Source organism: Pleurodeles waltl, chromosome 1_1 (genome assembly GCF_031143425.1).
Source record: "Pleurodeles waltl isolate 20211129_DDA chromosome 1_1, aPleWal1.hap1.20221129, whole genome shotgun sequence".
NCBI classification, from domain to species: Eukaryota; Metazoa; Chordata; class Amphibia; order Caudata; family Salamandridae; genus Pleurodeles; species Pleurodeles waltl.
The window spans coordinates 576,043,328-576,115,416 of NC_090436.1; positions in this window are offsets into that span (position 1 = coordinate 576,043,328).

Genomic DNA, 72,089 nt, shown 5'->3' on the forward strand with positions numbered 1-72,089 from the left:
AGGGCAGACCTCCACCCCACAGATTCAGCAGAATATCCAATCAATTATGGTGTCTGCTCACTTTTTTTGTTGCCCAAATGTGAATCTGTCTGGGGTGGAGGGGGGGGTTCCCTTCCCTTGGTTGCATTTGGGTCAGAGGAACCAGTCATCTCCTATCTGGCTCACCAAAATGTTGATTGATGGTGAATTTGCCTTCAAAAAATGAAAGACAAGAGGTTAAAGGGTTAAAAAAGGTCACACTGGAAAGGGAAAAAGTCCAGAGTTCAGGCCACTCACGAGATAACACTGACACACTTACTTTCAGAAGTGTTTCTTGATTCAGGTCCACAGCATCAGGCAAGAGTTCAGAGGCTCTGGTTTGGCTCTTAGGGTCTGGAACTGCAACTCCCACAATGCACCTCGTCAAATTATGGCGTTGTTCCAAACATCTCCAATCTTCTGGATCTTCTTCCAGAGGTCCTTTTGGGTCCTTGAAGTGTCCACAACTTCTCCCAAGGTTCCAGAAGCTCTGTGTTGCTCCTTGGGAGTTGGGACAACAATTCCCAGAGTGCACCTTGTCAAAATCCTTAGCTGGTCACTGGACAGCTGGGCTTTGCTTGCAGGACTTGATGCAGGGGACTCTGGGCAGCTCCCTTGTACCTATAGCAAACAGGAAGTCCCTTCTTGAAGCAGTAGAAAACAGGGAAAGTCCTCCTTGTGGTGAAGCCCAAGTGTGCAGTTGGTGTGGTCCTTTAGAGTGCAATGTCTAGGTGCAGGTCAGGGGGCCAGAGGGGCAGTCCTTTTTCTTTTGATATTCTTCCTTGCAGGGATCTGGTAGGGATCTGAGGTGTGGGTGCAGCTTAGCCATATTTACCCTTGCTCCTGGGTGAAAAACAGGGAGGTCTTGGTTCTCCAATCAGATGCGGGGTCCTTCATCCTTTGATGACCACTTCCTGGGAAGTGTGGCAAAAATCAGTCACAGAGAACAACATTCTTCAAAAATCCATCATGGCTGTAACTGTCTTTTGGAGGTTTCATCTGGCTGAGCCCACCCACTGGTGTGGCTACAAAATCCTAAACACACCCCTCTCCTGCCTACTCCTAATCTGAACAAGATGGCACCCTATTGTCTGGGGTTGCAGGATGTGAGGGAGGTGCTGGGTTGCTCCGAATGTCCTTCCCTGCCTTTGAAGACCAGTTTGGCAGCCCTCCCCCTTTCTGCTTACCCATCTGCTGAGGTAGTTCTCCTCTCCCAGGCATCTCATTTGTGTTCAGCCCAGGCCACTTCACACCTAATCAAGGCATCCTAGCCAGGGTGCCAGAGGCTGGCCAATCAGAGAAGGGCACTACAGACCTGAAGTTCGCAACTTTAAAGGTAGAGTTTAAATTATTTTACCTGAACTAGTTATATTACATCCAACAATTGTAAGGTGTGCAATGTATTATAATAATTCCTTTGATACCAAATTCAAGGTATGTGACACTTAAGGGGACTTTGTAAATTAAAATAAAGTCTCCCCAGTTTAGCCTATGGTGGCTATTCACTACATTGAGGGAAAAATGCCGTGAGTCAAGTCGGCTTACGTCGACTGCGACCCTGCCTGACTGGCAGATTCATCCTTCTGCAAAGTTCCGGAGCCCCAGGCTTCCAGAATTGTACCCAGGGCTCCTGGAAATGAAATCCAATGATGTCGACTCAAAATTGGCTTGCTGTGGAGTGTTGTTCGACGTTGGAGAGAAAAAGTAAAAAAAAGTGTCAAATTCTGAACGTAAAGAGTTAACCGGGACTTCCCGCGTAGCATATCCGTGGAGGGCTCCAGGAACATTGGATCCAAATTCAACTTCAGCCCAGATGAAAATTTCCGTCCTGAAAAATTATGTAAGTCTGAAGGTAGAATTTTTCACCGAGGTCTCCTGCGACATGTATCTGAAAAGGGCTCCAGGGAAGTTGGATTAGATTGATGACTTTGTCATGGTGAGAAAAATCGACAAGAAAAAGACTAAGGGCCTGATTACAACTTTGGCGGAGGGGGTTAATCTGTCCCAAATGTGACGGATATCCCGCCCGCCGTATTATGAGTCCATTATATCCTATAGAACTCGTAATACGGTGGGTGGGATATCTGTCACATTTGGCACAGATTAACCCCCTCCGCCAAAGTTGTAATCAGGCCCTAAGGCCCTCATTACGACCCTGGCAGTGAGTGATAAAGTGGTGGTAATACTGCCAACAGGCTGGTGGTAACTACTGCCAAATTATGACCATGGTAGTGAGAACTCCCATAGACAGCCAATGTACCACACCAACCACCAGGGCGGAAACAACACTCACCATGGCAGTAGCCGACAACAGCCAGGCGGAAGACAAATTACCACCCACCATATTATGACACTGCAAACCACCACTTTTTCCGGGGTGGTCCCAACGCCATCAAAAGCCTGGTGGAAACACATCACTGAAGAGAACTGACTCACCATCAGAGACACAGGGAAGAACAACGCCATCATGGAACACAAACTGCAAGTCTACTTGACGATCTTCTACGTTATGCTCCACTTGGAACACCAATGCCGACAAAGACGATGACTGTAAGTACAGCCACCTAGCACATAAGGGAAGGAGGGAGGAAAACAAGAGTGACACACACACGCCCGACACACACCTGACACACACACACCACACACACAACCAGCTACACACAAAAAATTATTTGCACCTCATACATGGCAGAATAATGAAAGGTCAACAGGAATGCACCAAAGTGAATGTATTCATATCAACAGCAAACAAATATAGAATTGTCAATGAAACATATATGTACACATGTGCACAAAGGGAAACTGCCCAGTCCAATGTTCAAAGGACCCACATGGCCACAGGGCACAGTCTAAGGCCAAACTAGAATCCTGACTTCATCCGGACAGAACTCTGCAGGGGCATCAGTTTGTAAGTGGGCAGGCACCTCAGGGGGAGGGGGAGGGTGGTACCTCAGCCAGATTCGGGAACAAGCCCACTGGTTATGGCTGGGGCAACATGCCCATTGCTCTGTCCTAGGGAGTGCAAAGCCACAATCAGTCAGTCACAAATTCTTTATTCGGTCTTGAAAGACCATGAAAGAGAAAACATAAAATAGCACATTTCTTAATAATTCATTGATTAATATAAAATCCTCACGTACTCATTTATGTGTGCGCAACCACAATTAGCATCCATACTTAAGTACTCGATTACTTAATCAGGATCTATATAGTACAATTTGTATACCATGATTATTAAATTATGAATAAAATTAAATGCAAACAAGAAAAAAATTATTTAAAATTCAATGATCTGCTGGGAAAAAAAATTCACTATTAAAAGTAACAATCAAGCTAAAAAGTGTTTAAGAGCGAAGAACTTTTTCTAATCAAATCCCTTTTGTATATAAAAGTAGGTAATACTTAACATACAATATTCCTTTAAAATACACACCGCCATTACTAAGCCTGAGACAGATTTCTAACATATAGATGCGCCCAGCAAGTAAATTCTGAGCTACAAACATTGCAGTAAATTACAGTAAAGTGGCGACCCATATGTTCAGATTACTTTCTTATTCAGGGACTTTCTGGCGGTGATTACAGAGCTTAAAAAATGTGCTAAAACACAACATATTTCAATAGACGTTAGCTTCTGAAGAGATATAAATACTCTGGACGACATTGTGGGAAGATCTTAAGGAAATGTTTTCTCTGCCTGTCATACAATTTACAAAAGAAAAGTACATGTATTGTACTTTGTGTTGAGACAGATTCACATGGACAGGGCCCTAATGTCAAACTCCAGTCATTCATGGTAGGAAAGGTTACCAGGCGATGGAACGTGTCGAGTCTTAACCGAGTAAGAACAAAGCGATGTCTGGGTTTTATTACATACTTTAAGTAAGGCTGCATACCATCCATAATCGAAATAAGTTGATTGTTCATGACACTGTGGCTCATTTTTATACTCTGTTTGCGTCGGATTTGTGTCATTTTTTGATGCAAATTCAGCGCAAAACTAACTCCATATTTATACTTTGGCGCTAGACCTGTCCATTTTTTGTACGTGAAAACCTACCTTGCGCTAATGACATGCAAGGTAGGCGTTCCCATGCTAAAAATGACTCTAAGGCATGTGTGCCTTATTTATCCTCCGTCAAAATGGCGCACAGGAGGAGGCGGGCCTTAAAACAAGGCGCCCAGCCGGATTTAAGCTGTTTTATAACGCCTGGGTCACGACAGGTGTTACGGGGCCTGTGGGCTCATTTCCATGTGGGAGACCATGGAAGCAGTCCACAGGTGCCCTTCTCTGCACCCAGGGACACTCCCTGCCACCCTAGCCCACCCCTGGAGGACACCCTTGGATGGGGGGACCCATCCATGGTGAGTGCAGGTAAGTGCAGGTAAGTATAAATATATATATATTTTTTAAAGTGGCATGGGGGGGCTAACTTGGGCCCCTCTACATTCCACTGTGCCCAATGGACATGGCCCTTGGGCAGGAGGGCATGACTCCTGTCCTTTCTCAGACAGAAGTAATTTCCATGGGGGTTGTGCGTCAAAAAAAGGCGCAAGTCAGGTTAGAGCCAATGTTTTAACTCTAACCTGACTTGCACCATTCTTTGGTGCACAATTCCCAGTCTTCCCATCGCCTCGACTGGACGTTACCGTCATTTATTGTGACGCTAACCAGACCGCAGTGCCGGCTAACGTCATTCCATAAATAAGGCGCCCGGCTGGCGCGTTGGAATGGCGTTAGCCGGCGGTAAACTTTTTGACACAAATCTGCCCTGGCGCTGATTTGCGTCAAAAAGTATAAATATGGGCCTGTGTTTTTTTGTCTCTAATGACCACCTCAAGTCTGCTAAGTGCTTGAGAGCCAGAGAACTCAGATCTTTTGTACTTACTACCTCCAATAGTTCGGGATTTACTTAGTATTCTAAATGACCCATATTTCGAAAAAGTTCCTAATATACTTCAACCATAGAACTCTTAAAGAAATCTCGAAACCATGCAATCCTGCAAAACTGTCCGGTGTAGGCCTGCGTGTTCTGTGGCCCAAATTTCTGCCATAATAATATGGGCTGTATCATTATTAAATTGACAAAATAAGAGACCCCTAGTTCTGAGTGGCAAACAAATGAAGAAGTGCCATTTGGTACCGATAAAAGGTGTCTAAGGAAATAATTTTTCACAATTTGAAGTGAGTTGCAATTAGCCTACCCCCATGCACCCACCCTGTATGTGGCTGCTGGAATACATCTAGCTCTGTATAATTCTAACATGTTCTGTGGGGTGATCGTCCCTAACAGCTTCGAGAGGTTCTTCAGAGAAGTAGTCGTCTTAATGGCCTGTAATTTCCTAATTTTTACGCACCATGCCCAGGAGCACATTATTCCCAAGTAAGAAAATGTTGGAGTAGTATACATTTTTCCACCTTGCATAATAATGTTGCGGCTTTTAAGTGACTTTCTGCCACATTTCAAGATGTGATTTTTAGAGTGGTTGACGTTAAGGCCCAAGTTTGACATATATCTAACACTGGTTGTTAAAAGTAGTTGAAGGGCTAGTGGAGTCCGGGCCATGAGGACAGCGTCGTCTGTGTAAAGTAAAGCCGAAATCGGGCGGTGGCCAATTTGGGGAAGATCTTTCCACTTACTAATTAATTCTGATTTCACCATGTTTATATATATTGAGGAAAAAAAAGGTGCTAATACACAGCCTTGACATACTCCTCTATGTATACCAAAAGCTCCAGTACATTTCCCTCTTACCCCATATCTCACCCTGGCCCTACGTCCTGAGTACAGTTCCCATATGAACTGGATTATTGACTGGTCTACCCATAAATTGTTCAGAATTTGCCATAATTTATCATGGACTACGCAGTCAAACGCTGAAGACAGGTCTATGAAGGCCAGATATAAATTACCTTCCATAATCTTTGCATATTTCCCAATTATAATGCTTAAATTCAGTCCCTGTTCAACCGTATCAATCCCTGTGCAAAATCCATATTGTAATTCGGAAAGGATATTATTTGTTTCTGCCCATTCTTGTATTCTGTTTAAAATGATTCTACCAGCTATTTTAGCTAATGAGTCAAGAAGTGAGATAGGTCTGTGACATGCTGGATTAAGACGGTCACCCTTTTAAAATATGGGGACAATGATAAACTCTACCCAGGATGGTATAGGCCCTAAGATGCAACAATCCTCAGGACCTGGGTCAGCAAGGGGCCCCATAGGTGTATATTGGCCTTATATAAATCCACAGGAACACTGTCGGGGCCTCTACTACTTCCTCTAGACTGAATGTGGTGTTATAATCCAATGGGTATTCTTTTGGTTGGAGTTGCCGGTTAAAGGGTCGGATGATTCTGACTCAGAAACAGGACCATATATCTCAGAAAAATAACCAATCCAATCCCCCTCTATTATGGCGGTCTCCATTCTGGGATCTTGTCTGACCCCTGGCGTTGTTGAATTTATTATCTTCCAGAAAAGGATATTATTGGTTGTGAGGCTAGCTTTATGACGGGATTCCCAAGTTTTTTCCTTCAGTCTATCTTTCCTTTTCTTGATGGCAGCCTTATATTCCTGCCTCAGCATACAAACCTCATTCAAACATCTTGTTGGAGTACTTAAGGCCTTCTTTAATCTTTTATGTTCTTTAGTACATTCAGAATCAAACCAACCTTTTTTTTCCCCGCTGACCGACTTCCCCCTTTTATTGGTGAGAGCTCTTTTCATGCCTTGAGAAATCGAGGAGAAAGCACTAATGCATTTTAGTGGGTCTATATTATCACTAAGACAGTCTGCAAAGTCTGTCATGTGATCACTAATTAGTTGCTTCAGAAGACCTTGTGGTTCTATTTGAGACCAGTACAATGCATATCTTTTCTGTATGTTTCTTACAGAGATGTGTGTTAAAATCTCCACCCCATAAGATGAGTCTTTCTCTCCTACAATTTACACAGGCTTTCTCTAGGTCATCTCCCAACTGAGCTAAAATGGTGGAAACCCCACCCATAGGTGCATTGTTGTAAAAATTGATGACCACTAAATGTACATTAGAATTTAGCATGTTCAAGTTTGTTAAGGGGAGCTTATTTGATATGTATGTACATAGACCCCCTTTAGGCTGCCCGTGTCTTGAGGGTACAGCCGGTGTATGATATGTTCTATAACCATTTATGTGAATGGGATTCAAAAGCCAAGTTTCCTGCAGACATAAAAAGGGGAAATCTTTGATGAAGTTCACCCATTCCACATTGTTCAGCTTATTACTTAGGCCTGCTACATTCCAAAAGATTAAGGATTTTTCTGTTTTCAATAGGCTCTGATCCTGTGAGTTAATAATAGAAGAACTTGTACCACTGTAAACGGTAGGGGTTAATGCCCTGGATGGCTCATCCTGCCTTATCTGCCCCGCTTCTGTATTTATCACGGGTGCCACCATCTTATATGTTTCTATGTTCTCCCTACCCAGTCAATCTAGATCTTCAAGAGTTGACAGGACTTAAAACCTATTATGAGTAGGGATGGAGTGGGAGTTAGTTGTGCCAGGTAAATGGCCTGGTTGAACTCTAAAAAGATTTTCCCAACAATAGTTTGATAAAAATAACCCAGCAGAGGTAGTGAAATGGCGTGAAGAGTAACCTGCCCAACCCCAAGCTAGAGGATGACTCTTTCTACTAATCCTGGGGTTTTAAAGAAGAGAGCCACAAAATCTCCAACCAGTGATTTCCGGCTATTACCTATCCATTTCACTCTCCTCTCCATCTTTATATCATCAAAGAGGGGCCCCACCAAACCAGGATCCATACGAAATCCGATCCAATTCAGGGACTTATTCCTCAAAGCTGTCCATGATTCCTGGTGCTGGTTAACCAGGACAGGCACATTGGCCAAGATCACCTCCGGGGGGGAGATGCAAAAAGTCACTTGGTAAGAAAGGAGACTCCGATGATGTCTGTCTTATATGCTCCACCGAGGGATTTTGTAACAAGCTGAGGCGCCCTGTCATGGGACACCTCTCTGGTTGAGATCTCTACTGGTTGCCTGATAGTAGTCAATTGTATCAAAGGTTGTGAACTATTTGTGGCGCTTACAGTTGAATGAGGGACCGTGGGCACATATTCGGTGGAGTTTGGTTCCCCTAACTGGAAGGACTTTATGAGGACTAACCAGACTCAAGATTACTCTCAACCTTTCTCAAACGGTTCGAGAGGGAGTCCAGTGAAGTATTAACTGATAATTTCAGGGAGTTTATTGATTCATGAATATTAGAAAGGAGTTTTAAAGTGGTTTCAGCTGGTTTGTTTGAAATTTTCCTCATGCACATTTTTTTTTTTTGGTGTCTGCCTTCCTGTCGAGTTCGCTGGCTCGTTCTTCATTACAGGCCGGGGTATCTTATTAATAGGGGCGTTGTCCACCCTTCCTGCCGAAGGCTTTCTAGGGCACTTAGGTGAACACGGAGAGTCATCTGAAACTGATATTATATCCATAATATTTTGAACACATCCGTTTTTGTCTTTATTATTTTCTTGCTTCTCAGTTACCACTGCACTGGTTCCCATATAGAAGTTAATATGGCCAGCCTGTATTTCAGGAGTCACTAGAGGTATTGAGGTACAGACACCGCATGACAGCAGTTTTTCTTCTATGCATGAGATTTGCTTGTAGATCACTCCCATCAATCCTGAAATATATTTTAATATGGAAGTACGGTCTTTTAAGGTGGGAGAGAGGTTTGGAGTTGCATGCTTTCTCTTGCCCATGTTTATCGGGGCTGAGGATAATCCTTTTCAAAAGAAGGAGTATTGTATGTTTGTCTATATACTTTCACATATATACTAATCCATAAGGTGCATGCATTAAAGTTCCCAGGGTGAAGGTACTGGTCAAAAAATCCCGTCCCAGAATTTCTACCTGGTTACTCTGGTGATGAGCTTATCCTAAAAGAACAGGCAGGTATTTTCCGGTAAGGTGTACCTATAACATTACTAATGTTGTTAAGCCACTATGGCTATCAAAAGTAATCAACCTTACCAGTACGATTGGGTCATATAGAGAACAGTCCCTCGTTGCTTTTAACCGTGAGCCACCCTTCGTAATTCCTTTGTCACGATAATTAAACTTAGGGTGGTGGCCCTGCCCGGCCTCCCTCAGGCTCTGACGGGCGTGGACGGCCTGCCCTTGGCCCGGGCGCCGCCCGCCTGCGTTCCGCGCTGCAGTAGAATCACTTGTGCTTTATAGCGCTGTTCAGGTGGTTCCTCCCTCCGCCGACTGCAAGGGCTGTTGGTGTTTGTGGTCCCAGGGCGACCACTAACCATGCACGCGTTTCGCTCTGCGATAGAATCACCTGCACTTTATAGCGCTGTTCAGGTGGCTCCTCCCCCCACAAACAGCAAGGGCTGTTGTTGCTTGTGGTCTCTGGGTGACCACCAATGATGCGCACGTCCCGCGCTGCGGTAGAATCACTTGTGCTTTATAGCTCTGTTCAGGTGGCTCCTCTCCCCGCCGACTGCGAGGGCTGTTGGTGATTGCCGTACCTGAGCGACCATCAACGATGCACGCGTCCCTCGCTGTTGTAGACTCACTTGCGCTATATAGCGCTGTTCAGGTGGCTCCTCCCCCCGCTGACTGCAAGGGCTGTTGGTGCTTGTGGTCCCTGGGCGATCACCAACGATGCACGTGTCCCCAGTCTCTCAGGTGGGTGACTTGCCCACTGCTTCTGGATAGGGCAACATGCCCATTGCTCTGCCCTGGGAGTGCAAGGCCACAGTCTCTCAGGTGGGTGACTTGCCCACTGCGTCTGAATGGGGCAACATGTCCATCACTCTGTCCTGGGGAGTGCAAGGCCACAGTCTCTCAGGTGGGTGACTTGCCCACTGCTTCTGAATGGGGCAACATGCCCATTGCTCTGTCCTGGGAGTGCAAGGCCACAGTCTCTCAGGTGGGTGACTTGCCCACTGGTTCTGGATGGGGCAACATGCCCATTGCTCTATCCTGGGGAGTGCAAGGCCACAGTCTCTCAGGTGGGTGACTTGCCGCCTGCTTCTAAAGGGGGCCCTTGTACAGCACCCCCTGGATGGTGGCCTACATGGTGTCCCCTGGTGAGGATAGCTACAGTGTGGTGGTGGATGGAGGTGCCTCCTGGGCAGCCTCTGCAGTTGGTGATGGCTGCAGTGTGGTGGTGGATGGAGGTGCCTCTGGGCAGCCTCTGTAGTTGGTGATGGCTGCAGTGTGGTGGTGGATGGAGCTGCCTCCTGGCCAGCCTCTGCAGGTGGTGATGGCTGCACTTTCTCAGCTGGCGGTGGGGGCCCCATGACCGCTGGTGGTGGTGTCACCCTGACAGCCTCGGCTGGAGTAGAGGGTTTCATCACCTCCATTACATGGGGTGTGGATTCCTTACCCTTCCTGGAAGGGGTGGATGGCTTATTCCCCTTCTTGGATGGAGGTGCAGGCTGCTTCCCCTTCTTGGATGGTGGTGCAGGCTCCTTCCCCTTCTTGAATGGAGGTGTAGGCTCCGTCTTCCCTTCTTGCCTGGACTTGCAGGCTCCTTCCCTTTCTTGCCTGGAGGTGTGGTACCCTTACCACCACGAGTAGGTGGTACCACCACTGTCTCCGTGGACTGTTTGGCTGAGGTGAGGTGCTGGGCTGGGACTTTGGTACCCTGCTCATACAGGAAGGACGGGGGGAGGGAATAGGCAAAGTTGAGCAAGGAAAAGCTTTTTAGGGACATTGGGGCAGGAGGAGGGAGGAGTGATGGGAGAGGAGGTAGAGGGAGTGGTTGTAGGAGGTGTATATCTGCTGGATTTGGGTGCAGGTGCATGGGCTGTATGCTGATTTTAGGTGGTTGGCTGTGTGAGTGCTTGAATTTGTGTCCTTTAGCAGTGGGGGACAGACGGGGTGGGAGAGGACAGAGAGATCACATGCATGGCTATTGTGGAGGTATCTGCTAGGAGATGTGTGTTGCTGCTTGGTGTGGTGATGCTTGTGGTGGATATTGATGTAGTGCATTCAGGTTTGAGTGTGGACATGACTGGGTGGGAGGTGGAGGAGGAGGGGCAGACAGTGGAGGAAGTGGAAGTTGTCGTGTCTGCAACTGTATGGTGTTTGCGTGAGTGCTTGTGTGATGAAGTGTTGTGCTTGTGTTTGCCTGTGCCACTCTTGGATGTTGTCTTGTGTGCATGCTCATCTGTATGTGTGCCTTGGATGGGTTGGGGTTGAGGAGAATGGGACTGGGAAGTGGTAGTTGGAGGGGGAACGGTAGAAACAGGGACAATGGCTGCCATCAGAGAGTAGGCCAGAGCCACCAATCCACAGTGAATGCCCTCAAGGAGTGCACTGTATTGCTGTATCTGGGATGCCACCCCCTGCATGGCATTCACAATGGGTGATTGCCCTACAGGGATGGATCTCAGGAGGTCAATAGCCTCCTCCCTCGGGGTAGCAGGGCTCACTGGGGCAGAGCCTTTGGTGCCTGGGGCGAAGGAGTTGCCCACCATCCTGGGTGAGCGGGCACGGGCAACTTGCTGAGGGGCTACTGAGAGGCAGTGCTGGTACAGGGGTGGCAGCTGTACCTGCAGCTGAGGTGGTCACAGAGGTGTCTGCCACCACCAAGGAGCTTCAATCGGAGGAGGTATCTGAGTCTGTGTTGTCACCTCCAGTCTCCGCCATGGTGCTCCACTCACCCTCCGTCCCACTGGTTCCCTCGGCATCAGTGGACTCTGCCTCCTGGGTCCTGTGGGATGCAGCTCTTCTGTTGCCGGTGCCCCTGCTCCTCTGCCAGATGATGCTAATGCACACAACAACAGGAAGACAAAACAAGAAAGGGGGGAGAGAGACAAACGATACACCTGGTCAATGACTGCACAAACACCACAGTTGGCATACACATCACCGTCACAGATAGGGAACAGGCTTAAACACTATTTATTGCACTACCAGTGATATGGCTAGTTACTAAGGCAAGATGAGGGCCACACACTGCCAACTGTAGCACTCCTGGGACCCACAATGCCCATCCTGAAATGGACTGCTAACAAGCTAGGTTAACTGTATTTGCCATACACACATTACCCTTGAGATGACCCATGCTGCAATGTCTGGACTGGCCTTAGAGGAACCCACTAACACACATCCACCGACCAGCTACCACCCCACCTGCCAAAATATGAAATGATACCCACTGTACTCAACCGCTTGTGGCTGCTGTGATTCCCTCAAGCGCCCATCTAGCTCAGGGTAGGCCACCGCCAGTATGCAGGCCATCAGGGTGGGGTCAGGGTCTGACGGACACCCCTTCCTCATTGAGAGGCCATCCCCAGCTGGGCCTCTGCGGTGTTCTGTGCCCAGTGTCTCAGGTCCTCCCAATGTTTCCGACAGTGGGTGCTCCACCTGCCATAGAACCCCAGGGTCTGCACGTCCTTGAAGATGGCACACCATATTCCCTTCTTTTAATAGGCGCTGACCTGCAGATGCAAGACAGCCAGGAGTACACCATCACACAAACAGCCCACCATAACCATTTCCATCATCTTTGGCAGACACATCGCCCAGCGCACACCATATACACTACCACAAGACATTCCCCCTACCCCCACTTACACAATGCTTGCACACATATCTCCATGCATCGTGCCCAAAGTGTACTCACCTATTGGTCTGGAAGCCCATACAGCAGTCCGTACTGGGGTAGGACCCCATCCACTAGTCACTCCAACTCCTCCGAAGTCAATGCAGGGGCCCTTTCCCCGGTCACATGGGCCATGGTAAGTTCCAGACACAGGTCACAGCAGCACACGTAGTGTAGGTGTTCTCCTGTTGAAGGTCAGGAAACAAGTGAGGAATCAGATAGAAAATGGCAGTCACGTCCACAGCGGTGTACACGATCCTCAGCTGCATAGATCCCCATTGGCCGCTGTACTCCATAGAGCCCATATTATCAAATGAGGAATTGCACGGCAGTGCAAGACCGGCTTCCACCACAACACCCAATGTCAGCGAAATTACCTCACTTCCACCTGTCCCTACATACAGGACAGGCGGTCGCCATTTCAGGGGGGAATTGTAATATGGACAATAACTGCATCACAGATTAGATTGGCTCATACCTCACCATTAACACTGTCCCATTACATAAGTGCACCATGTAGACTGCAGTTGTGGTTCCATTGTTCCAATTGTGACAGGCTACTCACTCTTGTGTCCCTTAGATACCTACAGCTGCAAATGAATAGGAGGTGGAGACATACCCCTGTTTACAAACCCCTGGTTTACTTAGCTACACTGGAGGACAGGCACATTATCCTCACCTATAGACTGGACAGGGCCAAAATCACAGAGCTGTGTGCCCAATTGGAGCCAGACCTGATCTCATCTATCCGTCATCCAACTGGGATCCCCCCTCTTGTGCAAGTGCTACCATTTCTTGGCAACTGGTTCCTTCCAATTGACAGTGGGCTTGGCAGCAGGAATGTCACAGCCAATCTTCTCAATTGTGCTGGGAAGAGTGTTGTCTGCCCTGGTAAAACACATGCTCAGCTACATTTCTTTCCCCAAGATGGAAGAATTGGCCACTGTGAAGGCTGGATCCTATGCAGTTGGACACATCCCCAATATTGGGGTGATTGACGGTGCACATATTGTGTTTGTACTCCCCTGCCAGAATGAACAGGTGTTCAGGAATCGTAAGAGTCTACACTCACTGAATGTGCAGATGGTGTGCCTGGCAGACCAGTACATCTCCCACGTCAATGCTAAGGATCCTAGGTCTCTGCATGATGCCTTTGTTCTGAGGAATAGCAGCATTCCAAATGTGATGGCCCAACTACAGTGGCACAGGGTGTGGCTAATAGGTGAGCCTTCGTCCCCACCCTCTTTATGTTAGTGTATGCCGTCTGGTGTTAACCCCATAAGATTGTGTGAGGCTAAATGTGCTCCCTCAATACTTGCAGGTGACTCTGGCTACCCAAACCTATTGTGGCTGCTAACCCCTGTGAGGAATGCCAGGACAGGGACTGAGGAACGTTATAATGAGGCACATGGGTGAACCAGATGGATAATCGAAAGCCCCTTCGGCCTCCTGAAGACCAGGTTCAGTTGCCTCCATCTGACAGGTGGATCCCTGTGCTACTCACCCAAGAAGGTCTGCTAGACAGTAGTGGCATGCTGCATGTTGCACAATCTGGCCCTTTGACGCCATGTACCTTTTCTGAAGGAGGAGGAGACTGGAGATGCCCCTGTGGTAGCAGTAGACCCTGAGGAAAGTGAGGATGAAGAGGCTGGGGATGAGGATGAGGACAACAGAACATCAGTAATCCGTCAGTATTTCCAATGACACACAGGTGAGACAGTCTAACTGCACATTTCTATGACCATTGGTGTATTCTGCGTGGCTGTAGCATGATGGCATTAACTTTTTCCCACAGTGTACAGCTAATTTGCAATGGATGTGACAGTTCCCATAAATACACATTTTCAAAACATAAAATCTACTAGTCAAGTTGTGTTCAAGGGTGTTTATTGTAATGCTAAGTAATTGAGGGGAAAGTGCAATAGAATGGGGTGGTGGAGGAAAGTCCAGGGTATTGTTCCAGTCTGTTTGTAGCGCAGGTGCAGTGTCCAAGGGGACATTGGAATGGGAGCAACAGCAGTTCAAAGTGGACAAGGTGACTGAGTGTGACACAAGGCAGACAATCAGTAGAGTTTGATTTCCTGGACGGGGTCTTGGCAAATGTCTCTGGCTTCTGTCTGGGTCACAGGGAACGTTTGTTGGGTGGTTTACCTTCTGCAGGGGGAGGGATGCTGGTGGCCTGTGGGCCCTGTGGTGGGGCACTCTGCCCACTAGATGCAGCATAAGTGGAGGGCTGGTCAATGGACTGGCTAGAGGTACGGGCCCGCAGGTGTGCTGTTGCCTCCCTCATGATGTTAACCATGTCTTCCAGCACCCCTGCTATGGAGATCAGGGTGGTGTTAATGGACTGCAAGTCGTCTCTGATCCCCTGATACTGTCGCTCCTGCAGCCTCTTGTTCTCCTGCATGTTGTAAAGGATCTGGCCCATCGTGTCCTGGGAATGTTGGTGGGCTTCCAGGATCTCAGAGAGTGCCTCCTGGAGAGTCGGTTCCCTGGTCCTATCCTCCCTCTGGTGTGCAGCAGTCCTCCCAGTGTCCCTGTTGCCCTGTGCCTCTGTCCCCTGAATGGCATGCCACTGCCACTGACCCCAGGTCCCTAAAGTCTTGGGGACGAGGTGTGGCCTGGGGTCCCTGTACAGATGGGCACACTGCTGATTGATGAGGTTTGGGTTCGCGTTTCGACCTTCCGTGTCTTGATCACGTGATCCCGTGATCAAGACTGGGAAGGTCAAATCACGTTGGTGTTAGTTTGTTTGGGGTCCTTTCATGTAATAAAAGAAGTTTGATGGAATCCTGTGAGTGCCGCATCCTTGACTTAATTGTCAAACTGGTGTGAAAATTATTGATGAGATTAGGATCTTCCCTGGTGCAGGCACCGACATGAAGTGAGCGTGCCTTTTCTGGACCTGTTGGAGTTGATATATATATGTATATATATATATATATATATATATATATATATATACACGTGAAATCGGGATTGGGAAGTGAAGGAGGTATTGACTTAATCCCATTCACTGTTTTACAGCGTCTGAGAGGCACAGAGGTGAAATGTAGGCCATCGGTAATTGCAATGCATTCATGAGGCCGAAAAATAAAGAACAGCTGTAGTGTGTTTGTGAAATGGACATTCAAAGTCACTTTTGAAATAAGTACGAAGAAGTTTGTTGCTGAGTATCTTGAAAGTATGATTATGATATTATAAAGAAACACAGAAAGTTAAATTCTGGGCAACAGCATGAGACAATCATATTGACAGTGTACTTTGATTTAAAAAGGAGGATTATACCACTACGCAAGTGAAATTAATTAAGTGCACTTATTGCAGCAAAGAGACTCTGTGACTTTAAGGCCACAGGATAAAAGGATGGTTGATTTCATCACATGGTCATTTTTCAAACTGGAGAACCATGCACCTATGATTAAGGCTGAGTTGTCAGCCGAAACGCGTCTGGGAAGAACGTTCGTTTTCTGGTGATTTGAAAGTGAAATAAAGTGTGTCACAGCACTGGTAAACTGGCTTGGCGCATTTCTTCCTGTGGAGAATGTTTGTTGGAATTTATAGTGAGGGTTCTCCGCCGTCGAGCACCGAGGCCGCCCTATTTATAGATCAGACTCTGAGCGGAGAAACTCTGATGATGATGTATATATATGTATATGTGTATTTATATATATTTATTTATTTATTTATATATATATATATACATATATATATATATATATATATATATATATATATTACAAACAAATGACTAACTGCAAAGTCTTGTCAGTTTGTTGCAGTACGATATACAGAAGATGTTCACACTTTTTAAATAATGTAACAAGCTCTTGTAGATGGTCTTTACAGGTGCCTTCATTGCTGCAGATGCGACTTATTCAGAGTGCTTGGCTGTAGATGATGGTGAGTTTAATGTGGCATGGGTGACATAAAATCCAGTTTAGATACAATTGAGCATCTGTAGGCTTGTCGTACAGATCTGTTATACATTTTTGTTAATGAAAGGTGAGTAGCACATCTACAAAAGGGAGATCATGCATCTGTTTAGTATTGCTGATGGTGAATTTGACGAATTGATGTAGGATGGACACTGTTGCTAAAAACTGGAAATTGTTCCAATGTTCTGCTTTCTGTATTTTATATTATAAATAAGTCATCAATGTATCGTAGCCATACCAATGATTTGATGCTACAACTTGCAAATATATAATCCTCCAATTTGTCCATGAAGATATTTGCATAGGAAGGGGCCATACAACTGACCATGGAAGTTCCTAATATCTGGAAATAGTATTCATCATTGAAGGTACAATTGTTGGATTTAAGGATAACTCTTGAAAAGTTGGTAAGCACTTTTTTCATAGTTCTTTATTTAAGAGCTCCAGATAATGTCATAAGCCCATCCTCATGTGGTATAGTTTGTGTATAATGATGTAGCAGCACATCTAGCCCAAACTGTGTCATTATCAAATATGTAGGTTTGGTTTAATTTTTCAATAATCTGAAGGAAGTGACTGGTGTCCTTAACAAATGATGGAAGTTCCTGGACAATGAGATGGAGGTGCATAAATATATATTGTTCTTTGGTGAGTCCACCTGTTTGAGTCACTTATTTTTTCGATATTTCATTTTCTTGTGACTCAGTGCATCCTTTGGGATCTGGATTTTTGCCCTGGTGGACTGTTGTTTTCTTGTGATCCTTTCATCTTCTAGTATACATATATATATATATATATATATATATATATATATATATATATATATATATATATAATAATATATATCTGAGAGGTCATATGACTGAGTGAGTGGGTGGAGACTGACTGACTATGTGAGTAGTTGTATGACTGAGTATGAAAGAGTGAGACACACTATGTGAGTGGATGCATACATGACTGAATTAATGTATCATGTTCTGTTTGGGTGCGTGAGATGGTGTGTGACTAGCAGTACAGGTGAGTGAGTGAATGTGTGGTTGGTAGTATAGTTACTGCGTGAGTGACTGTGGGGTGACTGAGTAGGTATGTAACTGGTTATAAATGAGTGAGTGGCTTAAAGGGTAGTTTTTTATTGAATGTGAGGTTGCTGTTATTGCATTCTGTCCAACCAATTGCAATTTTAAAATAGATAGTGAAGTATCTCGATTGAATGGTTAATCCTTCATGGAAAATAAAAGCCATAGTGATTAAGTTTTCCCAGAAACAGATATTTGACCTGCTTTAAAATTTGTAATTTGTGTTTGCAATTAATTTCTGTCTGCTGTGCAGCACTGTAACGTTTGGATAACATATATGCCACTTCATTGTATATGCAATGTTGATAGAAGATCTGATTGAGGCATCTGGTAAAACAGGAAATTATTTGATCAATCAAACATTACGGCCTGCAGAGAAGTAACAGCTCCGGGGTCTGATGACTGTCTGTTGTGGAACACCAAAATGACTTATGTTTTATACATTTCTGTGAGAGCAATGAAGACATTAACATTATTTTCCTGATGAACTATGCAAACTAGTGACAAGGAGTCACAGATACGATTTCTAGATAAGGAATGCAGGTGGGCCTTGATGTAGAGTGGACACCATGTGGGCCAGCAAGTACGTGAACTGAATTTTTACAGCAGAAAACCTCGAATTGTTGGAAGCCACACAAAAACAGTAACATGAAGAAAACTGGCAACAATGACATGCACAAACTGGTCAGCCACCTGGGGAGCCAGGAAACCCAGTTCATTAACCACTCCTGCTCAGGGTCACCTCAGTCTTCACACATGTCTCTTTGAAGTCGGTGCAATGCTTGAATGGCAATTGTCAAAGTTCCATTGTCCATATAATTGCCAAGTATATAGGTGCAGCAGGATGTGCAGATATCAGCACACACCCCACCCTCTATTCTGGTCATCGAGTCCAAAACATACCAATGTTGCATCCACATGAGACAAATGACTCTTAGTTCTTCTTTAATGGAGCTACGGTCAAACGCAATACTGGTCATCATTTTGAGCATCTCCCACCATGTTCTCTGCAACCACTGGACATTTGCTTTTGTCTGCAAGACGAGACCCTCCCACTGATACTTGAGCATCATTGAAAGTTCTAAACTCCTCAGGAATGTCCTTGTACTGAGTCCAACCAAAACAATCAGAAGCTCTTCTCTTTCACGCTTGATGCAACAATGATGTTTCCTTCCTCAGCAGGTTTTAAAATAGTTCAGACAGATCTTCTCCGGTGATGACCAGGGTTGGGATGTATACGGGGACGAGGGATCAGAAGCCATACCATCCAGAAACAACCTGGGTATAAGTGATCTCACCACACTGCCAGTAGGTGTCCATCACCGCAAAAGTGCCCCATTGCAGATACAGAAGGTGCAGTATCATGCCACAATTCTCATTCATGCCCAGTGGAATGGTTTCTTTGCCTATGAAACAAAAGTAATACAATGTGAGTATCTGTATAATTAGGTGTTACCCCTTCAGTGTACCTGCCTACCTCGGTGTCCCAGGTTCCTGACATGGATTGTCTATGCTGTTGTTTACCCCTCCCCTGCAAGACCAATTTCACTTCATGTCATCATGGTGGACTGTCCTGCACTGAAATTTCATGTGTGAGTTCCATTTGTTGATATTGAAGACAGCCCCAGACACGCTAATGGTCACCCTGGGACCACAGACGGAAGCAGCAGAGGACATGTTTGTGAATTGGTTAGGTAGCTTAGCTACCTACTTCTCATGAAAATCCTGTGGCCGAATGGTGTCTCCCTACAACCTCCTTCCTGCGCATCCTATCAATTTGGATGTCGCTAGTCTCAATAAAAAGGTAGAGGTGGTCATTACAACCCTGGCGGTCGGTGTTAAAGCAGCGGTAAAAAAAATGGAATCACAACTGTGGCGGAAACCGCCAACATAGACAGCCACTTTAACACTCCAACCGCCATGGCGGTACAAACAAACACTGCGGTGGTAACCGCCAACAGACAGGCGGAGGACAATGTACCGCCCACAGTATAACAACAGGCCAATCCGCCACCTTTTCCGGGGCGGATTCACCGGAAACAAAAACACGGTGGAAACAGGACTTGGAAGGGAAAACACTCACCTCTACACACCCTCCGAGGAATCCGGACGCCATGGAACCAGAACTCCAGATACTCCCTGCCTTAGTCTTCCTGCTCCTGTATCAGGAGCATGAACGTCGGCGGTGAAGACCATGGTGAGTACTGCACCTACGACACAGGGGGGGGGAGTTAAAAGAGAGTGACACACACACTCAACAGTCAAAACCCCCACCCCCACCCACTACAACACACACACTAATACATCATAATACATTACAGTTACACCTCCAACCTCCCCCGGGAAAAATGCAAAGACAAAAGGAAATGATTTGAACATTTGTAATCTATTAAAATCCAGTACTCAAAAATATATATACACTATAGACAAATATATACACCAATAATACAAGTCCAGGTATTGCACCATTAAAGTCCGTGGACCACTGGGCCCAAAATGCATGGGAGAGGCTCACACTCAATAACGGATCAAAACAGAGAGAACACTGCAGGGGCATCAGATCGAAATAAAACAGGCACCTCAGGGGGAAGGGAAGGGGGGGCACCTCAGCCGCATGAGTGCACGATGCCAGATTCACGAGGGGGCTCCATGCCCACTGCTGTATCCTGGGGAGTGCAAAGCCACAGTCTCACAAGTCTCTCCAGTGGGTGGCTTGCCCACTGCTTTATCCGGGGGAATGCAAAGCCACAGTCTCTCAAGTCTCTTCAGTGGGTGGTTTGCCCACTGCTTTATCCTGGGGAGTGCAAAGCTACAGTCTCTCAAGTCTTTTTAGTGGGTGGTTTGCCCACTGATCTATCCTGGGGAGTGCAAAGCCATAGTCTCTCAAGTCTCTCCAGTGGGTGGTTTTCCCACTGCTTTATCCTGGGAAGTGCAAAGCCACAGTCTCTCAAGTCTTTTCAGTCGGTGGTTTGCCCACTGCTTTATCCTGGGGAGTGCAAAGCCACAGTCTCTCAAGTCTCTCCAGTGGGTGGTTTGCCCACTACTTTATCCTGGGGAGTGGAAAGCCACAGTCTCTCAAGTCTTTTCAGTGGGTGGTTTGCCCACTGCTGTATCCTGGGGAGTACAAAGCCACAGTCTCTCAAGTCTCTCCAGTGGGTGGTTTGCCCACTGCTTTATCCTGGGGAGTGCAAAGCCACAGTCTCACAAGTCTCTCCAGTGGGTGGTTTGCCCACTGCTTTATCCTGGGTGGCTTGGTGCCCAGAGTGCTTCATCCTGCCAAGGACTGAGGTAGTGGATGTATCTCCCCACTGGTTCTGGAAGGGGCTTGGTGCCCAGAGTGCTTCATCCTGCCAAGGACTGAGGTAGTGGATGGATCTCTCCACTGGTTCTGGAGGGGATGTGTGCCCAGAGTGCTTCATCCTACTAAGGACTGAGGTAGTGGATGCCTTTCTCCACTGGTTCTGGAGGGGACTTGGTGCCCAGAGTGCTTCATCCTGCTCATGGCGGCCTCAGTAGCGTCGGAGCGTTCGGCGCTCATTGGCCTGCGGTGCTTGTGGAGGTGGTGTCCTCTGAAGCGGTGCTTGTGGTGGCGGTGTCCTTGGCAGCGGTGCTTGTGGCGGCGGTGTCCTTGGCAGCGGTGCTTGTGGTGGCGGTGTCCTCTGAAGTGGTGCTTGTGTCGGCGGTGTCCTTGGCAGCGGTGCTTGTGGCGGCGGTATCCTTGGCAGCGGTGCTTGTGGCAGCGGTGTCCTCTGAAGCAGTGCTTGTGGCAGCGGTGTCCTTGGCAGCGGTGCTTGTGGCGGTGGTGTCCTTGGCAGCAGTGCTTGTGGCGGTCTTGTCTGCCGTGCAGGTTTGTAGCAACTTGCCTTTCTTTCTGTGCCCTTTCCCCACCTTGGATGGTGGCGCAGTTGTCTTCTCACTCCCAACTGTACTCCTGGGAGAGCCTTTGGGGACAGAGGTTTTGCCTTTCTCCCGCTGTGCAGTGGCCAGCGTTTTATGATTCTGAGGTGGGGGACTGTCCGTGGTCTGGCTCCTTGGCACACTGGCTGCCCTGCTGCTTGGCACACTCCAGAAGCCGGTTACTGCTGGCACCACTGTTCCCGCTGATGTGGTGGCTGAGGTGCTGCGTTAGGACCTGGAAAGGTGGGCCCTAGGAGACTGAAGAGGTGGGGGAGGTGAGGGGAAGAGGTCAAGGTTGGACAGGAAAAGTTTTTTTGGACACACTGGGACGGGTAGATGGAGGGGGTTTGGGAGTGGAGGAAGAGGTAGTGGTTGTAGGAGGTGTACGTTTGCTGACTTTGGGTGAAGGTGCATGGGCTGGAGGCTGTCGTGAGGTGGATGGCTGTTGGGTGGGTGTGTGGCTGCGTTTGTGTACCTTGGGAGGTGGGCTCACAGACACACTGGGAGAGGACACAAGGGATGTGTGAATGGTAGTGGGGGTGGTGAGTGCACGTGAGCGGGTGTGCTGGTGATGGACGCAGTGGCTGTAAATGTAGTGCATGCAGGTGTGAGTGGAGACGAGACAGAGAGGGAGGAGGGAGACGAGGAGGATGGGGACACAGTGGAGGCAGTGGCTGTTGGTATGTCTGCATGGGTATGATGCTTGTGTGAGTGCCTGTGGGATGTATGGTGCTTATGTTTGCCTGAGCTTCCCCTGTGTGTTGAGGTGTGTGCATGCTGGTCTGAGGGTGTGCTTGGGATAGGCTGAGGTACAGGTGTTTGGGTCTGGGTGGAGGAAGTTGGAAGGGGGAGTCTGAAAAGCTTGCTGTTGGGCTGCCTGACCAAAATGAATGCCCTCCAGGTATGCATTTGTCTGTTGCAACTGCCTCTCTACACCCTGGATGGCATTCAAAATGGTAGACAGCCCAACAGTGAGGGATCTGAGGAGGTCAATAGCCTCCTCACTGAGGGCAGCATGGCTGACAGAGGCAGGGGCTGAGGTGCCTGGGGTGAAGGAGATGCCCACCCTCCTGGGTGAGCGGCCACGGGGCACACGGTGAGGGGCTGCCGGGAGGGTGGTGTTGGTAGGGGTGGTGGCGGCTGTGCCTGTAGATGCGGGGGCACAGAGGGGCCCGCCACTGCAAGGGAGCTCCCATCAGAGTTGGTGTCGCTGGTCTCAGCTTCTGTCGCCACCGTGGAGCTCCCCTCACCCTCCGTCTCACTGGTGGCTTCAGACTCCGTTGTGTCACCCTCCAGGGCCATGTGGGATGCAGCTCCCTCCTGCTCCGGTGCTACTGCTCCTCCGCCTGATGATTCTAATGCACACAAGAACAGGGAGACCACAAAAAGGGGGGGAAGAAAGAAGAAAGACATGTTGAGTGCATGCAAAACCGCTACTGTTGGCAGACACTACAGACACAGAAGCCCCCTGCACTACGCCGTGCACTTTGAGTTCCCTAATTAATCACAGGGACACGGGTTACAAGGCATATGCCCGATTGCTGCACACATGGAAGTCACAGGAGCCTGACTAGGTGTAGTTGGCTTTGAACACAGGTGGGGTGGGGTGCCACATGGCCTGCCTGAAGGCAGGGGCACTTTCCCCAGACACATGAGCCATTGTCTCTTCCAGACTGAGGTCACAGCAGCACTTGCAGTGTAGGTCTTCTCCTGTCGAAGATCAGGTATCAAGTGAGTGAACAGATAGAAAATGGCAGTCACATCTGCGTCAGTGCGTACCGTCACCGCCGGCGTACATCGTCATTGGCTCCTGGTACCAATAGGGTCCAATGTTAACCAATGCAGGATTGCGCCACGGTTTTCGACCGCCTACCGCGACGTGTACAACACCAGCGCAGTAACCTCATATCCCCTTGTCCCACATTACAGGTCAGGCAGCCACCATTTCAGGGGGCCACATGGCATTTATTTTAAATGCGTCACACATATCTAGGCCTTGCATACACACTAATACAGGCACATAGCGGATTTAAAAAAATGTTGAATTAAGTTATGTTTTCATACCTCAGTGTTGGCTGACTCTCTGCTCGCTGTTCTCCTCCATAGAGCACGTCCGCTGGGGCAGGTGAGGAGATGGCGGCGTCCTCAGGTGTACAGTCCGCTGGTGGACCTGTTGACAATGGATGAGCGACATGTAATTGTCACATACAGACTGCACTATACCACAATCCATGAACTGTGTGCCCAGTTGGAGTCAGACCTGATGTCAGCTATCCACCATCCCACGGGAATCCCCCGTCTAGTGAAGGTGCTGTCAGTACTCCATTTCCTGGCAAGTGGGTCTTTTCAAACTACAGTGGCCATTGCATCAGGGATGTCCCAGCCTATGTTCTCCAACGTGTTGTCCAGAGTGTTGTCTGCCCTGCTGAAACACATGCGCAGCTACATCGTTTTCCTTCAGGTGGAGGATTTGTCTACAGTGAAAGGTGACTTCTATGCCCTGGGACATATCCCCAACATCATAGGTGCCATTGATGGGACACATGTGGCCTTGGTCCCCCCACCCCGCAGGAGTGAACAGGTATACAGAAACCAGAAGAGTTACCATTCGATGTATGCGCAGATGGTGTGTTTGTCCGACCAGTACATCTCCCATTTGAATGCCAAGTTTCCTGGCTCTGCGCATGACACTTACATTCTGAGGAATAGCTGCATCCCTTATGTGATGGGGCAACTCCAGAGGCACCGTGTGTGGCTATAAGGTGAGGACATGGACCCTATACAGTGTGACGAGGTGTCTTGTTCTGGGGATATCCCTAAGAGTTAGTGTGTGTCTAACAGTTGTCCCTCAACATTTGCAGGTGACTCTGGTTACCCCAACCTGTCATGGCTACTTACCCAAGTGAGGAATCCCAGGATAAGGGCAGTGGAACGCCACAATGAGGCCCATGGGCGAACTAGGAGGGTTACAACAACAACAACAACAACAACAACAAGCTTTATTCAGTCCACTGACCTTCAAAGCAATACTCAGCAATACCAATATTCTTATTCAGATACCACATCGATACATAAAATAATAAAAGAAAGATAAAAGCATAAAATACATAGGTTCATAAAACAGCATCTGGTTGCACTTGGTATTTAGTTGTTTTTGGGTAAAAAACAACGACGTATGTGCCAAGCTGCTACTAGGAATTTTCTAACTTCAAGTATTGGATCATTAGATCTGTGGGTTTTTAAGATCCTTATTGAGAGGTTACAGTTATTTAAACCCAGTTCTCGGCAAGTTTTGCGGATCCACTTTGTCCTTGGGGTGAAATAAGCAGGACAAAAAAACATGAAATGCTCAATAGATTCTGTCGCTCCACCACACGCAGGGCACATGTCCGTGCTGGTGGACTGCACCCATTTACTGGTCAAAGACAATAGCGTCAGAACTCCGAATCAAAATCTTCCATCTAAACTTTTACCCAATAGATTTGGTATAATGTCTAGATATGGCTCATACTGCGGAAACCACATAAAATTAAGAAAGCAATCCGTTAGACGGCCATAGGATTTACAAGTTATATAATTGGCCCTAATATGGGACCAGTAAACTGTCTTTAAGACATTTTTGAGGCGTCTTTCTAAATTATGGGGGGTTTCCCAGTAATCAGCCAGACCAAGTAGTCGAAACCATAAGAAACATGTCTGATCCAGGGGATTGTTACTGCGTTCTGTCTTTTTAATGAATCAACTAATGATACTTAAAAAGTGGTCAATTCAGGGGTAGTCCACAACCTTATCCAATAGATTAAAGGTCTCAAGGTAATTAAGTGGGCTACTCGTTTTAACCTGAAATCTAAAAAAAGTTGAATCAGGGGTGTGCTGAGCGGGCACACGATCAAGGCCCTGGCAAATGTGTTTTCTCCCACTGTTATTTTATTGCAAGTGCTGGATCCCCATATTTCTGCACCATATAAGGCTGCTTCCTGTGCCTTAGCTATATACATTTTAGTCACTGGGAGTACTGCTTTAGTTGTGGAGCTTTGGTAAAAGCGGAGTATAGATGCAGCTCTGTGTTGTAGGAGCCCAGCACTCTTCAGAATCTGATCCTCCCAGGATAGTTTACTGGATAGTCTGAGACCCAGATAGTCTATGGAGTTAACCTTATTTAACGGGACCCCGTTGATATTAATGGAGCAACTTTTGCTAGGGCCTGTGTGGAGCACCATTGGTTTAGTTTTGCTTACATTTACCTCCAGTCCATGTTCTCTACAGAAAAGATTGAATCTATCAACAAGAATTTGCAGCCCCATTGGAGTTTTTGAGATAAGAAGCAAATCGTCTGCAAAGAGAAGAATGGGGATTTTTTTGTGCATTCAGGGAGAGGGCGTCATTTTGACAGGAGGTCATGTACTTCACTACCTCATTTATAAATAAGGTGAATAATAAGGGGGCTTGCACACAACCTTGGCGAACACCCCTCTCAGTTGGAATTTTTTTGGTCAGTTCGCCTTGGTTCCCCCATCTCACTTGCGCATAAGTATTTTCATAAAGTCTCTTTATCAAATGTAATATTTCAGCTGTAACCCCCAGTTTGCCCAACATTTTCCACAACTTGGCTCTAGGAACCAAATCGAAGGCAGATCTCAAGTCAATAAATACTACATACAAGTGCAATTTGGCAAGAGCTACGTATTTCCAGTGCAATAATGCCAGCCTGAAAACCTGGTCCACCGTAATACTTTTTTGCTGAAAACCTGCCTGGAGTGGGGAAAGGATCTGGTGATCTTCAGCCCAACTAGTCAACATCTGCAGAAGTTGCTTTGCAAAGATCTTATGTAAGTTGTCTATGAGGCTAATAGGTCTGTAGTTAATTGGAAGATTTACATTACCCTTTTTGTGGATTGGTATGATTTCTGCCCCCTTCCACGTTTCGGGAATTGGTCCCCCTGCTGCTATACTGTTTGAGATTGTGTTTATATACCATGACCATAGGTTTGGTTCTGATCTATAGAGGTCTCCTGAGAGTTTATCCGGGCCTGGTGCTTTACCTGGTTTTAGAGAATTTACTGCTTCAAGGGTCTCCTCGAAGGAGAAGAAAATATGATTGTTTGTGTCGCAGTCATCCCCACTGAGTGGGGACAGACTTGGACTAGAATCTGGCCCCATTGGAAGGGGATATAACCCTATAACTGGCATAGCATAAAGGCTAGAGAAATGTTCCACCCAACTTTCAGGTTGTATATAATTAGCAGGGGAGGTCTTACCTCTTGTTTGTCTTCTGGCCAAGAGTTTCCAAAAGAGCTTGTGGTTATTTGCTCTTGAGGATTCTAGGATTCTAAAAGTTCCTGCCACATGTGATCCTCCCACTGTTTTTTTGCTTGGATTGTGATTTCTTTATATTTACGTCTTGCTTGTTGGATCTCCCCCTGGGAACCATTAGTAAGCGCCTCTTTTAACCCTGACTTGGCCCTGGAGCAGGTTTCATCAAACCAACCACTACATCCCATTTCCCTTCCAATTGGCCTGGATCTTCTTTTTTTATAAAAAAACCTCTGTAGTTGTTTAGTCAGATTAACATGAATATCAAGGATCGGAATATTATCTACAACCTGATCCTCGTATGCTACCAAGTTATATATGAAAGCTTGATAAATCCCTCTCATCAAATGGGGATTAGTCATCACTTTAGTCATCACTTTAGTCCAGGTGACCTTGGTGAAGCTACTGGTTCAACACGGTGAGGTGACCTCTGTAAGTATAATATTAGATGTTCTCCTAAACATCTCCCCCGACAATGTGAGTAGCAGGGAAAAGTGGTCACTGTCACATCTAGCTTCCACTTTCATATCCCTTAGGTATGGCCACAACCTGACATCCACCAGAAAATAGTCAATAGTGCTTGTAGACATGCCCCGTTTGAATGTCGGGGCGAGGTTTAAATCGGATGGCATCCTGCCATTACAGGCCCTTAGGCCAAATTGTAAGCAAAGTGTGGCAAGCTGTACGGCACATAAGAACGTGTGCAGGACCACATGCTGTTTGGCTGAAGTATCCCCCAAAGCGAGGTTTAAATCGGATGGCATCCTGCCATTACAGGCCCTTAGGCCAAATTGTAAGCAAAGTGTGGCAAGCTGTACGACCACATAAGAACGTGTGCAGGACCGCATGCTGTTTGGCTGAAGTATCCCCCAAAGCTCGTCTTCTTCGTCAGATAAACCACTGAACAGGGGGGAAGGTTCGAAAGTGCAGTTCATATCCCCGGCTATAATCAGTAGGGTTGAAGGATGTAAGGTTTCTAGATAGCTGATTAATGTAGCTAGTGTTTGGGATTCGGTGCTTCGCGAAACTGATCGGATATAAACATTGATAATGGCAATAGTAAGGTCCTGTTTAAATTTAATTTGTGTGCCCATTAGGCCAACAGAATCTATTTCTAATGGCTGAAAATTGCATTGTAGTTTCTTATTTAGACATAACAAGAGCCTGCCCTTTGCACGACCCATACCCTTCTCCGGTGGTGTGGCAGGGACAAAAAGGGAAGAAAATCCATCTATAGTTTTGACTCTCTCTGCCCATGTTTCCTGGAAGAGGCATATGTCTATAGCTTTAATAAAGAAAACCCAGTCAGTGTCATCCAATTTCTTATCAAGGCCTGCTACATTCCAAGACAATAAAGTTCGTGGGCTGTTTTTGGGTTCTTTTTTGTGGATCTGCCGACCTGAGACCCTTTGATCCACAGCATAACCACCTTTATCCGACATCAGTCCCCTGCCATCCTCCTCAGTGTCTATTGCCTCATGACTTATCATATTAGAAACTATCATATCAGTGGCCAGTCACGCAGGGATTGGCTGCAAGGAGGGATTGGGATTTATCATGGATATGGCGCCTCTGCAAGTACTGTTTGGTGTATCTGAATTTACTACAGTACAGGAACTGCGGGGATCTAGCATAAGCCTACCCCCTCCCCTTCTTCACCCCATATGAACGAGTCCGGAGATCAAAGTCCATGAGCTGGGTTACCAAAGACTTGTTTACTAGGTAAATGGTGATTTTATCCAAGTTGGTATCTGGGATACAACTTCTGTCTACTGCCAAAATATCTGAACGGATAATAGACAATGTTTTTTTGTCCTGCATACTCATCACCCAGGTCTAAGTGGATCTGTAATATGTGTCGGGAAATTGGAATAAGGAAATGTGCATTAGCTTTGAGGATTTTAAAAAGTCATTGTTCCAGAGTTTTAATATATACTGTTAGCAAGTATTTATTGCCAGCATGGCGTATATGTAACCCTTATGTTAGCAATGGATTTTAAGAATGACTAGATGAGATATTTTTAGATGAGGTAGTGGGGGTGACCTTTTAACTGTTAATATAGTCTTAAAGTGAAACTGTACTTTTACACTTTTATGATGATATTTATTGTGTATTGCTTTGATGATCAACTGATCGAATAAAGCTTGTGTTTGACTGAGATAGACAATTTTGTTGAATACGTAGCCAATGTGTCACCTTGTGTATCAGGGAATCCTGACTCTCAGTTGAACCTAATGGTAATTTTGGAACATCTACCAGGTGGATAATATTATCACCACTACCATATCCTGTACCTGAAGCATATTTACTGCTTCACCTTTGTCTTTACAGGGAGGGGAAATATAATTGAAAGGAGGTTTGGATGGCCTAATGTGCGATGGAATAGCTGAAGCCTCTGAGTCAGCTACAATCAGTGGGTCATGTCCCCTGACCCTTCCTCTTTCTATGTCACCTTCAGGGTGGACGGAATTACTTATCCTAGGCTTTTGGCTGTCACTACATCTAAATGTTCTAATAGGCATTTCTCTATAGCTCGATTTTTTAGATGTGTGTTTAGGATAACCCGCCTCTCTATCTGAAATAGGCAGGGTCTCACAGACAGAGGGTAAGAACGCCCCTCTCAACATGACCCCCGGGGATGGATTAGTTGCTATTGACGCTTCATTCCCCTTGTTCTTCCCACTACCCCCTTGGCATTTACAACTGCAATGGCATGATAATTTTCCCTTTACTAGGTTTGTTAGAGCCAGGAACAAATCCTTGACTTCACCAACCCTCTGTAGGACTGAGGCCAGATCGGTTCTACTGACCTGGGGCTCTGGAGTTTCTGGGTCATGATGGGGGCTATGTGGACTGTCAACTGGGATGGCAGATCCAGACGAGCAGGGCGTATCATTGTTCTCCAGCAATAATTCAAAGCGATTTGTACACAGTATATTAGGAACCACCTTAATCACAGGGCTCAGCACAGGAGGAATGTACTTCCTGCCTCGTATAGGGGCCCCTTCTGTAGCACCGTAGGACAAAGTGCATTACAGATAGAAGTCGGCATGGGCACCACTGGAGGAAACCTGTAAGTATCTTTGCTTTTGCTGCCATCAATCTCGGATGTAATATCTGAGGAATTACTTCTTCCCTTCATATTGAATATATGCGGAATTTTTCTGGCCCCTGTATGATCCTCTTATTGGGGCCTTAGTCTTGGCGGCTGGGTGCCTAATATGGACTCAACCTCTTCAAAGAGGAGGTCGATAGCATCTAGTGCGTTCTGGCCACTCAGGGGAACTTGATTGACAGGTTTGCCTGGGCGTTTCTTAGTTTTCTTGGTTCGCTTAGGTGGTGCAGGCAAATCTACGGCCTTCCTTTTTCCTATGATGTATGAGTAATGACAGGACTAAAATATTGATATGAACAACCCATACTTGTATGTTGTACTTCCCCACAGCCAAGATGGTTGGCTCTGCCCGGCCTCTTCTGGGCTATGATGGGCAAAGACGGGACTGTCTTGGCCCGGTCTTGGCCCGGGCGCATGCCCGCACGCGTCCCGCTGCGCGTGGTCCCCGGCCTGTTTTATGGCATTTGTAGCAGGCAAATGACAATCACCTGGGGGATATGATCCCACCCCAGGTCAGGCAAGTCAGGCAGGAGTGTCAGCGCGTCCAGCTGCGTGTGGTCCCCGGCCTGTTTTATGGCATTTGTAGCAGGCAAATGACGATCACCTGGGGGATATGATCCCACCCCAGGTCAGGCAAGTCAGACAGGAGTGTCAGCGCGTCCCGCTGCGCGTGGTCCCTGGCCTGTTTTATGGCATTTGTAGCAGGCAAATGACGATCACCTGGGGGATATGATCCCCCCGTGGTCAGGCAAGTCAGGCAGGAGTGTCAGCGCGTCCCACGGAGGGTTATAGAGAGGACCTTTGGTCTCCTGAAGGCCAGGTTCCGGTGACTCCATCTGACAGGTGGTTCCCTATTCTATTCACCAAAGAAGGTGTGCCAGATCATCGTGGCCTGCTGTATGCTTCACAACTTGGCTTTGCGACGACCGGTACCTTTTCTGCAGGAGGATGGTCCAGATGGAGGTGTTGTGGCAGCTGTGGTGCCTGTGGACAGTGAAGAAGAGGAGCCAGAGGAAGAGGATATCAACAACAGAAACATGGTGATTCATCAATACTTCCAGTGAGACACAGGTAAGAAGACATCACTGCCTGCTACATCTGATACCCTTGTTCTACCTCTCATCTGTCTGTCACTTTCACCCAGTGTATGGACACTGAGTTGTCACTTTCCCTTTCCATTTCACAGATGTGGATCCCACTGTGTGACATCTGCTTTGTTTCCTCATGGACTAGAGCTGTGTGACATAGGTATGTTGACAATACAATGGATATAGCAGTTTTCCACAGTTATTGCAAATACACATTTTCGAAATCAGACTGACTCCAGATTGTTTTGTGATTTAAGGGTGTTTATTTAAGTGCAAAATATTGGAGGGTGTTTTAAAATGGTCAGGGGTGATGGTGGAGGAATGTCCATGGCAGAGTCCAGTCTATTTGTTTGACAAGTGCATTGTCCAAAGGGGCATAGGAAGTGGAGCTGGGGCAGTTGATGGATGGACGGGGTGACAAAGTGGGACAAAAGGATGACAATCAGGGTGGTCTCATTTCTTGGCGGGGTCTTGGCATTGTTCTCTGTCTTTGGCCTGGATCTCAGGCACCGTTTGCGGGGTGGTTCTCCATCCACCGGGGGTGGGGTGCTGGTGTCGTGGTCCTGTGGCAGTGCCTCCTGTCCACTAGCGCCGGCAGAGGTGGTGGGCAGTTCATCATCCAGGCTAGTGTCAGGGGCCCCTTGTTGTGCCACAGTGTCCCTCCTGGTGTTGACGAGTTCCTTCAGCACCCCTACAATGGTGCCAGGGTGGTATTGATGTTTTTGAATTCCTCCCTGAACCCCAAATACTGTTCCTCCTGCAGCCGCTGGGTCTCCTGAAACTTGGCCAGTACCGCTGCCATCGTCTCCTGGGAATGTTGGTAGGCTCCCATGATGTTGTAGAGGGCCTCGTGGAGAGTGGGTTCCCTGGGCCTGTCCTCCCCCTGTCGCCCAGCAGCCGTCCCAGTTCCCCTGTGTTCCTGGGCCTCTGTCCCCTGTACGGTGTGCCCACTGCCACTGCCCCCAGGTCCCTGGTGTTGTTGGGGTGGTGGGTTAGCCTGGGTTCCCTGTAGTGGTGGACACACTGCTGATTGATGTGTCCTGGGGGCCAGAGGTATGGGCCCTCTGGGTGGGTGCTGTGCTGGTGCTTCCAGAGGGGGGAGGCTCTGTTGTGGCTTGTGCCAGTGTGAGGGGAACCGACTGTCCCGAGGTCCCAGATGGGCCGGGCTGGTCATCTAGATCCAGTTGGACAGAGCTGCTGTCATCACTGTGGGCCTCTTCCTTGGGTGGAGTGGGCATGTCTGGACCCTCCTGTCCAGTGACGTTGGGTAGGGGTCCTGCCGGGGTGTAAAGGCAAGATTGTTGCATCTGTGTGTGCCATGGTGTGCAATGGGTGGGTGACCCTGTACCCCAGTGTTTGCATTCTTGTGTAGGACCTTGTGTGCTAAATGTTTAGGGGTGTGTGTGGGTATGTGCAGTGGCCAAGTATTGGTGATGGATGTCCATGCTCAGTTGTTGCATGCAGGGCTTGGTGTTGGGATGTGTGGTTTGTGATAGTGGGACATATGTGAGGAGTTGGAGTGATGGGGGTGAGGGCGAGGGTGGGGGTATGTGATAGCATGCAGGTAGGGTGGGGGATATGGTAGTTAAAGATCTGACTTACCAGAGTCCATTCCTCCAGCTACTCCTGCGAGGCCCTCAGGATGCAGTATAGCCAAGACCTGCTCCTCCCATGTTGTTAGTTGTGGGGGAGGTTGTGGGGGTCCGCCGCCAGTCCTCTGAACTGCAATCTGGTGTCTTGAGACCACGGAACGTACCTTCCCCTGTAGATCGTTCCACCTCTTCCTGATGTCATCCTGTGTTCTTGGGTGCTGTCCCACTGCGTTGACCCTGTCCATGATTCTGCGCCATAGCTCCATCTTCATAGCTATTGTGGTGTGCTGCACCTGTGCTCCAAATAGCTGTGGCTCTACCCAGATGATTTCCTCCACCATGACCCTGAGCTCCTCCTCAGAAAACCTGGGGTGTCTTTGCGGTGCCATGGGGACATGTGGGTGATGTGTGGGGTGGTGTGTGTTGTGATGTGTGGGGTGATGTTTAGAGGTGTGTGGTGTTTTGTGCGTGGATGTTGTGTGAGTGATGGTGTTGAGTGTCTGTGGATGCTAGTTTGTAGATGGTGGTGTCTCTCCCTGGCCTTCAGTCGCAATTGTGGTAGTAAGGGTTTGTGGGTGATGTGGGTGTGTGTTTTATATTGGATTGGGTGTGTGGGAGTGGTGTGTGTATGTGTATCAGGTGTGTGTATTTCGAATTGTCCAATGTGGTAGTGTTTTGTAACTGTGTGTGTATTTTGAGTGCGGTGGTGTGTACCACAAATGGAATACCGCAGTTGAAAGCCCTCCGCGTGGATTCTTGGGTCGTGATAGTGTGGTCGTATTCCTGTTGGCCTGACGGTGTCGGTTTTGTTATCGCCAGTTTATTATTGACCTCTGGTGTGGCGGACTTGTGTTGGTGTCTAGATTTTGGTGGATTCCGAGCTGTGGGTTATAATAGCTGTGGTGGAATTCCTCAGCCGCGGCGGTGTGTTGGCAGTCTTCTGCACGGCAGTAAGCGGCATTTACCACCAATGTTGTAATGACCCCCATAGTGTTTTAGGATTGGTCTCATAATGGGTCATATTTACGACTATCCTGTGGGACTCTACACTAGTAGGTTGCATTCTAGTCTTCATTCTACACAGATACAGATGGAGGAGGTATTTTGCTTTTTCAGGTGCAACCTCTTGGGATAAATACAATATATCAGCGCCTACTGCATGTGGCATCAGTGAACAGACATAAAATGACCCGGCTGTTGTCTTAGTGCTTACAGTGGTCATGTGCTGATACTACGTGGTGTGTAAAAGGGCGCTGTGTACTGCATGTGGAATGCTAGTGTTGGGTGCAGTATAATTAAAAGTGAAGTGAGTGAGGTCTCTGCGTATGCATGACAGCTCTTGGATAGACTCCTTTAGATTAGACTGTTCCTTGGAAATACATGGATGCAGTAGCATCCCAAGCAACCAGAGAATGTATACATGCAATATTACACCTGATTAAAGCATCATTCTAGTTCTTGAGGTGTTTCCAGCTGAGATGTCTAGTGGTTTTCTCAATGGCATGGACAAACAGTTGAAAAACAGTTTGGAAGGAGTCTTGTTCCTTTTGGATGCCAGAGTTCCTTGGAATGATCTGTGGAGGTCATTACGGCCCCGGCAGGCGGTGGTATAGTGGAGGTATTACGGCCAACAGGCTGACGGTACCTACCTGCACTATTAAGACATTGGTGGTTTGGCCAAAGCCAAACTGCCAAATTAACACACCAACTGTCATGGCGGTAACGACCGTCAGGCTGGAGACTTACAGTCCAGCGGCCGTCAGTAGGCCGCCAATGGCATTTTTACCCCCCCACCCCCATAGTTTACATGGTTTCGGTACCGCCATGAAAAACCATGGCAGTAGGCACTATCAGTGCCAGGGAACTCCTTCCCTGGCACTGATATGGGTCTCCCCCACCCTGTCCCCCTCCCCAGAGTCCTCCCCCATCCTTTCCCTCCCCTTCCCATCCCCCCAACATAAACACACATACACACGGCAAAACACACGCATACACACACACATACACACATTCACCCACGCATGCATATATACATACACACTCACTGCAAAACTCATAAACATACATCCAGGCACACACGCAAGCACACAATACAACATGCACGTACACACACACATACTACACATGCATGCACGCATTCAAACACAGTCACACACACACCCCCACACGCACACAACACCCCCCAGCCCCTCTCCTTTCAGAGAACCCGACTTACCAGCTTGCAGGGGGTCCTCTGGCAGGAGACGGGACGCGTCCCTAGCAGCCGCGTCCACCAGCAAAACACCACCAGGCCATATTATGGAACATGATACGGTAGGCGGAGCTTTGCTGGTGTGACGCTGCTGCTGTCAGCAGCGCCATCTTACTGCCATCTGCCGCCATGACCGTTGCTGGAATTCCACCAGACTTCTGGAGGAATTCTGGCTACGGTCATCATGGCATGGGCAGTAGGTAGCCACGGCAACGGTATGTTGGTGGCCATCATTTGCCACCAATCTCATAATGAAGGCCTGTGTCTCTTAATTCTGCTTTGTATACAGGTGTGCCTGCTGAGAAGATGGTGATCCAGTGTAACAGTGGTATGCTTAATAGTTCAATTGCAGACCTGTTGGGTTAGAGCTACGTTTGGTCTTATGAAAGAAAACATATTGCGTATCTGTATGTTGCCACTTGACCCTCAAGGATTTCTGTGCTCTCCATGTATTTTGGACTGGCATCGGGGGTAGCCTTGATCAAGTTACATGGTTATGGACGAAATAGGTTATTTGTAAAACATTTAATTTTGACACATTGTTGGGTCTCCCTCCCCCTCCGTACTAGGTATATGTTTGGATAGTGTGTTTTACAGGGTTATTATTGTGCAACAAGTGATTTTTAGACTTCTTAAGGGTACTATGTTTGTGTTGCCAGCCCTTCAGTGCCCTGGTGTGTGCATGGGGCAGTGCTAGTGGCGTAAGGCAGTGTTTCTAACCTTTATGTGTGGGAGGGTGCAAAAATGGGAACGTTGATAAGTGAACACCACGTGCTTTGTGGTAATGTGTGCACCCCTCTGGAAAGCATGTGGCACGCTATGGAACCCTCCCAAGTGGTGTTCTAACTATGACCCCTTTTCTTAAGGCTTCCTTTCGGCCGGCTTTGGACTCCTATTCTATTCTTGGGCATTTCCCAGAGCTCCTAACTTTTACAGTCATGAGCTAGTAGGGGTCAGAGTGCGGCTCTGTGGACCCCATCTCTCTGATCGGCAAAGTATAATATTTGACTTGTTGCTTCCTTCAAGCAGTATGAGGCCTGGTGTGTTGCCCTATTGCTAATTCTGCTGCATTCTGATCTGCTTGGGACTGCAGCAGCTGTTGTGGACTCCCCTTCGTAACACCACATCCCCCTCAGAACATATCCTTTTGGGCCTACTTTTCCTTGCTACTATTTAGGAATCCCTGAGGGTAAGGAGGATGCAAAAGACATTGCCATGTGTAAAGTCTGGAGCAAGGCCAAGAACCTGTTTGAATTTCTGCCTGCATTATCGTGATGGACTGGGGTGACTGGTTGTCCAGACAAACTCCTATCTACTGATTGAGTATTGTTTGGTGCTTCATTGGAACACATGGGTGCGCTGTGACTTTTATTGTCGCCCGAGTGCATAGAAGACATGGCTCCTGATGCTGGAGGACAGCTTTGGTTTGGAACAAAAATGGGGTCCCCCAATTGCCTGGGGAGTGTTGAGGATGCTATTATTTCTGGGGTTACGTGACAAAGGAATTTGAATCATAACTGGGGCCATAGAATGGGGACCTATTTTTCTGGTAATAGGAACGTGTCCCACTTTCCTAATGAGTTCAAGGACCTGGGGTGCCCATCCTGCAGTTGGGGAAACACCATACCCCCTCAGTCAAATCTGCGACTTGAGATGAATGTCTGATTTGTTCTGCATTCTGTACATCATTTGTTGTTTTTTGCATTTGTCGCCCTAAGTGGGAAGGCTATGCCAAGATGTGGGTCCCATGCCACAGATCCGAGCCAGCCTGGCTGATTAGGGGTGATATCTTGAAACTGGTCCCAGGAGGCCTGCTTCTGGTCCAGGGAGGATCTGGCCTGGCAGTTCAGGCTGGACTGTTTCCATACTGAGCAGGGTCAAGACGATTTGCATATGGCTGGGTGCACACTGGAATGGCATGGCAAGCAAAAAAAAACTGATAGATTAAACCCAGATCTGTGACTGGGGGTAAATGTCTAATTGTTCTGCATTCCATCCATCATTTGTTGTTTTTGCAGTGGTTGCTCTAAATAGGAAAGGTTTGCCCAGACACGGTTCCTATGCTCACTATGCCACCGGATTCAAGCTAGCCTGGCTGATGAGGGGTCATATTCTGAAATCGGTCTAGGGAGGACCTGGCCCGGCAGTTCAGGATGGACTGTTCCCATGTAGAGCAGGGTGAAAACTGATTTTCATGTGGCTGGGTCCAAACTGGAATGGCGAGTAAACAAACTGATGGGTTAAACCCAGATCTGGGACTGGGTGAATGCCTGATTTGTTCTGCATTCCATCCATCATTTGTTGTTTTTGCATTCGCTGCCCTCACAGTAAGACTGCACTTCCTCTGGGGTGTGGCCGGCTAGCCCCACCCTGGTGGACCTGCAGTGGTGTGGGACCTAGGATCTGGTGGACATCCCAAAAATGACAAACTCCAGTGCCGATTCCCGATCAACAGCCACACAATAAGCCCAGGATGGTGGAATCTAGCAATGACACCTGGTCGACAGCCAAGCAACAACTACATGTGTCCTAAATACAAGTAAAGTGTTGAAATCTGAAATGATACTCTCATTTGCCTTTTATTTTGAATACCACTGCAATGATTTTTAAGGTGCATTCAAAGTGTATACTTGCTAAGGCTTACCTGTGCATTTGAGTTCTGTGTCTGCGTAAATGTATTGCATCCCAAAGAGGTTACCCCTCCCTGTAGTGGTTGTGGCCCTGATCAATGATGGGCCTGGTTCTCCTGCTGTGGCTGCTGCTGCCATACACTGGTGCAATTTCCTGACACCTGCTGCAATGGTGTGGCAGTGGACTCATTTCTATGCAGCTGAATATAAGGTGCTGTTACATTTTCCTGGGCCTGATTCTATGGTTGGGAGTTCTGTTGGGCCTGGCGTTGGCTCATTGACTTCTGCTCAATCAATCAATCAATCATTTGTTATGCTCGCTACTCACCCAATAGGGTCTCAAGGCGCTGGGGGGACAGAGTTGCTACTGCTCGAATAGCCAAGTTTTGAGACATTCCTGAAGGTCAGGAGGTCCTGGGTCAGACGTAGGTTGACGGGGAGAGAGTTCCAGGTTTTGGTGGCGAGGTGGGAGAAGGATCTGCTACTGGTTCCTGTACGGTGGATGCAGGGGACAGTGGCGAGGGTGAGGTTGGCAGAGCGGAGCTGGTGGGTCGGAATGTGGAAGATGAAACGCTCGTTGAGGTAGGCAGGGCCTGCATCATGGAGAGCCTTGTGAGCATGGATCAGGAGTTTGAAGATGATTCTCTTGCTGACGGGTCGCCAGTGAAGGTCTCTGAGGTGGGCTGAGGTGTGTTTGTGGCAAGGGAGGTTAAGGATGAGGTGTACGGAGGCGTTATTCCCGCGTAGAGTCAGTTGCCGTAGTCCAGTCTGCTGCAGACCAGGGCGTGGGTGACGGTCCTTCTGGTTTCGATGGGGATCCATCTGAAGGTCTTGCAAAGCAGGTGGAGGGTTTTGAAACATGAGGATGAGATGGCATTGACTTCCTGGGTCATGGTGAGCGATGAGTCCAGTATGAAGCTGAGGTTGCGTGCATAGTTGGTGGGAGTTGGAGTGGCTCCTAGTGTGGCAGGCCACCAGGAGTCGTCCCATGCTGATCGGTTGAAACCGAGGATGAGGATCTCAGTCTTATCCGAGTTTAGTTTGAGGCTGCTTATCTCCATCCAGTTTGTGATGGCATGTAGTCTGTTGTGGAGATTGGGCTTGACGGTGGCGGGGTCCTTCGTGAGTGAGAGGATCAGTTGGGTGTCGTCCGCATAGGAGATGATGTTGAGGCTGTGGGATCGGAGCGGCACCATGTAGATGTTAAAAAGGGTAGGGCTGAGAGAGGATCCTAGGGGGGACACAGCAGATGGTCTTGGTGGCTTTCAAGAGGAACGGAGGGAGGCGGACTCTCCGAGTTCTGCCAGAGAGGAAGGATGTGATCCAGTCCAGGCCCTTGTGGCGGATTCCGGCATCGTGGAGGTGTGTGCGAAGTGTGTGGTGACAGACGGTATCAAAGGCTGCAGAGAGGTCAAGGAGGATGAGGGCCATGGTTTCACCTTTGTCGAGCATGATCCTGATGTCGTTGGTAGCGGCGATGAGAGCCGTCTCGGTGCTGTGGTTCTTGCGGAAGCCGGATTGGGAGATGTCGAGCAAGCTGTTGTCCTCCAGGAAGCGGGATAGTTGGCTGTTGACTATCTTCTCGATGACCTTCGCTGGGAAGGGGAGGAGGGACTTGGGCCAGTAATTCTTGAGGTCTTCAGGGTCTGCCTTGGATTTTTTGAGCAGGGCGTTGACTTCTGCGTGTTTCCAGCTCTCCGGGAAGGTGGCAGTCTCGAAGGAGCTGTTGATGATAGTATGGAGTGGGGGGGCGATTTGGCTGGCTTTGTTGAAGACATGGTGAGGGCTCATGGTGTGCTCTTAGCCAGCAATTATCATTCATATGGCCTAGTCTATGGCAGTAGTAGCATTGTATGGGGTTCGACTGCTGCCAGCCACCCTGGTTTCTATTGCTGTAGCCATTTGGAACCCTTGGGGGTCCTGCACCGGAGTTTCCTTCATGACTGACGCCATTTACAAACTTGCTGCCAATGTGGCCCCCTTGAGCCCCCTTAGCTGATGTTGGACCAACTAAGCATTGTCCCTCTGGGCCTGTCACTGCTTCTCCTTATCTTTCTCTTGTTTCCTCTTGTAGAATTGCAGTATGTGTGCTTGTATTTCTTGCCAGGGTTTAGTTTCTAGCCTTACCATGTTGTCCAGACCTCTTTGTATGCCACTGTTTTATCATCCTATCTAGGAAGTCTTTAATGGTCTCCCCAGGTCTCATGGTTCTGCTTTTAACCCACCTACATCTGGCAGTCAGGGAATATTTCCCTCAGGGCCATCCATATCTGGTGCCTGTATGAATTTAAATGCTGCCCTGTTGTGGTCTGAGTTGGTCAACGTGACCATCAGGTTGTGAGCATGGGTGAGTACTGTGTTGGTCTGCTCACTGATAATGCTGCATAGCAGACTCTTAACATCACCTATTGCTAAAGTGACCCCTGCAGTGTTTTTCTCAAAGCATGAAATCCATTTACCAGCCCCATCCATCAATGACAGCAGCTTAGCTCTTAGCCCCTCTTTGCCCACCTGGGCTCATGGCACATAGATGGCCCCTGATGTGCCCTTCTTTAGTAATGGGCATATTCCTACTCTGGATAACTACTGGTTTTCTCTAGACAAGCCTGCTGCTCATATTATTTGCAAATTGCAACGTTTTCATGAGGGTCTTAAAATCGGACAAGTTGCATCCACAGCTGTTCATAACAAAATGAATGGTTTCTTCTTCCATCATCCCTGTTACAAACTCACAATATCCTTCTTTTCTCCCAAAGCCTTCCCCTGTTTCCCTCTATATTACTGATTTTCTTTGTAATATAAGCTCTTCCCAAACATGCAATTGAAATCTGGGATTTGCTAGATTCACTCTCACATGATATTGGTTTCCTCACCAAAACCTAGCTGAATTCTTCCACTACATCAGCCATACCAGTAGCACCCCCAGATAGCTGTTGAATGCTGAGACTAGATAGAGAAGGTAGGGCTGGTGGTAGTATAGACATCATTTTTAAAGACCCTATTAAAGTCTTGCCTATGAACACATTAAAAGTAGATTGGGTAGATATTTGTGTTCTTAGAGTTGAAATCTCTCCTATGGGCTGCTGAAGAAGCCTTAATATATTGCCATCTGGGACAAAAAAAGGCCTTAGTCTTCTTATAATGGAATACATAGCTCTCCCTGTTCTTGCATCCCAACAATTTCTTTTGTTGGGGCAATTACAACTTCCATGGTCAGAATTCTGCAAATCCAGAGGTAGCTCAACTTACCTTTGACCTAGCTTCAATAGGCCTCCATAAGAAAGATCAAGGTCCCACACATCTACCTGGCCAGACCTTGGATTTGATTTATTCAAGCTTTCCCGCTTTATATTGCAATGCCACTCAACTCCATCTTTAGACAAATCATTCTTTAATAAGTTTTCAGATCATCAAACTGAAGGCTCCTGAACACAGACAGAAGATTTTGATGTACAGCATTAGAACTGGTGCAAAATTACCACTAACACTTTTTCTAAGAAATTCAGTGTTTTATTGACTTTAGCAAACTTTGATGTAGATAAAGCTCTAGCAGATTATCATCTAGCAGCAAATGCAGCTTTTAACAAAATTGTTCCTCTAAAATATTTTTCTAATTCCAGACACAGCATGCACACATAATGGTACACAGGAATTACACATGGAAAAAGTTCTATGTAAAAAGCTTTGAGACAATGGTTTCAGTCTAGTAACCTTGTTGACAAACAGGCATTCAAATTTGCCTTAATGGAGTACCACCACAACATAATAAAAAGGCTGTAAGGCGCACATCTCCCCCCCAACTTAATCAGGCTGGAAACTCTTCCAAGGATCTCTTGAAAGTTCTCAATTCCTTTCTAAAGCCTCAAGCCTATTCACAAGAGTCTGTCCTATCACAAGTTCTTTGTGACCCTCTTGTGAATCATTTTGATGAAAATGTCAATAAAAAGATTGACCAGACCTTCCCAGTAACAATTGAGCAAGACAGTGAGCAATTCACTCTTTGTTTCTTGAGTCCTACCAACAGTCCTGCCTTTAGCAATTTAAAGCCACTCCTGCCTGACTCAATCAAGAATGCTTTTGCAACTGCTAAATCTGGATCTCCTCTAGATATTTGCCAACCTCACATTGTTGTATTCCTGTCTTATCAACTAACCCCGGCCATTTGCTCATCATTTATTCTATCCATCTCTACTGGGAAATTCCCTTTTGCCAGGAAAGCAGCAATGGTCTCTCCCATTCAGAAAAAGGCCAATTTGCCACCCACGGATCTGACTAATTATTGACCTCTTTCTCTCCTCTCTCTGCTGGGTAGGTTTTTGGAAGATCATGTCATTTGCCATCTCATGGACTATCTGGAACAAAATAAGCTGTTGGCTCTGTCTCAGTCAGGGTTCAGACCTATGCACAATACTGAGACTAGTTTGGTCGAAGTGACTGATGTAACCCAATGCTCCTTAGACCAAAACATTTGGTCATTACTTGTACTGTTGGATCTTTTCTGCAATTTTCAATACTGACTCCTATCCTAGATTGCTGCTAAGACTGCAGAAGGCAAGAATCCAGAGCATAGCAAAATTATGGCTCAAGTACTTCCCAACCAACCCAACTCAGACTATCAATCTTGGAATCTTCAAATCGCACACCTTGAAATTTGAAAAGGGATGCCATGTGGCTCCTGCTTGAGTCTTATACTTTTTCACATCTATGCGACCCACTTTGCTAACCTTGCAAAACAGTATGGCTTTGATGATACACAACTTGTCTTCACCCTTGACTAAGATTTAAATAATGTTAAAACTTGTTTCTCAGCAAGTATGTCAGCCATTGCAACCTGGATGTCAGAGAACTGTCTCTAGCTAAATGCCAACAAAACTGAAATTGTGCTGTTTGGCAAGGTCCAACAGTTTTGGCTGGCTGACTGGTGGCCATCTGAACTTTGCATTGCCCCTACTCCTAAACTGATTGCAAGAAGTGTAGAATCTACCTTGATCATGCTCTCGCTATGAAAGAACAAGTGGCACCCAATTACATATGTTGTGCCTCCTACGGAGAGTTTTCCCACTCCTTCCACACTCAGTTGGTGTTAGGCCTGGTATTCTTGGCATGGTTTTCCTGTCTTGCTGTCTCTGCTTCCTGTGTATTGAATGTGTGCTGGACTTTATTTTTGCTGGTTTTTGTACTCTGGGAACTTTACCACTGCTGACCAGTACTAAAGTTGGCTTATCCCTGATTGACGTATTTGATTTACTAGTACGTCCCTATTAAATTGCACCAGAAGTGCCCAGGGCCTGTAAATCAAATGCTACTAGTGGACCTGCAGCATTGATTGTGCTACCCACATGAATAACCCTTAAACATGGGTCAGACCTGTCACTGCAGTGTCTGTGTGTGCAGATTTAAACTACCAATTCGACCTGGCAAGTGTACCCACTTTCCAGACCTAAACCTTCCCTTTTTGCGCATGTAAGACACCTCTTTGGTAGGCCCTTGATAGCTTCATGAGCAGGGTGCAGTGCATGTTAAAGCTAAGACATGTTCTGATTAGTTTTATATGTCCTGACAATGAAATACTGCCAAAGTCCGTTCTCACTGTTGCAAAGCCTATCTCTCTCATAAGTTAATATGGGTACTGCATGTAAATATCTGTTAAGTGCAGTTTTCCATTGGGAGCGGATAGAGATGAGGAGTTTGGTGTCTCTGAGCTCAAAATTTAAAAATATATCTTTTGGTTAAATTGGTTTTTAGATTGTCAGTTTAAAAATGCCACTTTTAGAAAGAGGGCATTTTCATGCTTAACAATTGTGTGCTGCTGCCTGATTGTGTATTCCACACCTGGGTTGGAATGTTGTGAATTCCTTCTAGACAGTGACAAAAAAGGGAGCTGGGGTATGGCCTGCATATCCTAATGAGTCTCATGGGCTTGAGTTGGGAGGGATGAGCTGACACTTGCACCTGAATAGGCTGTGTCTGTCCTCACACAATGCAGTTTTCAAACCCCTGGTATGTGTCTGGGGACAAGCCTGGGCAAGGCAGGATATTGTGAACAACAGAGGCTTTCCTTTGAAGTTTGCCTACTTCAAAGGCAGAAAGGCATATAAGTAGAAGACCCAAAACCCTAGATTTGTAGATTACTTCTGGACTGAAGAGGAACCTCTGCCAAGGAAGAACTGGAGGAGGAGTACTGCCCCTTTTCCTGGAGTGTGCTCTGCTGAATTGGCCTGCTGCTCTGCCTCAAAGAGGACAAAGCTTGGACTTTTTGGTATATTCCTACTTGTGAAGTGTCTCCAAGGGCTTTGACTGAGCTTGCTTCCTGTTTTAAAGTCTCAGGGCAATCAAAGACTTCCTCTGCCATCACCTGGGCTCTTTGCCGGGACTCCTACCCTGCCAACTGGCACCCACACCCATCCCTTGGCCCTTGCAAGGTGAAGCTGGTGGAACCAGGACCGAAATACATGCACAGGAACCGTGCGGGAATTTTTTTTACACACCACCTGCAATGTGGCTATAAAAATGACACACCACCGGCATTGCGGCTGAGAAATGTATGCACCACCTGCATCGCAGCTGGGAAATTGACGCATCACTTGCATCGCTGCTAAAGAAATGACACAACACCCACTTGCCAATACTAAAATCGACACACCCCCACGCCGCGTGGTTCGTCATCACCATGTGGCTGTATTTTGCATGCATTGTCGATGGGCATCTAAATAAACTTGAACCTGCCAGGATCTGATGTGCCTCTCCAGAAATTGACTCTCTCCTGCGGGAGAGAAAAACAATGCATTGCTTACTCGACTGGGGAAGAAATGACGCACGGTCTCACTTGCAAGTAAGGAATCGATGCATCGCTGACTTTTTCATGCACGCTCATCCATGTGGTTTTATTTTTCACGGAAACCAGGTACTTTGTGTAACATCAACACATCCATTGTTTTCTATGGAGTAATACTCTTTTAATAAAAAAATTCATAACTTTACTCGTGTACGTTGGATTTTTATTGTTTTGGTCTTGTTTGGTATAGATAAATATTGGCTATTTTATTGAACTGGTGTGGTGTACATTTTGTATTGTTTTCACTGTATTATTGCGTTTGTTGGTACAACTCCTTTACACATTGTCTTTGAGATAAGCCTGACTGCTTGTGCCAAGTTACAAAGGGGTGAGCAGGGATTATCTTAAGTATGAATCTCCATTGTCCTGACCAGAGTGAGGATCCCATCTTTGACAGAGTGCAAAGTGACTGCCAACCAGAGACCTCATTTCTAACAGTAAGGAAAACCCTCAATGAAGCATTGGTCATGAGCTGCTTGGATTATTGTAATGCCTCAATAGCTTCCCTGAATGGGGGCCACTTTCAACACTGCTGCACATTTCATCCACAATCTTCCTGCCAAGTCAGCATCAGCCCCACTTTTGCACACACTGCATTTACTGCCTATTCATAAAAACATAATTTTCAAGGTTTGCTGTCTGACTCAAAAGTCCTCGATTGGAAAAGGTCTGAGTTACCTTTTTTCTAAACTCATCCATTATCAAACAGGCAGACCTTCTAGTGATAAAGCCTTACTGATAGTACCACAGATCATAAAAAATCTTGTTCAAGAGGTAGATCCTTTTTTTACTAAGCTCCCTTGCTTTGGAACAAGCTCCCATTCCACATCTGCCAATGTGCTGACCAGTTCAAGTTCAGGAAATATCTTAAAACACTGCTTTTTTGCTGGCCTCATAGTTAGTTTTTTTGGATATGTGCTGTGTGGTACTGAGATACCCCTCCTGGAGTGATTCATGTGCACTATGTGTTCCAATCTCCTTAGACTCTTCTGCATGTATGGAAAGTTCCACTTGGGATCGCCCCCTCGGTACCGGATGTATTCTTAGGCAATCACTATATCCTCTGGTTTTAAAGATCCCTTCTCTTGCCAAGGTCTATCATTCTGATCACTTCTCTCTGTCCAGCAGGCTAGCAGGGGACAAAAGGGTCAGGCAAATTTTTTACTCTTCCTGATCTACAATGTCCCTTGGTGTTAGTTTACCTGCCCTGCACATTCCGGGTGAATAGTGCACATCCCCTGCGCTGCTCTCCTTCTATGAATGCAGTGGTGCTATTTTAGTCCTCCTGTGTCTATGTTGGGTTCCCACCAGACTGTCTTGGTCCCTAATCTCCTGGTCGGCCCCTCTCCTTCACTGTTCCTCTGGTGAGGTACGGACCCCGTGAAATGCTTCCCTTCTGAGTCTGTCTCTAATTCTTGCATGTCAGGGGCTCCCTACCTACTTCTGCTCTCCTCAGGTGGAGGTCACTCAGCTCTACTCTCTTGCTGGGCTTCGAAGGTATGAGCTCTCTCCATCCCTCTCCTCAGTCCATGCCTTTCCTCTGACTCCATCTACACTGTCTCCTTCTCTTGGAGCTATGTGTTGTCCTTGTAAGTTGGAACCTGCTCTCATGCTTTCTCTCCATCTTTCCTCAGCTACCTGAGCATACCCTCTGGCTCCTTTCTCACTGCCAGATACTGTTGGGTTGGGCCCTCTTCCTTCACTCTTGCTAGCTGCCTCATTATCCAAGGCTGCTACATATCTTCCCTTCACTCTTGCTCGTTCTTTGGAACAAGCTGGGATGCGTGCTCGCCATGGCTTAGATGGTCTCTCTGCCAACCGTGATAGACAGGGGGTTGAGCTTCGTGGCAGTGCAGGGAGGGTCGGGGCCAGTGGGGCTGTTGGTTCACCAGGCCTGGACCTAATGACAAGCTGTTTGTAGGGGTCCCCTGAGCAACTTCTACTGGCGGGTTAGTGTATCCCAATGCGGTAGAGTACTTCCATACCTACATATAGCGGGGAGCAGCAGACTCCTTTCTTACCTCCGGTGGGTCAATGCTGTTGACCTGCATTTCCCTAAACACAGCCCATAGTTCCAGAAATGCTAAGGGGCATATTTATACTCCGTTTGCGCCGAATTTGCGTCGTTTTTTTCGACGCAAATTCGACGCAAAACTAACTCCATATTTATACTTTGGCGTTAGAAGCGTCTAGCGCCAAAGTTCATGGAGTTAGCGTCATTTTTTTGCGTGAACACCTTCCTTGCGTTAATGATATGCAAGGTAGGCATTCCCGTCTTAAAAAATTACTCCGATGCATATGCGTCGTATTTATACTCCCGGGCAAAAATGACGCCCGGGAGTGGGCGGGTCTAAAAAACCCGCATTAGAGCCGGATTTTAGCGCCTGGGTCAGGGCAGGCGTTAAGGGACTTGTGGGCTCAGAATGAGCCCAGAGGTGCCCTCCCCTGCCCCCAGGGACACCCCCTGCCACCCTTGCCCACCCCAGGAGGACACCCAAGGATGAAGGGACCCACCCCAGGGACATTAAGGTAAGTCCAGGTAAGTATTTTTTGTTTTTTTTGTTTTGTGGCATAGGGGGGCCTGATTTGTGCCCCCCTACATGCCACTATGCCCAATGACCATGCCCAGGGGACAGAAGTCCCCTGGGCATGGCCATTGGGCAAGGGGGCATGACTCCTGTCTTTGCTAAGACAGGAGTCATTTCAATGGGGGTTGGGCGTCGTAAAAAAATGGCGCAAATCGGGTTGAGGCGATTTTTTTACCTCAGCCTGACTTGCACCATTTGTGGACGCCCATACGCCATTTTCCCCCTACGCCGGCGCTGCCTGGTGTACGTCGTTTTTTTTAACGCATAACCAGACAGCGCCGGCGGCTAACGCCGGCTAACGTCATTGAATAAATACGGCGCCCGCATGGCGCTTCAGAATGGCGTTAGCCGGCGCTAATTTTTTGGGCGCAAAACTGCGTTAGCGCAGTTTTGCGTCAAAAAGTATAAATATGGCCCTAAATTTTTGCCCTTCTTTTGCCCTGTGTATTTCGTTTGTACATATGTTCTTGTGAGTTCAATGGTGTTAGTGTTGAATGTTCCCTCTTTGGGTCAAGGGAACATGTGTGTTTTGGTGTGCATGTATAATTTATGGCAGAGCTTCCTGAGCTTTTTGGCTTGTGCAGGGAACTTATTCTGCATGTGTTCTAAAGGTGATCCCATGGTGACATTGGGTAGTCTTTTCTTGGGACAGTTATTCTGCTCTCCTTAGATGATTTTAAATTACACACAATCTAGGTTTCTTATTTTATAGGCTTTTTTTCTCTTCCATGTTGCTGACTTTTCTATTTTTATGGGTTTCTAAATTTTACTCGGGTGATGCGAAAATATGTAGACGGGTATTACTGGACCTCTCGGGTAATGAGAATCCGTGTACACAAATGGTTTACGGAACCTAATGAGGTGGTGGAGGATATACACATGGGGATTCCTAGATCTAATGTCAATGCTATTCACAGATGCATCAAAATAAACATGGAACAAACTAATGCATGAAGAGACACTACCCTAAGAAAAGTGCAATTGTTAGTTTACAACAGCCTGCAATTTGGAGAGAAAATAATGAGCCTTACTTTGGCATCAAACAACACTTTGAGCAAACCAACAATTGTCTTCATGTATACATTAAACATTGACAACAATACAACATTCAACCATTAAGATAAACATAGTCAGAGTAGTCTACTAGCATCATAATATCAAAATGACAACATTTCAACTGGCTTGGGAGATGCTGACTAAGCTTAAAAAAATCGAGGAAATGGCCCACCCGTAGTGCCTTAGCCCTGCGCACTACTAGCACACGTAATCCTGTGATCAAGTGAAGCTCTGCACCTCATGGAACTAGGGGAACCTATTTATCTTTGTTAAAAGCAGCTTGGAGGAAAAGAATGCAACAATTTAGGTGGAGAAAGAAAGGACTTACTTAAATGACCATAGACCTTTGTTTACAAAACACAGTTATGCCTAATAGCTGGGATCCTAATTGTTCTAGTATCCAAATTCCCCCTATGTCACACCCAGGAGTTCTGCAAACCACCTGTGTCATGCCCAGCGGTCCAAAACAATCAAGTCCAAGTGAAGGCACCTCTTAAAACAGAGAGCTGGCACTATATCACACTAAGGGGCATATTTATACTCTGTTTGCACCGAATTAGCGTAATTTTTCTTTACTCTAATTCAGTGCAAAACTAACTCCATATATATACTTCGGTGCTAGACCCGTCTAGGGACAAATTTATGGTGTTAAAGTCATTTTTTGGAAGTGGAGACCTAACTTCCCTTAATGAGATGCAAGGTAGGCGTTCCCGTGCAAAAAACAACTCTATGGCCTTAACGCCATATTTAGGGGCATATTTATACTCTGCAGCATATTTATACTCTGTTTGCACCGAATTAGCATCATTTGTTTTTACTCTAATTCAGTGCAAAACGAACTCCATATTTATACTTTGGTGCTAGACCCGTCTAGCACCAAGGCCCTGATTTATACTTTTTTTGTGCCGCATTAATGTCATTTTTTGACAAAAAAGTGTCACAAACTTACAAAATATTGGCCCTTATTTATACTTTTTGCTGCAAAACTGCACTAACTCAGTTTTGCACCAAAAAGTTTAGCACCGGCTTGCACCATTTCTGTTCACCAGCCGGGCACCATATTTATGGAATGGTACAAGCCGGTGCAAAGGGTAGGCTAGAGTAAAAAAAAATGACTTTAGTCGGTGGGGCTGGCAGTATAGAAGAAGAGGGTTTAGCACCAAAAAATGACTTTAGGCAGGTTAGAGCAATAAAAAAAAGACTCTAACCAGATTAGCATCATTTTATAGTGCTAAACCTACCATGCCACATGACTCCTGCCCTAGAAAAGGCGGAGTCATGCCCACCACCCCAATGGCCAGCACAGAGGACAAAGGTCCCCTGGGCATGGCCATTGCATCCTGTGCCATGTAAGGGGGCCCATTTCAGGGCCCCCTATGGCACTTTAAAAAATAATGTGTCCCCCATCCTCCACAGTCCCTCTGGTGTGGGTGGGGGTACCCCTGAGACCTGGGGAGGGCACCTGTGGGCTTATTCCATGGTGCTCCACCATAGAAATAGGCCCACAGGTCTCCTAACGCCTGGCCTGACCCAGGCTTTAAAAAATGGGGCAAAGCAAGCTTTGCCCCATTTTTTGACCCCTCCTCCCTCCCTTGCACCATTTTTGCATGGGACTATAAATATGGCGTTAAGGCCGTAGAGTAATTTTTTGCACAGGAATGCCAACCTTGCATCTCATTAAGGCAAGGTAGGTTTCCACTTCCAAAAAATGACTTTAACTCCATAAATTTGGCACTAGATGGGTTAGCACCAAAGTGTAAATATGGAGTTAGTTTTGCACCGAATTAGAGTAAAAAACAAATTATGCTAATTCAGTGCAAACAGAGTATAAATATGCCCCTTAGTGTCACAAAATGACACTAATCTGGTTAGAGTCATTTATTTTTACTCTAACCTGCCTAACGTCATTTTTTTTAACGCTAGCGTACCTTTTGCACCGGCTTGCACCATTCCATAAATATGGTGCACAGCTGGTGCTATAAAATGGTGCAAGCCGGTGCAAAACATTTTGATGCGTTAGTGCAGTTTTGCACCAAAAAGTATAAACAAGGCCCTAAGAGCCTTATGCGCACCATCTATGTCATGCCCTGTGGTCCAAGCAACCAATAACCCAAAAACCCTGTACTTCACCCAGGGGTTAAGTGTATTAACTGTGTTACGCTGAACAGTCCAAGCAATCAACCTTCCCGACGCTGACAAAGAAAGTGACATTCGCAGATTATAATTTTTCCTACTTTCCAGTACACCAAATGCTAGGACTAAGGCTCTGATGTACTCTCTTACCCTTGAGACGGTGGCTTCAGGATGGGCCTTTGCCCTGCGGATTCAGCAGAACTTTCAATCAATTGCAGCTTCTGCTCTCCTTTCCTGTGTGCACAAATGTGACAAAGAACCAATCAGCTCCTATCTGGCTCACCAAAATGTTGCTCGAATTAGATTTTACCTTAAATAGCAAGAAGCGTCTGGCAAAACAGGAAACATTTAGTTTATTTAAACATTATGGCCAGGAGAGCAGCTACAGCACCGGGGTCTCTAGGGGAACATCAAAATGACTCATGTTTTGTACATTTGTCTGAGAGCAATAAACACATAAACATTCTTTTTCTGGTGAAATATGGGAACTATTGACAAGGAGACACAGATACAATTTCCAGATAAGGAATGCAGGTGGGCCTCGATCTGGTGCAGACACCAGGTGGGCCAGCTAGTTCTTGTCCAGATATCTAACCTAAGGGGTGCATGTTCACTGCATGTGCTGTGTCTACTGTGTCCTCATTTGCTGAGTGTACCTAGCTATGTGAGGCATGTGAGTTCATGAAGGGGGAATCCAACAGGGGTGATGTGACCTCCTTCATGTATGAAAATGGATTGCTTATGTAAAAAAAGTGTTTTGTTGTGTATATTGATTGATCAGATGTCAACACCGATGTTAGCAATCGTCTTTAAATAACCTGTCAAAATTGACAGTTTTGCAGCCCTTTAGAGTTAAATAAATACAATTTTCTGAATCTATTTGTGTTTTTGATGAAAAAGTTCAATTTTCACACGCATGGTCTCATGAGTAACTAAGTCCAAATAACCTGTCAATATGTATCATCTTTTCTTCTAAGATGCCTAGGATTACCATCAAGAGTTCTTCTGTGTCTTCTTGAATGTTTTGAGTAAAGTGTACAGATCCAGTGCATGCATCTACTAGGTCTTGAATATGAGATGCAGAATACGTTTTAGCTCGATCAGTGCAGAGGAGTTCCAACAAAGCAAAAAGTGCAGAACACAATCTCTTATCTTTTCTCTGTTTATTTGCATGAACAACAAAAGGTAAAGAGAACAGTGCATTTAGAACCACATTGCTGTAGCAGTTGACACCAGAGGCGTTTGACGACTGATAACCAACAATATCACCAGCATTATCAGTATTGTTTATCTTAAGATGTTCTTTGCTTTCTTACACTTCTCAACAACATCACTGCGATACCTTGAAAAGCATTCACTTATGGCAGATTGTAGGTTTTTAATAAATGAGGAGCATAAACACTGTTCAATGGGTTAAAATCTTTGACTCAACTTGAATCAACATTCATTTTACTGTCGCCAAACTCTACCAGACACAAACCTGACAATCTTCTAACCGGCTATAAGGCTACATGTGACATATCTTCATTAAAGACAGTACTACAGATATTAATGAATGCTGCATCCACACTTATACCTTGAAATTTTTTTAAAACTACTGCATATGGTAGAGACAACAGGAACTGCTTCCTCTGAAATTACAACTCTTTTACAAGCAAGAAAAGCGCAACAGACCTTGCAATCTGTTTTACATCTTCAACTTGATCAAATTAAATTGCTAGGTTGTAAGCTCAATACTGTTAGGATACAAAATGAAATCAATTACTTTACCAATGGCACCATTAACTAATTCATTCTCAGCATTTAAATTACACCACAAAATTACCTTACAGTTTTTGCAAACACGTAGACACTTTTCTAATGCCACAGTTCAGGAAACATATTTCTCCAATTAATCCAATTTAGCTTGCATTTTTTCGCTTAGCAGTACTGTCACCCCCTGGTGCTCCATTTTGTCAGTTGGTGTAAGTGCCAAAATGTCTTCTTTCTCCAGTTGTAGTAATTGTTCATTAAAAGAGGACCACTCCTGAAGATTATGTATTAGGCAGATAATGGATTTTCCTTTTTCAATGAAATTGAATGTTAGCTGTGCTGCTGTTTTGTTAGTAGAAAAATGTTTCTTTATAAGTTAACTTTCTAAGCAACATTTTCCCACTTTCGTGAGAACTCCTACTCTAATATCCTTTAAAATATTTCCATATTCCACATCAGGTGCTTGACATATATTTCTAAGAAGTTACCTGTAATGGAAATTAAGCCAAACACTTACATTTCCAATTCTTCCCAAGGAATTTTGTGTTTCTTCATGGAGAAGTGTCTTGAACACAGTCTGTCCTTTGACGGGGTAAGTTGTAGTAGATCACCTAACACAATTAAGTACTTTCCTCCAAACACTGGGCCAGAACCAAGAAAAGTGGAAGTGTTACTTCTCTTGTGCCCCTTCGTGCTTCCCTAATGCCTCCATGTATGTGCCATATCTAAGATAAGGGAGTTAGGGAACTAGTGTCATAATATTTCACATGAGATTGGAACTTTGCAGGATTAGCATAAAAAATATTGGCGCTAATCCTGCAAAACCTATTGAGGCCCATTGTAAGCAATGGTGTGCCTTCTTTTAACACATGCTCTGAGCAGGCATTAAAAGTGCAGAAACAAATGATGCAAAGAAATTTCTTACATTAGGGAAATGCCCTCTTTGTATACATTATGCCTGGGACAGGCATAATGTAGTGCAAAGGGTTAGAAAGTGGTGCAATCCATGCATTTCACCACTTAGTAAATTGGTGCAGCAATTTGGCCTTGTTGGGCCACATTAACGTAAAAAATGATTCTAATGTGGTTCAAGGAGGCGCTAAGGGCTCTTAAATCTGCCACAGTATGTCATAGCCTATCTTCATAATCTGTTGCCTTCTTAAGTGTTCAAGACAATTACTAAGTTTCCGACCATGTTTACTTCATCGATGATTAAAACTTTCAATTTCTTGAGTACTCTTGAGACTTCATGACAAGCTTTGCCAGATAAGTTTTCTACTCCAGTTTGTTGTCATTTTCTACAGGGAGCAGAATGAGTCAATGTAAATTAATTCCTTAATGTTGTGTGCAGATAATCTGGCAGGTGCTGTTACTACACATGACAAATTTGAGTACGTAGTCCTCTGTAGGTAGGCGGTTAGAACTTCAATTAAAAAACTTGTCCCAGTTCCAGCGTGACACTGATATATAATAGTATTGGTTCAAATGATGAGCATTTACATTTGTTCTTCTTACGAGGAATCCATGCTCTATTTTCCCTTTTCACTCCAGATTTATTTATTTCCGCTCATCATTCAGTTGTTCAACTATCTGCTCCAAATCAACCGTTTCTTGTCTTGCTTGTTGCATTGCAGTCTCCACATGATTCTTGGCAGCTTCATTTTAAATAATTGGTTGTCGAAGAGGATCCTGACTCAGAGGTCCTGAACTTTGGCTGCTTTGATAACTCTCCTTAGCAATCTGAGCAGCAGTTGCTTCCTCCTGTTCAAGCTCATCATGTAACAATTTCATGTGGTTGTGAAATACTGAAGACTGAATGCTGTCTTTCACAGCACAGAAAGAACCTTTGTAGCAGTCAACTTGTCCGAGTAACTCCGATTCAGTATGCCAAGTTTTGAACAGTTGGAGAAGTGCCAAATAAAAAACCTCTCTGTTATCAGGAGTTTGGTAACTTAGGGCCTGATTTAGGTCTTGGCAGAGGGAAATACTATGTCACAAACATGACAGATATCCCATCTGTCATTTTAAAATCCCAATATCCCCATTGGGGATCGTAATATGGCGGACAGGATATCCCTCATGTTTGTGATAGAGTATTCTCTCCACTAACACCTAAATCCAGCCCTTTGTTTTCCATGGTTTATTAAACTTCATTTTGTGTGTTGTACCAAACAACTCTCACAACCAACTTATGCATATTTCCCTTCACCCATGTTTTCTGTGACATTCTTTTCTGTATCTATAGTTTTGATGTGTTTCATAAAGTCAGACAGTTTTGAAATGTTGACACCTTCTTGGATAGCATGTCAGTTTTTACAGTATCTGTACTTTACCTTTCAAACTCTGTGAGAAACTGAATTTCTAGGAAAGACTTCAAGACTCTAGCAGTTGCAAGGACCAGACTGACCCAAACACTTTCCCTTGGTTTTGAGTACCAACTGGCTGAGCTCAAATTGCAACAGCATTCATAGGAACCTCTCTCTGTGTCCAAAAGCATTTTAAAGTTAAAGTTGAACAATTTCTTAGTTAGGGACTTTTCTGCAGAAATCCCCTCTCACATCTCCTTCGTTCCTGTCTTCTCTGATTTTTTAATTTACGAAGTGGCATAACGAGCAACAGCGATTGAGATCTCTACAACAAATTGTATATCCATGTTCAAGTTTCACTTTTTCAAAATGACTGGACTATAGTCATTAATATAATTCAAGGCCTCTGTTCTTCTCAGGTTGTATGTGTTTTTCTGTGATTTTTGTATCAGTCTATGTCGGATTACAGATAAAAAGCTGTTCACTCTTCCTTTGGAAACTAAAGGGCTTGGAAATCCAAAATGACACCTTGTATAAAATGTTCCTTTACATCTGTATTTTAGACAGCAGTGCTTGCCAAATCTATGTATTTGAAACTGTGGAACATAGGCCCAAATTTAAGAAAAGTGGTGCTGCATTATTTACAGTGCCACTTTTCTTGCACCCCTTAGTGCCCCCTAATGTCACCCTGTGTATGCCGTATTACACAGGGTACACCATGGTGATGTACGGTCACCATGGTGCAGGTTAAAGACAATAGCATCAACATTTTCAACCCTATTGTTGTAAATTGCAGGTTTATCTGCAAGCTACAAAGGGGCCCATTTTAAATAATGGTGTGCCCCTTTTTAACGCCTGCTCTGTGTAGGCACTGACAATAGCCACTGAAAATGGCACAGTGGAATCTCAGAGATTCCACTGTGCCATTTTTGCAGTCCCCCTAATGGGGGATCGCCCCCTTGCATGCATTATGCCTGGCTCAGGAATAATGTGGCACAAGGTGTTACAAAGTGGCACAATGCATACATTGCACCACTTTGTGAATCTGGAGTGGCAAATTTGGCCTCATTGAGCCACATTAGTATCATAAAACATTACGCTAATGTGGCGCAAGGAGATGCTAGGCCCTCTTATGTTTAGGCCTTGGTGTTTAAGGCCTTTTTTATCATTGTCTATCGAGATGGTGCATGTAACATACTGTTGTAAGAAAGACAGTAAATATTCCTCACTGTTAAAAATATTGGTGCACCTTTTATCCATAAAAGCATAAGAATATGAGGAGCACCTCTTGCTTGCTACGCTTTACACTAAAAGAAATTAGTAACTTCACCAAGAGGAGGATTTTTTTTGGTTGTAGTTAAAAGACAGTATAATTTGAAACCTGTGAAAATCTCTGCAAATATTAGCATGATCCAAGAAGCAGAGTCCTCCTGCTAGCTTCATATTGATTTCCTTAATGTTTGAGTTTTCTTCTCTTCAAAAGTCAAGTAAGTCGTCCCACGCGTCCTCTGCACAACTGTGTGACAAACCAAGTAGGTGCATCTAAGTTACGGAACATACATTTGAGTCCTTGATGACTTTACCAATATTCATTGGTTTCATGTTGGCGTGCCATCAAGTGAAATAAATTATATTCCAACTTAGCTTGAACTTTGTTGACAAATTCTCTTTCAGAAATAATTTCAATGTAATAACAGGTGTACTATGTATTGAACACACTGAAGAAATCTTGGATCCTCTGACTATAACCAAGTTGACCTATACTCAGCTGCTGCTATTTGTATATGGCGGTTATCATACCAACCACCTACTACTGTTAGGAATAGTTGTAGAAAACAGCATGCCTTTAAATTTTTCTCCCACAAATTCATTGGAGCTCCTTTTGTTTGTTTCATTTACTAGAGATCAATAGCATCTGCAATACGTTTTTTTGTAATGGAGTGGATGGATACTATAGTGTTCATATATTTTTTCTGACTTTAATCTATTGACTTTCTCAGTCTGTCCACTTTATGGTAAAGTTTCATTGTCAATAAAAACTATATTTCTAACAACATCAACACTTTTTTAATAAATATTATTCTGTTTCAAGTATAGTGTAGCTTTTTATACTTTATTTACATTAACTAGCTGTTGCCAGATTTTTTTTAGTTTTTAGTAGGGACACCATCAACTAGAATGATAAGTGGTTCATCAAAATCTCTCTCTACAGCCAATATTTCAATGTTATGTTTAAAATCTAAAGGTAAGTAGAAAACACTTCCTTTAGGGCAAGGTCAATTTATCATTCAATCAATCAATCAATCAATCATTTAGTATATGTAAATCGTCGCTGGTCACCCTGGGGGGTATCTAGGTGGTGAGGGCTGAAGCAGAGTGCTGGTGGCCTCTCATCAAACAGCCAGGTCTTGATTTTTTTCTGACTTCTTGTAGTGTGTGTGCTGTTCAAAGCTGGAGAGGGAGTCCATGTAAAGCCTTTCCAGTGAGGTAGGAGAAGGAACAGCCCCCACAGTAGCTTTGGCATACACATGGGATATGTGCAAGGGTGAGGGAGGTTGATTGGAGTTCTCTGGCGGGTTGATGGAAGGAAAGCCTGTGGTTGATGTGTTTGGGTCTGATGTTGTGAAGAGCTTTTTATGTGAGGGCCAGAACCTTGAACTTGCATCTCTTGTGCATGGGCGGCCAGTGGAGGTTTTGGAGGAGAGGGGTGAAACTGGTCTATTTGGGGCAGTCTAGGATGAGTGCTGCTGTGCAGCGCTTTATAGTTTAAAGGCCGCTAAGGAGGTGGGTAGTGACTCCAGTGTGGAGAGAATTTCCCGTTTCTAGTCTGCTGGTGATGAGAGCTTGGGTTACCATTCTTCTGGTATTGACGGGGATCCATTTCAAAATCGTACATAGGATCTGGAGGATGAGGAAGCAGGTGGAGGCAACTGTGTTTATCTGTCACTTGAATGTGAGTTGGCTGTTGATGATGATGCAGAGGTTGCAGGCACAGGAAGAGCTTTCCTATGCACAGTGGGTCATTAGGTGTCGTCCCAGGGGGAGAAGTTGTTTCCGAAAACGATTATTTCTGTCTTGTCCATGTTTCAGTTTCAAGCAGTTTGATCTCATCCAATCCACTTGGTGATGTTGGTCATGGCATGACAAGATAAGTAGAGAACTCTCCCTTTAAGGCCGTTCTGCAGCTCTGTCGGTGGTAGTTTGACAGTTTTTGATTCCATAAATTCTATTGCTTGAAAACAGTGTATAGATTGTATGAGAATTAAGTTCTCCAAGTTCTTCTGGAATTTAAACCAATTCTAACTTGTTATGTCTTGCCATGGAGGGATTCTTGTTATCCTCTAGATTATCATAGCAATATATACATTTAATCTGCTGTGTTGACAAGCCAATGCATTCCTCTACAAATAAATATACAGAGAATTCTTGCCACTTATCTCTGTTATCCTGTTCAGTTTTTGTGAATACAACAACATTACGAGTTTGGCTTTTGTTTTAAACAATAAATATAAACACAGTTTGGTTTAGCTAATGAAACTGTGTTAAAATTTGCAATCCCTTGAGTAAAGAGTTCTAAACAATTATCTGTGCCCTCTTCCTCCACACCTCCAGTAACCAACTCCTCTAAAGGACCAAAGACATTAAACTGAATATCTTGACAAAAGATTTCCAGCTCTGCTACCATGCAATAGAGCTCCATTCATCTTATCTAAATATAAAGCAGGACTAAGGTCTCCTAACTAAATTTCTCAGTTTAGTGTGATGAACAACCAACATTCTGAAGCAATAAAAGGTGATTGTACACACTTTCTTCATTCAACATGCCAGTGAATGTCCCAGTCAGTTAGTATACTTTCTCGTTCTGCATGGATATAATCCTTGCAAAACTGCAATTTTGTGTTTCACACTTCCATATGGTAATTTCTTAATTTGCCAATTGATTCCTTCTTAACACTACAAATACTGCTATAGTTCCAATTGTATACAGGGATCTTTCTGTGCCTTCCTTGTACCTCTTAAGCTATCACTTCCTCTACATTCCTAGGAACCGTCCATTGGTGACTGGAATGTAGACAGAGTATGGGGGGAATGTTGTGTTGGTTCATGCCTGCATGGAAGATGAAAGTTGTATGAAAGACAAAAGGATGTCCGACATCCTCCTTGCTCCTTGCTCCGGTCTCCTCTCGGGCTCCAGCAAATTCCCTTAAGCAATCCTGGTGCTGCTTTCATGCTAGCAACCAACATGAAAGAAGCATCAGTATAGGAGGGAGTGGCCTCTTCAGTGCTTTTAAGAGCCTGTGTTTTCTCTAACGCAGCTGTCTTAAGACAGCTAGTTTAGAGACATTTAAAGTGTATATGTCTGACTGGCTGCACAAGCCATCCAGCCAAAAAGTCATGCACACTTTAAACTGTGCTCAGTTCACTGCTGCAAGTCAGCAGCAGTGACCCCATCCCTTCCTGAAGCTCGGTTCAGGATGGAAGGATGGAAAATAAAATGGTAATAAATGAACTTTATTAACAATTCATTTTCATCCCGAGGGGGCATTTTAGGCACAGGGGCTATGCTCCTCTACCCTAAAGGAGGAACCATAGCTGCATCTCCTATTTTGCAACAGGACTACCGCTTTTGACATCATATCAACGGCCAGTTGTTTGAACTGCATGCAACAATGTGTTCTCTTAGAAGTAGTTTTCTTCTTTAAAGAAAGGGTCAGGACATTTGCTTCCACTCTCCTCTGAAAATTACTTCTATATACATGCCTTTTTTTTACTTCTTCTCTTCATAGACACTCTGTTTTATCCAGTGTTCTCATTCTGTTCAGTATCAATATAAAGAGTTTCCTCTTCAGGGCAAATGCCCTATCAACTGCACCCTCAACATGTTGTTTTTGTTTGACAGCTTCTCTTCTTTTATATTGCCTCATAGTTAGTACAAACATATTTATTACCCTAGTATAATACATTATCTGTCTTATTTCCGTGAATTGCTTCTGTCTTCTTTTTAAATTGTCTGCTTTTTAAGATTCGTTACTTTGAATGTCATTTACTTAGTCTCCTTTCTTTGCTGATTTCAAACATTACTTTTTATTTGCATGATTGTGCTCTATTTGCATTTTTCCACACACTATTTTAAGAAACACTTTAGTTTTCTGATCAGCACCGCATTTCTCTTCAACCAAATTCTCCAAAATATGTCCCTTCACTCTGTCAATTGTCTGGGCGATAGTATTATTGCTTAGCTTTCTTTCTGTTTTTTTGTCATTATAAGTGTTTGGTTTTCAGAAGATGTCTAAAAAAAAGAACAATTCAAAATGTTTAGTTTCATTTTATATCCTGTTACATTACAAAATGTAGGCATTTAACTACCTAAAACAGTGGTTCCCAACCTTTTGACTTCTGTGGACTCCCACTTTATCAATACTGGAACCTGAGGACCCCCACTGAATCATTAGTGGAATCAGGGGACCCCCCATTTAGTCATTACTGAAAGCTGGAGACCTAATATGTTAATAATATTTATTTTTCTAAGCAGTCACGGACCCCCTGAGGAGTCTTCGTGCTCCCCCAGTGGTCCCCGGACCACGTGTTGGGAACCACTTACCTAAAACATGTCATTATAATATACCCACTGTAACTCTGCTAATTGTCATGTTTAAATCACTGTATACTTGAGTGTGTCAGTGAATGCATCAGTGTATGCCTTGGTGTGCCATTGCGTAAATATGCTCGGGTGTGCCATTGTATAAAACAATGTGTCCCTAGGTGTGTTAACATATGCATCAGTGTGTGCCTGGGTGTGTTACTGTATGTATCATTGTGTGTCTGGGTGTGTCAGTGTATGAATCAGTGTCTACGGGGGTGTCACTGTATGCATAAGGGTATGCCTGGGTGTCATAGTGTATGCATACATGTGTGTCTGGGTGTGTCAGCCCATGCATCAGTGTCTCCCTGGGTGTATTAGTGTATGTGCATCAGTTTCTACCTGGGTGTATAGGTATATGCATCACTGTATATCAAGCTATCTCAGTGTATTCATCAGTATGTTTCTGGGTATGTCAGTGCATGCATTAGTGTCTGCCTCGATGTGTCAGTATTTACATCAGCGTATACCTGGGTGTGTTAGTGTATTCATAAGTGTCTGCCTTGGTGTGACCTTGTATACATTAGTGTGTCAGTATATGCATCAGTGTATGCCTGGGTATGAGTGGATGCATCAGTGTGTGTCTGGGTGTTTCTGTGTATTGCTGAGTATTTGCTAAGGTGTGTCAGTGTATGCATTGGTGTGTGCCTGGGTGTAGTAGTGCATGCATGAGTGTGTGTCTGGCAGCCCCCCACATGCATCAGTGAATGCAGTACTGTATGCATTAATGTGTTTCTCGGTTTGTCTACACAGGCATCAGTGTACACCTGGGTGTGTTTGTCTATTCATCAGTGTTTGCCTGGTGTGTCAGTGTATACATCAGACTGTGTCAGTGTATGTAGCAGTGTGTGCATGGTTGTGTTAGTGTATGCATAAGTGTGTGCCTGGAAGTATCAGTGTGTGCATAAGTGTCCTTCTGGGTGTGTTACCATATACATCAGTGTGTGCCTGGGTCTATCAGTGTATGCATCCGTGTGTGCCTCTGTGTTTCTCTGTATGCATGAGTGTTTGCCCGGCTGTGTCAGCATATGCATCAGTGTATATGCATCAGTGTATGCCTGGGTATAGTAGTATGTATACATATATATATATATATATATATATATATATATATATATATATATATATATATATATGTGTGTGTGTGTGTCTGAATGTGTCAGTATATGCATAAGTGTGTTTTTGGATCTCTTCCTGACTCATCAGTGAATGCCTCTGTGTGTCAGGATATGCATAACTACATAAATGGTTCTTTCAGTGTTTGCATCAGTGTGTGTCAGGCTGTTAGTCTACAGATCAGTGTATGCCTGGCTGTGTTAGTTTATGGATGAGTGCATGCCTGGGTGTGTCAGTTTAATCAAGAGTAACTGCCTGGTTCTGTCACTGTATACATCGGTGTGTGCCTGGCTTTGTTAGTGTATAGATGAGTGTGTGCTTGGATGTGTTACTGGATGCATCAGTCTGTGTCTGGGTGTCTCTAAGTATGCATTAGTCATGTTTGGGCGGGTAAATCAATCAATCAATCAAGTATGAGGTGGGAGAAGGAACGTCCTCTGAGGCGTTTGCGGTGGATGGGGGTGACTTGGGTGTGGGAGAGGGAGGTTGAGCGGAGCTATCTGGTGGGTTGGTGGAACTTAAACAGTTGGTTGATGTAGGCGGGTCCGGTGTTATGGAGTGCTCAGTAAGCATTTGTGGGGAGCTTGAAGAGGCATCTTTGCTGTACGGGGAGCCAGTGGAGGGCTCCGATGCGGGGAGTGGTGCTAGTTCTTTTGGGGAGGTCAAGGATGAGTCTGGCTGCTGAGTTTTGGATGACCTGGAGGCATCCTAGGAGTTGTTTGGTGGTCCCGCTGTAGTGAGCATTGCCTTAACCGAGGAGGCTGGTGAAGAGGGTGTGTGTTTTCCTTGTCAAGAGGGGTATCCAGCAGATGATTTTGTGTAGCATGAGGAAGGTGTTGAAGCAGGCAGAGGAGAATGAGTTGATTGGCTTCTTCATGGTGAGGCGGGTGTCCAGAATGATCCTGAGGTTGAGAGTGTGGTCTGAAGGGATTGAAGGGGGGCCTATGGTGGTAGGGCACCATGTGTTGTCCTGGGGGAGGGCTTGTGTCGAAAGATGAGGACCTCCTTTTTCTCTGAGTTGAGCTTCAGGCAGATGTCTTTCATCCAGGTGGTGATGTCTGTCATGGGATCCTGAAAGTTGGTTCGGGTGGTGGTGGTATCATTGGCAAAGGAGAGGATGAGCTGGGAGTCGTCGGCATAGGAGATGATGTTGAGGCCGTGGGTGCGGGTGGCTAGAGGGCTCATATAGACATTGGACAGGGTTGGGCTGAGGGAGTCACGCTGTGGAAAGCCTTTGTCTTGGGGGCAAAGGTGAAAGGAGGTAGGCTCATCTGTGTTCGGCCACTGAGGAAGGAGGAAATCCATTTGAGGGCCTTTTCCTGGATTCCGATTGTGTAGAGTCTGGTGATGAGGGTTTGGTGGGAGATGGTATTGACGGCTGTTGAGAGGTATAGGAGGATGAGGGCCACTGTGCCACCATGATCTAACATGTTCCTGATGTCGTTGGTAGCTGTGATGAGTGCTGCCTCCATGCTGTGGTTGTGTCACAGGGTGGATTGAGATGGGCCCAGAAGGTGGTTGAGTTTGAGGTGGTGGGTGAGCTGGCAATGGATTGTTTTTTTCAGGACTGGTGGGAAATGGGAGGAGCAAGAGTGGGTGGTAATTCTTGAGTTCACTGGGAATGGCTAAGGCTTTCTGTAGTAGAGGATTGATCTGGGTGTGTTTTCAGATGTTAGGGAAGGTGGCAGTGGTGATGGAGGTGTTTAAGATCTTGGTGAGGGTGGATGCTAAATCTTTTTGGCCCAGGTTGTAGAGATGGTGCTGGCAGGGGTATGTGGTTGAACCAGAGTGGATGGAGGTCATGAGACTGGTGGTGTCTTCCTTGGATAGCTGCTTCATTTAGGAGATCTGTGGGATGGTGGTGTTGTTTAGGGTGGTCGGGAAGGAGAGATGGGTTTCAAAGTTGCTTTTCACTTGTAGATGATTTTCCATTGGAAGAAGTCAGAGAGCTTGTTGCAGAGTGATTGGGAGGGGTGGATGGGGTTCGCTGTGGCAGTGCAGCAGGAGAATTCTCTGACCTTGTTGAAGAATTTTCTGGGGTGATTGGAGCCAGCTTCGATATTGGAGTTGAGTGCTTGTTTCTTGGTGTCCCTGAGTCTGGGGTGGTAGTTCTTGAGGGCAGACTGAAGAGGTAGAGGTTGGCAGGAATCTTGTTGGAGCACCAGCATCTCTTTAGTCTTCAACATTGCTGCTTGAGTGCATGAAGTTTGGGGGTGAACCAGGTGGCTTGCTTGTTGGGTTGGCTGCTTGAAGATCTTTTCAGGGGAGCTACTGTATCTGCAGCAGTGGTGAGTCAGCTGGAGAGGTTTTGTAAATAGTGCTCGAAGCTGTCCTCTGGGGGCGGTTTGGTATTTTTGAGGGCAGTGGTCCAGGTGGCTTCAGCGACATTTCCCAGTTTGTGGTGGGGGAGGCATCATGTCAGCATCATGTTGTAGGTCGATGGTGAAGTGTACCATGATGTGGTCCCTCCATGTTACTTCAGTGGTGTGGGTGAACTTGGCTATGTTGCTGGTGGAGAAGATGGCGCCCAGAGCGTGTCCAGCAGTATGGGAGGGACAGAGACCAGTTGGTTGAAGCCGATGGTGCTTAGGCTCTCAATGACTGCTGCAGAGTTGGCGTAGGAAGATGTAGTGTTGGTGTTGACTACAAGGGAGGAAATGTAGTCAGGTATGGTGTAGCAGAAGGGGGAGCAGGGGCCCGTCACTCTGTAGACGAGGGTTCATCTTATGGTTGTGTTGGTGTCCAGTTTGATCTAGAAGTTGAGGTGTTCCATTATGGGTACAGCAGAGAGAGTCTGATGATGGCGATGCTTCCTCTGTGTCTGTTGGGGTGGTGATGGTGGATCATTTTGTAGCCTCAGGGGGTCACAGTGGTGATGTTTAGGGTGGATGACGATGTGAGCCAGGTGTCTGTGAAAAACATCACGTCAGGAGCAAGGGAGGTGATGGTGTCTCAGATCTTGATGGTGAGTTTGCATAACGATCATCGCTGAGGAGGGTGCCGCGGAGTTGTGTGCTGTGTCTGGGGGTCTGTTGCGAGGGGTTTGCAGTGGATCCTGCACTGCAGGAGGAGCAGCAGTTGTGGCAAGGGAGTGGGACCTGATTTCCTGAGTTAATCGGTGGAGTTTCGGTGGCAGGCTGGAGATCCAGGGTTCCTGGCACTGGGCACTGGGCACTGGGCACGGTCCAGGCACAGACGGGCACAGACGAGCTTGCCTTTGGTGTGCCTTTGGCATTTAAGCAGCGCGCCTGCTGCATGATTGAGCAGCAACTGCCATTAAGGAGGTCTTGAGAGGGCAGGGCAAGGGTGAGTGGGGCGGCGAGGGCGTCAAGGAGAAGTAACACGAGGGGTATCAGGGGCAGGGAGAAGCATGGGGCACAGAAAAGGCAGCAAAAGGCAAGGAAAACAAGTGAGGCAAAGGGAAGAAGAAAAGACAAAAGCAGAAAAAAACGAGCAGAGGCAAGAGCCAAAAAGGAAGAAAAGCAGCGAAAAAGAGGCAAAGAGGCAGCGAAAAACTATCTAAAGCATGAGGTAGAAATGCCAAAAAAAAAAAAAGACATAAGTAGGCAAAGAGGCAGTGAAAAACAATCAGAGGCAAGAGGCAGAGAGGAAAAGAAGCAGAGAAAAATGAGTAGAGGCACAAAATAGAGAGGCAAAAGGCAGAGAAAGCAGATTGAGGCAGGCACTGATGCCATGAGCACCGAGGCGCCAGGGGTGAGAGAGGAAGCAGGAGCAGCAAGGATGCAGAGCCTTGTAAGTCCGCAGGGATGTTAGGATGAGCGGCAGCAAGGAAGAGCGGTGTAAGGTGTTTTAGTGTATGCTTCAGTGTGTGTCTGGCTGTTTGAGTGTATTGAACAGTGTGACCTTCACTGTGTTTATGTGTGCAACTCTGTATGCCTGGTTGTCTAAGTCTATGGATCAGTGTGTGTATGAGTATGTCAATGGCTGTATTAGTGTTTGTGAGCATGTTACTGGATACATAGCTAACTAAATGGATGTGTGAATACGTTTCTTAGTGTCTTTCGCACTATGGCCCTCATTACAACTTTGGCGGGAAATGCCGCTTACCGCCATACAGAAGACCACCAACACAACACCGTGGAATTCCGCCACAGCTTTTACAACCCACAGCTCAGAACCTGCCAAAATCTAGACACCCACACAAGTCCGCCACACCAAAGGTCAGTGATAAAGTGGCGATAACAAAACCTCCACCGTCACGCCAACAGGAATACGCCCCCAAAATCACGACCCACGAATCCACGCAGCAGTCTTTCAACCACGGTTTTCCATTGGCGGTACACACCACCACGCTCAAAATACACATACATTTATAAAACACAACCACATTGGACAAATTGAATAAACATACCTGATACACATACACACACCACTCCCACACACCAAATACAATATAAAACACACACCCACATTACCCACAAACCCTTACTACCCAAAAATTTGAAGAAGGCCAGAAAGACAGCAAAGCAAAGACAACACCAGCATACAGAGGCACACAACACCATCACACATACACATCCACGCACAAAACAAAATACACCCCTAAACATCACACCACACATCACAACACACACCACCTCACACATCAACCCACACCACCCCATGGCACCGCAAAGACACCCCAGGTTTTCTGAGGAGGAGCTCAGGGTCATGGTGGAGGAAATCATACAGGTAGAGCCACAGCTATTCGGATCACAGGTGCAGCACACCACCATAGCTAGGAAGATAGAGCTATGGCGCAGAATCGTGGACAGGGTCAACGCAGTGGGACAGCACCCAAGAACACAGGATGACATCAGGAAGAAGTGGGACGACCTACGGGGGAAGGTGCGTTCCGTGGTCTCAAGACACCACATTGCGGTTCAGAGGATTGGCGGCGGACCCCCACTTCCTCCCCCACAACTAACAAATTGGGAGGAGCAGGTCTTGGCTATACTGCATCCCGAGGGCCTCACAGGGGTGGCTGGAGGAATGGACTCTGGTAAGTTAAATCTTTAACTACTTCATCCCCCACCCTACCTGCATGCTAACACATACCCCCACCCTCACCCCCATCACTCCAACTCCTCACATATGTCCCACTATCACAAACCACACATCCCAACACCAAGCCCTGCATGCAACAACAAAGCATGGACACCCATCACCAATGCATGTCCACTACACATACCCACATAGACCCCTAAACAATTATCACACAAGGTCCTACACAGGGATGGAAGCACCCCATACAGGGTCACCCACCCATTGCACACCATGGCACACACAGATGCAATAATCATGCCTTTAAACCCCTGCAGGACCCCTACCCAACGTCACCGGACAGGAGGTTCCAGACATGTCCACCCAACAGAAGAGGCTCACAGTGATGACAGCAGCTCTCTCCAACTGGATCAAGATGACCAGCCCGGCCCATCTAGGACCTCAGAACAGTCGGTTCCTCTAAAACAGTCACAACCCACCACAGAGCCTCCCCCTCAAGAAACACCAGCACAGCACCCACTCTGCGGGCCCATACCTCTGTCCCCAGGACACGTCAAGCAGCAGTGTGTCCACCACTAAAGGGAACCCAGGCTAACCCACCACTCCAAGACAGCAAGGACCTGGGGCAGTGGTAGTAGGCACACGGTTCAGGGGACAGAGGCCCAGGAAAACCGGGGAACTGGGAGGGCTGCTGTGCGACAAGGGGAGGACAGGCCCAGGGAACCCACTCTTCACGAGGCACTCTACAACATTATGGGAGCCTACCATCATTCCCAGGAGACGATGGCAACAGTACTGGCCAAGCTTTAGGAGACCAAGCGCCTGCAGGAGGAACAGTATTTGGGGTTCAGGGAGGAACTCAAATCCATCAATACTACCCTGGGCACCATTGTAGGGGTGCTGAAGGACCTTGTCAACACCAGGAGGGACACTGTGGCACAACAAGGGGCCCCTGACACTGGCCTGGATGATGAACTGCCCACCACCTCTGCCAGCGCTAGTGGACAGGAGGCACCGTCACAGGACCACGACACCAGCCCCCCACCCCCTGCAGATGGAGAACCACCCCGCAAGCGGTCCCTGAGATCCAGGACAAAGACAGAGAACAATGCTAAGACCCCCGCCAAGAAATGAGATCACCCTGATTGTCATCCTTCTGTCCCACTTTGGATTCACAAAACAATCTGGGGTCAGTCTGTCCTTTCACTATTGTGTATTAGCAATAACTGAGGGAAATAGCAATGTCCATTGTATTTTCAACATACCTATGTCACAGAGCTCTAGTCCATGAGGTAACATAGCAGAGGCCACACATTGGGACCCACATCTGTGAAATCGAAAGGCAAAGTGACAAATCATGGTCCATACACTGGGTGAAAGTGACAGACAGATGAGAGGTCGGACAATTTTATCAGATGTAGGAGGCAGTGATGTCTTCTTACTTGTGTCTCACTGGAAGTATTGATGGATCAAGGTGTTTCTGTTGTCTATGTCCTCTTCTTCTGCTTCCTCTTCTTCACTGTGCAGAGGCTCCACAGCTGCCACAACACCTCCTTCAGGACCATCCTCCTGCAGAAAAGGCACCTGTTGTTGCAAAGCCAAGTTGTGCAGCATACAGCAGGCCACGATGATTTGGCACACCTTCTTTGGTGAGTAGTAGAGGGAACCACCTGTCATATGGAGGCACCTGAACCTGGCCTTCAGGAGGCCGAAGGTCCTCTCTATAACCCTCCTAGTTCGCCCATGTGCCTCATTGTAGCGTTCCTCTGCCCCTGTCCTGGGATTCTTCACTGCTGTCAGTAGCCATGACCGGTTGGGGTAGCCAGAGTGACCTGCAAATGTCGAGGGACAACTGATAGACACACACTAACCCTTTGGGACCATCCCAGATCCAGACAACTATTCACACTGTATAGGGTCCATGTCCTCACCTAATACCCACACACGCTGCCTTTGGAGTTGCCCCATCACATAAGGGATGCTGCTTAGAATGTAAGCGTCATGCACTGAGCCAGGAAACTTGGCGTTCACATGGGAGATGTACTGGTCAGCCAAACACACCATCTACACATTCATTGAATGATAACTCTTACGGTTTCTGTACACCAGTTCACACCTGCGGGGGTGGTACCAAGGCCACATGTGTCCCATCATTGGCACCTATGATGTTGGGGATATGTCCCAGGGCATAGAAGTCACCTTTCACTGTAGGCAAATCCTCCACCTGAGGGAACACGATGTAGCTGCGCATGTGTTTCAGCAGGGAAGACAACACTCTGGACAACACGTTAGAAAACATTGGCTGGGACATGCCTGATGCAATGGCCACTGTTGTTTGAACAGACCCACTTGCCAGGAAATGGAGTACTGACAGGACCTGCACTAGAGGGGGGATTCCTGTGGGATGGCGGATAGCTGACATCAGGTCTGGCTCCAACTGGGCACACAGTTCCTGGATTGTGGCACGATCAAGTCTGTAGGTGACTATTACATGTTGCTCTTCCATTGTCGACAGGTCCACCAGCGGTCTGTACACCGGAGGATGCCGCCATCTCCTCACCTGCCCCCTCGGACGTGCTCTATGGAAGAGAACAGCGATCAGAGGGTCAGCCAACACTGAGGTACGAAATAACCAACTTTATTGCACACATTTGTCAATCCGCTATGTGCCTGTGTTAGTGTGTATGCAAGGCCTAGATATGTGTGACGCATTTAAAATTCATGCCATGTGGCCCCCTGAAATGGCGGCTGCCTGACCTGTAATGTGGGACAAGAGGATATGAGATAACTGTCCTGGCGTTGTACCCTGACGCGGTAGGCGGTCGAAGACTGCGGGGCAATCCTGCATTGGTTAACATTGGACCCTATGGGTCCCAGGAGCCAATGACGATGTACGCCGGCGGTGACGGTACGCACTGCAGCGGACGTGACCGCCATTTTCTCTCTCTTCACTCACTTGATACCTGATCTTCGACAGGAGAGGACCTACACTGCAAGTGCTGCTGTGACCTAAGTCTGGAAGCGACAATGGCTCAAGTGTCTGGGTAAAGGGCCCCTGCCTTCACATCAGAGGAGTTGGACAAACTAGTGGATAGGGTCCTCCCCCAGTACACGCTACTCTACGGTCTTCCAGACAAACAGGTGAGTACACTGTGAGCATACTGTATGGGCAATGCCTGTTTGGAGTGGTGTGGGTTGGAGATGGGGGAATGAGGCGTACATGAAACAACAGTGAGTGGATGTGCGTCAGGGCAAGGGTGGGAACGTGGGCCAATGACTGTGACAGTCCAGACGGTTATAGTTTTTCCTTTTCCCCTGTATGATTCCTGTAGGTCAGCGCCCCCCAGAAGAAGGATATTTGGCATGCCATCGCCAAGGACGGCCAGGCCCTGGGGGTCCACCACAGAAGGAGCACCCACTGCCGTAAAAGATGGGCGGACATTCACCGCTGGAGCAAGAAGATGGCAGAGGCCCAGCTGGGGATAGACTCCCAGCGTGGGTGGGGTGCCTGTCGCACCATAACCCCCTGATGTTCCAGATCCTGGCGGTGGCGTATCTGGAGTTAGATGGGCACTTGAGGGCATCACAGCAGCTACACTGGGGTGAGTACCATCACATCTATCTGATTCAGCGTGCATTGGAGGTGTCTGGGTGGGGGAGGTGGGCTGTGGGTTCCCGTAGGCCAGGGCGAGTTTTGTAGGCAAGGTCCCTTCGTGAGGCAGGCTATGTGGTGCCCCATCCCACCAGTGTTAAGAGCCATCTACCCCTAGTCAGGCTCCTGTGACTTCCATGTGTGCAGCAATCGGGCATAGGCCTTGTACCCCATGCCCCTGTGATTAATTAGGGAACTCTAAGTGCATGGCACAGTGCAGAGGGCTGCTGTGTCTGTATTGTCCGCAGACGGTAGCAGTATTGCATGCACTGAACATGTCTTTCTACTTTCTTTCCCCCCCTTTTTGTGGTCTCCCTGTTCTTGTGTGCATTAGCATCATCAGGGGGAGGAGCTGTGCCACTGGAGCAGGAGGGAGCTGTATCCCACATGGCTCTGGAGGGTGACACTACAGACTCTGAATTCACCAGTGGGACAGAGGGCGAGGGAAGCTCCACGGCGGCGACCGGAGCTGAGACCAGCGACACCGACTCCTCCTCTGATGGGAGCTCCCTTGCGGTGGTTGGCCCCTCTGTGCCCACCACATCTACAGGTACAACCGCCACCCCCCCTACCAGCACCACCCTCCCGTAGCAACTCACCCAGGAGGGTGGGCATTTTCTTCACCTCAGGCACCTCAGCCCCTGCCACAGTCACCCCTGCTGCCCTCGGTGAGGAGGCCATTGACCTCCTGAAATGCCTCACTGTTGGGCAGTCTACCATTTTGAATGCCATCCAGGGTGTAGAGAGGCAGTTGCAACAGACAAATGCATACCTGGAGGGGATTCATTCTGGTCAGGCAGCCCAAAAGCAAGCATTTCAAACTCTGGCCTCAGCACTGATGGCAGCCATTGTCCCTGTGTCCAGCCTCCCCCCTCCAACTTACTCCACCCAGACCCAATCCCCAGTACCTCAGCCTATCCCAAGCACACCATCAGGCCAGCATTCACACACCTCAACACACAAGGGTAGCTCTGGCAAACATAAGCAGCACACATCCCACAGGCACTCACACAAGCAGCATACCAATGCAGACATACCAAAATCCTCTGCCTTCACTTTTTTCCCCCCTCCACGTCTCCCTCCTCCCTCGCTGTCACGTCTCCACTCACACCTGCATGCACTACATCTTAAGCCACTGCATCCATCACCATCATGCCCATCACCACACATAGCTCACGTGCAATCACCACCCCCACTACCATTTCACACATCCCCTGTGTCCTCTCCCAGTGTGTCTGTGAGCCCTCCTCCAAAACTACACAAATGCAGTCACACACCCAGCCAACAGCTATCCACCTCACAACAGCCTCCAGCCCATGCACCTTCATTCAAAGTCGGCAAACGAACACTTCCTACAACCACTACCTCTTCCTCCACTCCCAAAACCCCTCCATCTACCCGTCCCAGTGTGTCTAAAAATGTTTTCCTGTCAAACCTTGACCTCTTCCCTTCACCTCCCCCACCCCTTCCATCCCTTAGAGCGCGCCTTTCCAGGTTCCAACCCAGCACCTCAGCCACCACATCACCGGGAACAGTGGTGCCAGCAGTAACCGGCTTCTGGAGTGCGCCAAGCAGCAGGGCAGCCAGTGTCCCAAGGAGCCAGGCCAAGGAAATTCTCCCACCTCCAAAACAAAAGACATTGCCCACAGCCTGGAGGGAGAAGGCCAAAACACCTGCCACCAAGGGCTCAGCCATGACAACAGTTGGGAGTGGCAAGACAGCTGCGCCACCATGCAAGGTGGGGAAGGGCCAGAGAAAGGAAAGCGAAGTCGCTGCCAAGCTGCACGGCCGACAAGACCGCCACCGGCACCGCCACATGCACAGCCACCATGGGCTCTGCAACCCAGGACACTGCCCGCAGCAGCACGCTCAGTGAGCACCCCACCAGCACCGCCGCCCAGGACACCACTGTCTGCAGCACGCTCAGTTAGCCCTCCACCAGCACCGCCGCCCAGGACACCACCGCCAGCAGCACGCTCAGTGAGCCCCCCACCAGCACCGCTGTCCAGGACACCACTGCCAGCAGCAAGCTCAGTGTGCCCCCCACCAGCACCGCTGCCCAATGAGCGCCGCAAGCACTGGCGCTACTGAGGCTGCCGCCAGCACTGCCAGCGGCCACGCCACATCCTGTGCCAGTAGCACCACCGCAGACATGGCTGCCATCCCAACTGGTCATTCGTACGAGGCTGGTGGTCAGTTCCAGGGGCCTGGGCAGCTTCCATGTTGCCCCACCGTCAGTGGAGTGTCAGATCCACTACCTCAGTCCTTGGCAGGATGAAGCACTCTGGGCACAAAGCCCCCTCCAGAACCAGTGGAGTATCGCATCCACTACCTCAGTCCTTGGCAGGATGAAGCACTCTGGGCACAAAGCCTCCTCCAGAACCAGTGGAGAGATACATCCACTGCCTCAGTCCTTGGCAGGATGAAGCACTCTGGGCACAAAGCCCCCTCCAGAACCAG